Source organism: Bufo gargarizans, chromosome 2 (genome assembly GCF_014858855.1).
Source record: "Bufo gargarizans isolate SCDJY-AF-19 chromosome 2, ASM1485885v1, whole genome shotgun sequence".
Classification (NCBI taxonomy): Eukaryota; Metazoa; Chordata; class Amphibia; order Anura; family Bufonidae; genus Bufo; species Bufo gargarizans.
In genome coordinates this window covers 53558953-53631041 of record NC_058081.1, presented here as the reverse complement: position 1 = coordinate 53631041, position 72089 = coordinate 53558953, and the positions used below count along the sequence as shown (strand labels likewise).

Below are 72089 nucleotides of genomic sequence, written 5' to 3'. Positions count from 1 at the left end.
GGGGAGCCGGAGCATAACCTAAAGTGCGCACTTTCGGTTTCAGCGCGCTCAGATGCAGTGGTCAGGATTGACCACGGCATCTGAGGGGTTAAATGTCCGCGATCGGCATTACTGTAGGTTGCAGACATGAGCCACGGGCGTTTGCTAGAAGAAGCAGGCAGCCATCCGCAGCTATGGTGCCCGCAGCGGGCAGGAGTGGGCGCCATCTTTAAACACCCGCCCAGAGCCATACATGAACGGCGCTGGGTGTGAAGGGGTTAAAGAAAATCGTTTGCGGATCCGGGGTTTGCAGACCACGAAACTGATACCGTCAGGTCAAAGGCACAGCGCTTTATTCAGTAAAACGACAGACCCCATTATAAATTCATAGGGGTCCATCAGGGGTTTTTCAGATATCTGTTCCCATGATGCAAATGATTAGCCCAAATGTGAGCACTCATGACCCTCATCGATTAGGCTCCATGCACACAGCCATATTTTTTATGGATTGGATGCGGAACCATCCGTTTCAATGGGGCTGCAAAAAATGCGGATACACACCGTGTTTTTTATAGAATACTATGTAATACTTCATTCCCCCTGCAGGGACGTTGCAGGGAAATTGAACACCTGCCTGCAGGTTACACCACAGATTACAGCTGCGCACTGAGGTCCTAGGGGAGCCCTGAGATCAATGTATTGTTGAGGGCCCCTTGCGACAATTTTTTTTTAAAGGGTTGTCGAAAGCAAGCATTTTCCTGAATGCAATGGTATTAGTTATTAAAAAGTAATACCAAGTTCAAAACACTGGTGTAAATGGTCTCCTCCTGCTGGCCCCTTCATTTCTACAAGAGATGATCGCTGGGAAACGCAAGCTGCAAATACCGGTAGCTGTAAAACATGATTTATCTGCCCTCTAGTGGCCAAGTCCGGTAGTAATCCCACAAACATTTATGTGTAAAAATTATTTTTAACTCCTAAAATTATTTAAATAATTAAAATCATATTTTTTAAAGACATAAAACACTTAGGGGGTTATTTACTATGAGAAATTTGCCTATTTTTGGCATAAAATACTGGCGAGCACCAGATTTTTTACGCGTTTTAGACACCTTTCTAAACACATTTAGTCCTAAAAAGGGCCAAATTTATTCACCTTTGAAGCACAAGCCAATTTTGATTTTGCCCTTACCTTCCAAGAGCCATATCTTTTTTTATTTTTCTGTAGACATGAGGTTTTTTTGTTGAGTTTTTTTTTTTTTTTATGACCCCATTTAATGTTCTGCATATTGTATTAAGAAAATGTAAAAAAAAAAATATTTGTGGGGTAGGATGGAAAAAAAAAAACAAGCAATTGTGCCACTGGTTTTTGGGTGCGGTTTTGACAGTGTTCACTGTGCAGTAAAAGTGACATGGGTTGGTATGATAAAAAAAAATATATATTTTGCTTTGTATCTCCATATTCTAACCACCCTAGGGGCTCGTTCACACGAACGTTTTTTGCGTTCCATATACGGGCCGTTTTTTGCATTCTATATACGGAACCATTCATTTCAATAGTTCCGCAAAAAAAAAAAAATACGGAATGTACTCCGTATGCATTTCGTTTCCATATTTCTGTACCGTTCAAAGATGGAACATGTCCTATTACTGCCCCCAAATCACGTTTCGTGGCTCCATTCAAGTGAATGGGTCCGCAAAAAAAACTGAACACATACGGAATGGACCTCGTATGTCTTCCGTATCCGTTCCGTTTTTGTAGAACCATCTATTGAAAATTTTATGCAAAGTTTTTTTCTATGTAATTACTATATACTGTTTATGCCATACGTAAAAAACGGAACGGAACCGGAAACACTACTGAAACAAAGAACGGAACCGTTAAAAACGGCCCGCAAAACACTGAAAAAAAACATACAGCCCTAACTCTGATTAGATGCTGCAGTCACTACTGACAGTAGCTTCTAAGGTGTTAACAGCCACAGGGACAGATCTCCGATCTTGGTCATGTCAGCTGTAGAAACCAGCTGGCACCCGCCATGTGACATGCATATGTTGTAGTGGGCAAAAGTGTTAAAGGGCATCTGTCAGCAGTTTTGTACCTATGACACTGGCTGACCTGCTGCTTGTGCACTTGGCAGCTGAAGACATCTGTGTTGGTCCCATGTTCAAATGTGCCCACATTGCTGAGAAAAATTATGTTTTAATATATATGCAAATGAGCCTCTAGGAGCAACAGGGGCGTTACCATTACACTTAGAGTCTCTGCAACTATCGTGCCCTCTGTACTTTGACTGACAGGACCAGACGTGATCATGTGTTCACTACCTGGCCTGTCAATCAAAGTGCAGAGCGCGCGCCCACTGCAGGAGAAATATGGTATTGCACGCTGACTATTTCTATGAATCACCTCCCAGGTCATTGGTTGCATTGAGTCCTCCATGGCTTATATAGGGGGATCCTGAGCATGGGTCCCTCATCTACGGCATCCATATGCGCATAAAGACCCTGTCCTAGTGGGACATCAAGAAACGCCCTGGACTCAGGACAGAACTGGATATTTTAGGACTGCCGTCGCCATAAATCACGAGACACAGACAAGGGGTTATAGTGAGAGCTTTAATGGTACAAAATGAGTACAGCTACAATTTAGGCATTTCCCTGGAAACTCTGTAAGGTCCATTTCCGTACATGCCTCGTCATGTACACAGCGCCTGATGGTTAGACCGCACGGAGGCAGACATTTTGTTTGTGGGAGAAGCCAGTGACAGCGCCTTGTCGGAGTGGACAAAAAGCCTCCTCATTCATATGCGCGTGGTCTCCAACATGGCTGCCTCAGCAAGTCGTAAGCATCGGGGGCATGGATTTAACTTCTACATGTATCATTCTAATAGATGAAGATATAAAACCAGATACCAAACTGCCTATTTAACCCCCTGATTAATGGGTATTGGGGGGGGGGGGGAGGTAAACACGGCACTGAAAGGGCTCTGCTGAGTGCAAACCATCGCGGCAGCCATATTGATTTTGTCCTGTAAACATAAAATCTATGGAGATATAAATATAACACTGGATTGCGGACCTGGGCACCGAGTGGACCTCTGGTCATAGCTACAGTGAGAACGGTTACGCTTTAATGATTATTAGGGCCAGCTTTCCTTTATGTCTGGGTTTATCCATCATGTTATCTGCGGAGACTGGTGTACTGTCCTAGGGCTGGCATTGTGACGACACATCACCACTAGACAGGCCCATTAGATCTGTATGATGACCTGCAGTGCTGACTGGGGGCAGCAAAATAGCTTCCTGTACATGCCCCCCCCTTCCTACAAGACCTCTCGGCCAATCAGCAGATTAGAGAGGTGTCACATGGTGGTACTTCTCTGTAGCTTGGTTTTTGCGGAACACACTTTTCAATAGCGTTATTTAATTAATGAATTATTTTATTTTTAATTATTTGTGAGATCGAAAAGAAAAAAAAAGAAAAAAAAATCAACTTTTTTTAGGGTTACATTTTACGGTGTTCACCGTCAGCTGAAAACGACCTCTATTCTTCGGGTCGGTACCATTGCAGTGATACCAGATTTATATAGTTTTTCTTATGCTTTACTATTTTAAAAAAAATAAACTTTAGAAAAATAAAATAAAATTACTTTGCATCACCATATTCGGATACCCATAATTTTAATATTTCTGTCTGCAGAGCTGTAGGAGGGCTTGAGTGATAAATATTTTTAGATTTTAACAGTCCTGACTTTTTGGCCATGGCGATACCAATTATGTATCGTTTTTGTATATTTTTATTAGTAAAATTGGGAAGGAGGTGGGGTGATATATATATATATATATATTTTAAACATTTTTTTGTTTACTTTTATTTTTAGCACCCCCTAGGGAATGTGAACATGCGATACAGTGTTATAGTACGGCAGTCCCTTGTGCTTGTGACGGCTTTCTGTTAAAGGGAACCTGTCAGCATGGCAAATCAGTGCAGCGGGTTATAGGGCAGGAGGAGCTGCCCTGACCCCCCAACAAATCTATCTTCATTTATACCAGTTTCCTAGAGCAAATGAAGCCATAAATCTACGGCAGCTGCCGTAGATTTCTGTTTAGACACACGGACTACCGGAGGATGCGTCTAATTTAGGTGTGAGGGTCGTCATAAATTAGGCACATCCTTCGGTGGCGCAAGGGAGATCAAGACTGGTGCAGAAAGTGCCGGTCTTGAAAAATCTCCCTCTAAATGACCTGTTAAACTAAAGGGGTTCTGCACTTTAATTTAACTGATGATCTATCCTCTGGATAGATCATCAGCTTCTGATTGGTGGGGGTCCGACAGCTGGGACCCCCGCCGATCAGCTGTTTGAGAAGGCAGCAGAGCTCCAGCAGCGCCGCAGCCTTCTCACTGTTTACCGCCGGGCCGCCCGCACACTGACGTCACGACTAGTATGGGCGGGGCTAAGCTCCATTCAAGTGACCAGAGCTTAGCCGTGCCCACGCTAGTTGATACTAGTTGTGACGTCACTGGGCCAGCGGTAAACAGTGAGAAGGCCGCGTGCTGCTGGAGCGCCGCTGCCTTCTCAAACAGCTGATCGGCGTGGGTCCCGGGTGTCGGACCCCCACCGATCAGAAGCTGATGATCTATCCAGAGGATAAATCATCAGTTAAATGAAAGTGCAGAACCCCTTTAATTCTTCAGGTGTAAATATCTAGTACATGCTTTTGTTTTTTACACTGCTGTAGAATAAGGCTCCTCAAAGGGGTTCTCCGGGAATAATTTTAAATGGCCGCCAGAAAAATGTCCTAGAATTTTCGGACTGGTTGCCTCACTGCCTAGGGGGCGGAGCTTCACTGCACTGCTCTACAATAGACGTAATGATGTGATCCTGCCTATGTCATCATGGCTGAGCATCCTGACAGGAACGCTCACCAAGTGTGCAGTATATGCAAGTGCCAGAGCGTAGCGAGGCTCCTCCCCTTATTTCAAATCGTTCCTGGAGAACCCCTTTCATGATTGCTCTATAAAAGCATAAGGTTTACCAGCATAATTGTTCCCCGAGTTCTGCCTAGTTAGGACATCATACAGATAACCTCAGTTTAACGAGTTATCAAACTCCTAGGGGGCAGGACAAGTGAAGTGGGGTCTTTGGAAACATAAGGACAAAATGTACTCATCAAATCTGTCTAAACATTGGATTACTGGCACATCTGCCAACCCAGACATATGGGCATCAGGGCTGATACCCTCTACTGGAGATCAGCTAGTCTCCTATATTTGCTACATTGGCCACTAGTCTTCATTTGCATATATTACTGTATATTATAGGACCCTGATAACTGGCGGCATTACACAATCCTTGACATGAAAGTTTTAACGCTTGCACTGAAGAGTCCCTTGACTAACAGTAGCCAGCAGTATACTGTTAACATGCTTAATGTTAGTCCACCCTACGTTCCTTCACAAGGCCCCCCCCAGAGTACTCTCCACATCACAAGCCAGTCCTCCAGTTTTTCACATTTGGGGTCTTCATCTCGCATTCTCCTTCAAACAGTCTATTATTACTTTCCATACTGGCTTGTGATTGTGTATTATACAGCTACATGAAGATTGGGGGAAGGGGGGGTGGCCACACGGGATGGATGTCCTACAATTAAACGCTCCTCCGTATTTTCTACTCAATACTATTACAAATTCACATTTTGTATGTTAAAGACGAACAACAAAGACATAAACTTCAGGAGAAAGAGAGAAAATCACTATCTCGGCATCCAGGCCACAAAAGGTAAACACTGGTGACATTATGAGGGAGCATGAGTAGGACCTGACCATACTAATAGGGGGCAGAGTGTCATCCAGGTCCTAGGTCCTGGCTGATATCAGGGTTAGGAGGGGTGTTCAGTGTGATTAGTATATCTACATACAAATACAGCTATGTGTCAGTACACTGTGAGGTACAGAAGTATTTGAACACCCTGCGATTTTGCAAGTTCTCCCACTTAGAAATCATGGAGGGGTCTGAAATTCACATTGTAGGTGCATTCCCACTCTGAGAGACAGAATAAAAATAAAAAAAAAAAAAAAAAATCACATTGTATGATTTTGAAATAATTTATTTGTCTTGCACTGCTGAACATAAGTATTTGAACACCTGAGAAACAGCAAGAATTCTGGCTCTCAAAGACCTGTTACTGTGCCTTTAAAAAGTCCACCTCTACTCCACTCATAATCTAACTTAGTAGCACCTGTCTGAGCTTTTTAAAGACCCCTGTCCACCCCACAATCAGTCAGACTCCAACTACTACCATGGGCAAGACCAAAGAGCTGTCAAAAGACCAAAGAGCAGTCAAAAGCAATTGTTAGAAAATGGAAGAGGCTAAAGACGACTGTCAGTCTCCCTCGGACTGGGGCTCCATGCAAGATCTCACCTCGTGGGGTATCACTGATGATAAGAAAGGTGAGGAATCGGCCCAGAACTACAAGGGAGGAGCTGGTCAATAACATGAAGAGAGCTGGGACCATAGTTTCAAAGGTCACTGTCGGTAGAACACTGCACCGTCATGGTTTCAAATCATGCATTGCACGGAAGGCTCCCCTGCTCAAGTCATCACATGTCCAGGCCCGTCTGAAGTTTGCCAATGACCATCTGGATGATCCAGAGGAGGCATGGGAGAAATGCCTGTGGTCATGTGGTCAGATAAGACCAAAGTAGAACTTTTTTGCTCTAAACTTCACTCGTCGTATTTGGAGGAAAAAGAAGGATGAGTTGCATCCCAAGAACACCATCCCTACTGTGAAGCATGGGGGGGGGGGTGGTAACATCATGCTTTGGGGGTGCTTTTCTGCGAAGGGGACAGGACGACTGCACTGTATTAAGGAGAGGATGAATGGGGCCATTTATTGTGAGATTTTGAGCAACAACCTCCTTCCATCAGTCAGAGCATTGAAGATGGGTCATGGCTGGGTCTTCCAACATGACAACGACCCGAAGCACACAGCCAGGATAACCAAGGAGCGGCTCCGTAAGAAGCATATCCAGGTTCTGGAGTGGCCTAGCCAGTCTCCAGACCTAAATCCAATAGAACATCTTTGGAGGGAGCTGAAACTCTGTGTTGCTCAGCGACAGCCCCGAAACCTGACAGATCTAGAGGAGATCTGTGTGGAGGAGTCGGCCAAAATCCCTGCTGCAGTGTCTGCAAACCTGGTCAAGAACGGCAGGAAACGTCTGACCTCTGTAACTGCAAACAAAGGCTTCTGTACCAAATAGTAACACTGATTTTCTCAGTTGTTCAAATACTTATGTTCAGCAGTGCAAGACAAATACATTCTTTAAAAATCATACAATGTAAATTTTTTTATATTTTGTCTCTCAGAGTGGGAATGCACCTACAATGTGAATTTCAGATCCCTCCATGCCGGGGCGTAACTACCATAGCGGCAGACCATGCGACTGCTATGGGGCCCAGGGCAAGAGGGGGCCCAGTCTTAGTTGGGATTATCTCCTCTTCTACTGGAGGTGAAAACTTGGTCAGGACTTTACCCTCTAAAGGAACAACTTTGAGCAAATAAGGCAGTGGAAAAATGGCCCAAGGTGGTAGGGTTTAGGCAGAAACCCTTCTGTCCTGTGTGGGGGGCCTGGTTTAATCCTTGCTATGGGGCCCTTACTTCTCTATGTACGCCACTGCCTCCATGATTTCTAAGTGGGAGAACTTGCAAAATCGCAGGGTGTTCAAATACTCCTGTTCCTCACAGTATATATCCCAGAGGGCAGTGTGTCTAGTCTCCAGGGAGAGCCATGTATCTATGAGATGATCATCGGCACAATTCACACTTGGAATTGCTTCTACTTGATGCTTTCTCTATGAATTGGCAGGCTAATTATTTTCTTTTTTGAAATCACACAATCTAAAAAAAATAAAAAATAAATGAACGTTTCTTAGCCAAGCCTCAAGTCCCCACTTGTAATATTCTGTGGCAGTCCTGAGTAGGGATCAAGGCGATTCCAAAATTCCCCATTGGTAACATCATGCAATCCAAATAGAACGGTCGATAAGCCCCGAGGGCTTTGATGGGGCCAGATACGCGGTCATCTCTCTGATGGTGAAGGTGCTGTCACCGGAAGGCTACAGGGTGATCAAGTTAAACATCTGGGGCTCTTGTTATTTGCACTGGGGCCCATGGTAGACATGACCTGGTGGGTTTTTCATCGCTTGCAAGGGTTGTCCAGAAGGAGAACATTTCTGGTCTGAGCCAGACAGTGACCATATCAACATGGCTGGCTGCAGTCAGACACTTCCTCTCTGAGGGACTCTCAAATGGGAGGACCAGGAGATGAGCCGATTTCTTGTTGAGTTGGGTTCTTCACGTTAAGCTCGGTGCTCTGAACCTCCCCGAGGTTGCAAGAAAGGGCTCCCAGGTTTGTAAAGATGGGTGACGAGAAGGGGGTGCTTTAAGTCATGCTTAACATGGTGCAAAGTTCAAAATGCACAAATGTGACAGGAACACACCTTCAGGGGGTCGGGGGATCAATTCCAGATCATGCTCCATCAATAAGAACTGGTAGATGGGAGGGTCAATCTTTTCCCAATATAAATGCTGCAATGACAAAACAGATAACAGTGAGACGTGGACACTCAGCAAATTGTTTAAGTATTATATTTCCGTGCATATAGTATTCATATGGTCAACAAACTTTGCACAAGTCAATGGTACAAGTGAAAATAAAACTTTTTAATATATCTTAGAGGTAATGCCTCTTTCCCCACTTATCAGCTGCATCTAGTCAGAGGCAGAGACAATACAGATTTTCAGCTACACTGAGAGATCAGGTTACATGCAGGGCAGGACTGGCCCACCAAAATACCAGTGGACCCAAGCTCTGACAATAATGGACCCCTAATAAAACAGGTCCTGTATACACAGAGGATGGGCCCTCAATCATTTCCTCTGGTGGGCCTAAGAGACTTCAGTCCGATTCTGCTTCTATGGTGGGGGGAGATAGGGGAGCAAGAAGCTGCTGTACAAAAAGAGGCACAGACAGAGATGTTGCTTCTGGTTTTCTGTCTCGCCCCCATGCTTAATACACAGCTACACTGCTTATTATTTCTGTATAATGTCTTATATCACTGCTGCTGGTTCTGTGGGGGAGCAGGATCTCCTCTTCTGTGTGTGTGCTGTGTATAAGAGACATCATAACAGCTAGTCTCTACCTATTGGCTCAGGGAGAACAGACAACTACAGATGGAGCCCACAGAGGGGAAACTGCTAGTAAATGCTATATACAAGTCATATAATGGTCAGAAATAGTGCCAGTCCTCATGTACATACCTATGAAAGCCTATTCTTAAACCTTATCTGCAACAACAGGTGCACTTTAAAGGAAACTTTTAAGCAACTCTTTATAATTAAAGCATACACAAACTCACTGTCTAAATACTTTTCAAAAGTTAAACTTCTAATGCCCACACTAGGGGGGACATTATAGGGGTTAGATGACCCCTTTAACAATAAGAACAAAAAAAGCCTTGGTCAACGAGGGTGTGTGGATTCTCAGTGCAATAAAACAATGCAGGCCTTCCATTGGGAGCATATTAGCAGGTCTATATATAAACACATTGCACAGAAATGGAGATTTTCATGGATGCCATCTGCGTCAGGACACCTAATAGGGCGAGTACATAAAGTGCACAAACTTCATGTTATTTAAAAAAAAAAAACGTAAAAAAAAAACAAAAAACATGAAAATCATGTTGTACGTGCCTTCAGGCTACCACTAGGTGGCCTCAGAGAGCCTTCCAAAGTGATCAGTCAAGGCTTAAACACACACATTGCTGTCACATTTTTACCAAAATCGCTGAAACAAAAATGTTTTTTTTTAGGAAAAAGAAATAATGTGAAATGCGAACAACCACTTTAAAGAATTTTCCAGCTTCATATGAATGGAGCCGACTCATTGTGAGGCAGGATCCAGCTACTGGGGAGTCTTCAGGGAAATGCTTGTGGATGCGACAGGAGAGATACTCTGCAGGCAGTCCACACAACAAACCAGAATCATACTCTGTACCGAGGAGCAACAACTCTGAACCCTGCCGTCTACAGAGGTCTCTGAGCAGGCTACTGAATCCTGTTATTATGATCACAGATTCACTTTTAAAGGAACCTGTCAGCAAGCTGGTGCTAACCCCAGAGAGCAGCATGCTGTAGTGGCAGTGATGTGCAGTCTGTATGTAGGATAATGGAGTGGTTAATCCTGAGGAAGGAGTATCCATGTGGTCTCTCCTGCCCTCCAACTGGCAGGTTCCTCCTTATACACAGTGGTCTATGTGACCATCTGCTCGCCAGGGAGGACTTACATCACCAGGGATCATCTGATCACATACATCACTGATCATCAGGGATCACATTCATCACTAATCATCTGATCACATATATATCTGATTAGCGCTGCCGCTCAGATGATCAGTGATGTAAGAGAATCTAGTACTAGTCAGAAATATCACCACATGGGCACTAGTACTAGTCAGATACATCACTGAGACCATATGGGACTAGTACTAGTCAGATACATCACTGAGACCATATGGGACTAGTACTAGTCAGATACATCACTGAGACCATATGGGACTAGTACTAGTCAGATACATCACTGAGACCATATGGGACTAGTACTAGTCAGATACATCACGGAGACCATATGGGACTAGTACTAGTCAGATACATCACTGAGACCATATGGGACTAGTACTAGTCAGATACATCACGGACACCATATGGGACTAGTACTAGTCAGATACATCACTGAGACCATATGGGACTAGTACTAGTCAGATACATCACTGAGACCATATGGGACTAGTACTAGTCAGATACATCACTGAGACCATATGGGACTAGTACTAGTCAGATACATCACTGAGACCATATGGGACTAGTACTAGTCAGATACATCACGGACACCATATGGGACTAGTACTAGTCAGATACATCACGGACACCATATGGGACTAGTACTAGTCAGATACATCATGGGCACCATATGGGACTAGTACTAGTCAGATACATCACGGGCACCATATGGGACTAGTACTAGTCAGATACATCACTGAGACCATATGGGACTAGTACTAGTCAGATACATCACGGACACCATATGGGACTAGTACTAGTCAGATACATCACTGAGACCATATGGGACTAGTACTAGTCAGATACATCACTGAGACCATATGGGACTAGTACTAGTCAGATACATCACGGACACCATATGGGACTAGTACTAGTCAGATACATCACTGAGACCATATGGGACTAGTACTAGTCAGATACATCACGGACACCATATGGGACTAGTACTAGTCAGATACATCACGGACACCATATGGGACTAGTACTAGTCAGATACATCACTGGCACCATATGGGACTAGTACTAGTCAGATACATCACTGGCACCATATGGGACTAGTACTAGTCAGATACATCACTGGCACCATATGGGACTAGTACTAGTCAGATACATCACTGGCACCATATGGGACTAGTACTAGTCAGATACATCACTGGGGAGTTACGCCTGCAGATTTACTTTCCACGTGGCAGTGGTTATCTTCAGTGAACCACGTTACATCTTTGCACAGTTACCAGTAATCTCTATGGACTGGTGGTTGTCACAGTAGTAACATGCAGTAGTCAATTCACAATCAACAACCCTGGCGACTTACCCCAGCCCCAGGGCCAGGACATGGGAGATGAAAAGAGAGGGGATGAAAACTTTCAGGAATTCTGCCGAGAAAATGCCTCCTTTCTTCATGGCTCCCGTCTTCCTCATACTCAGAGACACAGACCTCTTGGGGTGTCGGAAATGAAATTCCCTGGCGAGACAACAAACAGCAGAGAATTATCACAGGGCATATACTAAAGGTGTCATTGGAGGACCTGAAAACTTGTTACAAGCGGATCTCACCCTGAAAGGGGTCAAACCGGAGTCGAAAATCTGCTGAAAGAATTGACTTGCTTTGAATTAAAAGTCTGGGTTTGGTTCACCGCTTCTCCATCGGTAAAGGGGGCGTCTCAGAATGACAACTTGTCACCTACCAATCACAAGAACAGGGGGTCCTGTGTCCTCCGTTTGAATGGAGCTAGCTGTACTCGGCCATCTTCAATAGTTGCATAGAGGTTGAATGGAACAGCATTGTGCCTGCTCCATTTAAATGGGGGGGCACAGAACCCCTACTACCCTCATCACTGGGGGAACCCATCGGTGTGACCCCCATTGATCGGACAGTTTTCATTCTGGGAATACCCCACTTTTCATGTCTTTAGACATGTCTACTTGTCTTCAGCCATGACAATTTTGGGGCATCCCATAATTCTGTGCTGCACCATTCCCCCGTCAATGGCGTGTGTCCCCACACAGTCTAAGGGCCCATTCAGACGGCCGTAGTGCTTTGTGGATACTGGCTGTGTACGTTCCGCAATTTGCGGACCGCACATGGCCGCAACCATAGTAGAAAATGCCTATTCTTATCAGTGGAACGGAACCACGGATGCGGACAGCATATGTTGCGGCCCTATTGAAACGAATGGGTTTCGCACCCATTCCGCAAACTTATTCGGTCGTCTGAATGATCCCTCACACTGTCAGCACTGACTGGACACCTACTTTTCAATGTATTCATATATTTCCAACAGGAATAATAAAGGAATAGCACAATTCAAAGTTCTATGTGAAAGATGCCCCAGAACTGCTATTTCAGGAGAGTTGACAGATCCCTTTAATCTTGCTCCAAAAACGGAAGCGTTTTTGTAGATCCATGATGGATCCGCAGAAAACGCTAGTGTAGCCTTACATTGTTTTCAATGTCAGATCCGTTTTATGACCTTGCAGCGGTTTTGTGTCCGTTCACAAAACGGAATGCTGCCGGAACGGAGGCCATCCTGATGCATTCAGAATGCATGAGGACCAAACGGAAACTATTCTTTCCGGTATTGAGATCCTCTGAAACGCAACAACGAGAGTGTGAAAGTAGCCTTAGATGTCTGCCATGGTACAGGCAAACAGCAGCATCCATCGCCCGCTATACACTGCACTTTTCTATCAATTTAGGCATCTCTGATGAGACTAAAGGGGCACTCTTACAACCTCAGTCAGGTAAATGGATATGTTCAGGAGCTTTCCCAATGTAGATTTAAAAAAAATGATATGTGAACATAGCCTTCAGGCCTCCCGCCGCGCAGTCCGGAGCCTCCAATGCTTCTAGGGGTGAATACTGAGGTACGGCCTGTATAGATTCCTATGGCTGCCATATTCTAACTCCATATTGCAGCCATGTGTCCAAGGCCAGAGGGTACATTCAGGTTCCTATGCATTTCCCACTTTTTTTTTTTTTTTTGCACAGAAGAAAAAGCGCCGCAATCCCTGCAGTTTCCAATAAAGAGTGCCTGGTTCTGCTCCTTTAGTGTCCTCCCGTGGAGCAGCTGTGGACACACTAGACATACTTCTTCCTACCACATGTGAAAGCTTTGCCGGTGTGCCGAGATCTGGCCAGGGAAAGGGGGGGAAATAATCACACAAATATGCTGACTATTTCCGCACGCTAGGGCGACACATGGCTGAGCAGCTTACTTTGGGGGGACATTTTCGGGTCTACTCGACCAGTCGGATACCCAGTCTGCGCTCTTCTTCAGAACTTCTTCTTCTTTCTCGGCCTCTCCGTCGTCTTCTTCAGACTGAAAGAAAGGCGCAGCTGCGGTAAGATAGCAGATCTACACAGAGTGATGGCAGTATTACTATTATTCTCTAGGGTGGGCCTATGAGAACTTACAGGAAGCTGAGACACAGGGAGCTGTTTGATGGGGTCTATAGGGACTTTCCCTATATCTGCCTGTGACGTGGAGGGAATACAGAGGTTACCAAATATTCCCTGCCCATCAGCTGCAGATTTGCAGAGAGATCAATGGCAGAAATTGGGGCCTTGGCTTATATTTTTTAACCCCTATAGAGCTCCATGATCACGGAGTTGCCTCCAAGTCACCGGCAGGAACTGCTAAAGCAGCTCTACAGTGTGAAGGCTCGGCAAACAGCTCCCCTATCTCAGCTTCCTGGGAGTTGCGAGTGGGATGGCGGTCTTAAAGGGCGTTTTCCACAAACGCCATAAGACAGAGGAGCCGACTGCTGGGACCCCCAGCGATCACTAGAACAGAGGCCCCCCGATTCCCAATTCTACACACACCTGACCACTGCTCTACTCTATGGGACAGCTGATAGAGCTCTGTACTCTGCAGTCCCATAGAAGTGAATGGAGCAGTGGTCACGCACATGCAGTACAGCTCCATTCTCATGATCGCTGGGGTCCCATCTGCTAAGCTTTGGATAAAGGATGTGTTATTTGCAGGAAAATCCCCTTTAAGAGGCCACCTACCTTCATTCCGGCCCCTCCATGCTGGAGGCACGCCAGCTACCCAGGACAGATGGCGAGATCTCAGGATAAAGGGATTATACTGGAATGTGTTCTTCATGGCAGGTGTACACAGCCCGACGTTACGGTCGATTATCGGGAACAAACTTTAATTCCAGATAATCTGCCCCTGTGAAGGCGCCGCGGATCACTGGATGAATGTGTGAAACGTTTCTTCATCAGGTTAAAAGCTCTTCGGTGCGGACGCCTCAACCATCATTTCTGGGCAGCAGACGGTGCGGTGTGAACAGGGATCTGCTGCCCAGAAACAATATACCTGTATGAGGATGACAGACAGCAGTCGCCATCGCTCGTCCTCATACAGTGGAAGCGATCGGTACACGTAAATGCAGCTCTTTCCTCCGCTGATGAGCAGGTCATTATCAGGAATGTGTCCTTCCTGATAATTGTCTGCTCGTCGGGCCGTGTAAACCCGCCATTAGAATTGCTAATGTGGTTCACCTACTTCATTCCCGTACATAACAGGCTGACAGCGGTTTCTGATGTAGGAGAAAGGCCGATATGGACACAGGGCATCTCCGTAGGGCACAGAGCGCCATTGCTAATTTTGAGGGGGGAAGGAATAACGTGTTGCCCCAATAGGGCCGATCCCATATACTAAAGGATACACGCCATAAGGAGCACGGAAGGTCGGGGGTTAGGGATTGTCACTGGACAGGTTCTTCTGCTCCATAAATACGCTCCGTCAGGGTTACTCAACGCTTGGATGCGCCCATTTAATCACCGGTCTTAATGACTGTGCAAGGTGTTTAATGTCATTCCTATGTAGAAATCCTTCATCGTATGAAGCACAGAGAGGACCCTCCCTCCTAGGAAAGTGACAAATCATCTTTACAGCCTCCTTAAAGAGGTTTTCCGGTAATTAAGATTCTTGTGCCCGCTGTCTGCCTCCTGAAATGGAAGATTTGTGCTTACCGGCTCCATGCCGCTCTGCCTCCATTCTCCGGTCACTGCGCGGGCATGGTGACCGAAAACGAGCTGCTTGTGGCCTCACATACACGTCACTGCTGAAGCGTTGCATGTGACCGTGCCCACGGACAACCAGATGTGAACAGCGCGGAGGACCGGAGCGGCATGGAGCATGAATCTTCTGTTTCAAGGGGCAGACTGCGGACACTTGCTGCTTAAAAATCATTATAACCAGAAAACCCCCGTTAAAAGCGGTTCCCTGTAATAAAAACGTATCCCCGATCTGCTGGGACCACCACCGTTCAGGAGCAGAGGTCAAGTATCTGCATCAGCCCCATAGACTTTAAATGGCGCAGCAGTGAATATGCTGAAGCACAAGGGGGGCATGGGGCTCATGCTTAGGGGAGGTCCTCCAGGACTGGCAAGTGACGTAACGGTAGAGACATCTGATGAGGCGCTTCTAACCGGTAAGAATATTTTATCAGATACAGAAATTCCGGTTAAACGACTAATTACATCCGTGAGCGGCAGGTCTGGAGTGAACTTTAAGAGGACCTATTTAGAGGACAATGTCCCATCTATTAAAGGGTTAATAAACACTAATAATATGGAACTGAAAGAACAATATCCTTTATACCAGGGACTGGCGACAAGTCCTGACGGGTGGCATCAGTTCTATCAGATCTGCGCAATACAGTTTATCCTGGGCCCATAGAGCCTGGTTTTGTGCCTGTGTGCGCCAACCTGCTACACAGAATCCACAGGTGGAATGATGATGTCATCGGTCCTGTCTGCACCATGCCGGAAGAGGCATGTGACCTGCCCCACACCACAGAAGGCGACATGGGACAAGAGTTAGGGTGTCAATACACCTTCAATGGCAGTCAGCTGACACCTAGTCCACCGCCCCAGATACACATACATGCTTGGTACCGAGCATGCACGTGTTCCCAGTGCCAAGAGAGGAAAAGCTGCTACCAGACAACACTGCTACTGGGGGGTACTTTTGGAGATCACTACTAATAGGGCACTCGGGGGAGAAAGATTACTATTAGTGGCACTATGAGGGGCTCATTTACTTATGGGGGCACTATTACTATGGGAGGAGACCCTGGCACAGTCCTTTTGGGGGCACTGTAGGGGGAAATTTATATTTGAGGGCACTCTGAGTGGCAAGGTTGTTTTTTGGAATCATTATTACTGTTCTGGCACTCATCTTGGCATTGCCACTTTCTGGAAGTACTGCTTGGGCACTGTTACTGTCAGGGACGCTGTATACTTGCCACATTGTTTTTCAGCAGACTTCATGGGCATTATTACGGTCACTGGCATTATCAGCTTGGCACAAATATTTCTCAGGACAGTGTGGAACTATTTTTGAGGGGACTATGTGTAGTTTTTTTCAGGGGGACTATCTGTATGGTGCTAATATTTCTGTAGTACATTATTCTGGGCACTGGTCAGCACAGTAATGGGGGGTAGCAGATGGATGGCACTGTTAAAGGGGTCCTCTCACTTCAGCAAATAACATATATCATGTAGAGAAAGTTAATACAAAGCACTTACTAATGTATTGTTATTACCCATATTGCCTCCTTTGCTGGCTGGAGTCATTTTTCCATCACATTATACACTGCTTGTTTCCATGGTTATGACCACCCTGCAATCCATTAGTGGTGGTCGTGCTTGCACTCCATCAAGAAAAGCACCAGCCTATGTGAGCTCTAATGGTCCTGGCCACCAGAGAGGCTGGTTTTTACCTATAGTGTGGATTGCAGGGTGGCCGTAACCATGGAAACAAGCAGTGAATAATGTATCCAGCCAGCAAAGGAGGCAATATGGACTATCACAATACATTAGCAACTGCCTTGTATTAACTTTCTCTACATAATAAATGCCATTTGCTGAAGTGGGACAACCCCTTTAAGCCACCAGGGTAGGTAGCTGATGTTGTACAGGCAATGAGGATAATGGAAAAGTGAGGAACCTTAGATGTCCGGACAGCGAGCTCTACAGAGACCACATGTGCCTGGAAGAAGTTGTCATGGTGGTATGGATAGACCGGAGAACATGAGGAAAGAGAACGTCTACAGTCCGAGAAAACGTCACCTGTGCTCTATTCTGCTGTATATTCAATAGCGATGAGTTTAGATTATGCAGTAATATCCAGGGACAGCGTCTTTTAAGACCCCTGTGACGCGACTGATTTTACACGACATTCCCCTAATGATCCTGGCACAACATGGTACCAAGTACATCTTAGAACCCTCAGTAGTAAAGCTCCACCTCTCTTTTAGACTGCTTAACCCCTGATATGAAGGCTAGCTTCCCAACTCAGAGGTACATGTCATGTCTCTATGGGGTGCTCGCCCTGTCCTCATGCAGTGGAGGGGAGAGCCCATATCAATGGCAGTAAAGAAGGGCAAGTACAGACGAGAACCTCAGATGCCCCCACAGGACTCTGTGTGTCCATATCCTGACAGTGACGAGGCGGCACATTGAGTCCTAGAAACAGACGCCGCTTCTCAGAGACCTAGGAGATGGAGGGATCAGTACCTGGAAGCTGTCTTTACTGGTGTGCATCTCCACATCAAAGGTTATCTGACCTTCTTCAGGCGAGGGGCTGCAGGAGGGGAAGAAAAACATAAGTCAGGAATGACATACTGCGAGAAGGGGGCATTAAGGGTACTAGAGGGAGATAAGGGAAGCTGGAGACGAAGCGGAGAAGAATACGGTGTAATATCAATGGTAGGAGGACATCAGAGGCTGAGGTTACACGTGAGAGGGAGCAGGTCTTCAGCAGAAAATTAATATGCGATTTTGTCAAGACTGGCCGACCATCTCCTATGTGTGGGGGCCTCCTGACTCTCCCCTAATGGCAGGTGATGGGGAAGAGAAGGATCGAGAGGTTGGATTTCAGCTCCATACATCGTCTAGTGGCCGTGCTTGGTATTGCACTGCGGCCTCTTCATACAGCTGATCGGTGGGGTTCTGTGAGTCAGACCTCACCAATCAGATATTGACGAGCTATCCTGAGGATAACCCCTTTAAAGCCGCTCAACAGGCCAACAAGCTTTACTTCCGCATCCAGTTTTCCTGTTTTTCAGCAGCACATCTCCATGTATGAGCAGGGATGTACTGCCGACAATACAGCAAGCTGTATGGAGATGAACGCTTTTACCACCTGTCGTCTGTCTGCATTACCATGACTGTTACATTTAAAGGGAACCTGTCATCACGACATACAGTGCAAGCCAAAGGCAGAATGTTAGAGCAGGAGGAGCTGAGCAGATCGATATGTAGTTTTATGGGAAAAGATTCAATAAATCTTGAAATGTATTCATCTAAATCTCTGCTCTTTCTGAGTTTAGGAGTCAAGGAGGCGGTCCTATCAGTGATTGACAGTCATCCCTCTGTGACATAGGCAGCCATCAGCCACCGATTAGAGACCTGCTCAGCTCCTTCTGCTCCAGAACATGCCGCCTGCATTGCATTTTGTGGTGATTGCTTGAATAATCCAACCTATCATAGGTTTACATAGGTTTAAGCCCCCCTAAGGGGGACATCACGTAAAAAACAAAACAAAAAACTCCAAATATTACCATTTTTTAAAATAACCTTTTCCAATATTAAAAAAAAAAATTATTCAGAAAAAAAATACATAAACATAATTCGTATCGCCACTTCTGAAAAATGTTAATAATTTTTTTATATATTATGTTATTTATCTGGCACGGTGAACAGTGCAAAAAAAATAAAAAATCCTCTTAAAAAAAATGGAATACAAAGTTGTATATAGTACAAAATCGTACCTATAAAAACTGGGGCTCAGACAGCAACAAAAAATAAAAACACAGTATCTTTGATGGGAGAATAAACAAAAGTAATGAGTGTCCAAACCAAAGCAATTTTTACAAAAAAATATAAATACTTGGTAACCCTGACATGGTACTGACCCACAGAATAAACTTTACTGCACAGTGTATGTAAAAAACATTTTTTTAAAATGGCAGAAAATATTTTTTGTTCCGTCACCGTACAAATTTTTTTTTTTACTATTTTGTAATATATTACGGTATGTTAAATAATAAAATACCATAAAAAGTTATCGAAAACAGCACAACGTGTGACAATGAAAAAGCAGCAAGAAATAAAAGTAAGAGCACAAATCGCTAAGAAGCATCCGGTCATAAAAAAAAAACTAAACACTCTGGTGGTTAAGTGGTTAACTGGCCACGAATCACTAGTGGACCCCAAGCAATCAAGGCGCCTGGAGGTGGGAGGCCAGGACGGAGGAGCACTCACCTCTCGCACTGCGAGCTACTCCGGGAACTGCTCTGTCCGGACTCGTGCTGGGCGTCCAGGAGGATCTTCTCCATGTCCCCGTTGTGGATGGAGGAGGATGAGGGCACATGCTCCAGACCTCCATTCCTGTTGCTGTCCAGGTTGTTCCCGTTGCTGTTCATTTGGATCTCCACCCAGGAACCTGTGAGGAGATATGGACTCGTCTGGTCAGCCAGGATGAGAGAGGCGAGCGTCTACCCTTATCACACGTAGCAGGCACCGGGCCGGAGCTCCAGATAAACCTCCTGAGCGGCTGCGCCCGAATTACGTGACACAGCAGCCCAGCAACACACAGTCCCTGCTGCTCTGACACGTCTAGAACATGCCCAGAGGCCGGCCTCACGTGTACCAGCTCCGCACAACGTCCTGACAGTAAATACCTCCTGCCGTCACCGTGCAGCATCCTTTAAACTTCCCAGCGCGTGACGTTACAGCTATGCCGGGTTTAACCCTTGCCGGGGCCACGTACCTGATGTAACAGCTGCATCATGGGATCACTATGCACAAAGCGCAGCGGCACAGAACGTTTCTGACTCAACACCTCAGAAATCCTAAAGTTGTCAGAGTCGGACAACGTGTACTACGACACAATCACGAGTCTAGGAAAGCTGGGTGGCTGCCCTAGTGAGAGGTCCTATAGCTTCCATGGGTGAACTATGGCGTGGCGGCACGTAACGCAGGAACCTGGGTCATGTCAACAGGCGTCGCGTTTCATCCGCGGATTGGATCGTTCATATGGCAGCCTCGAAAGCAAAATAATAATATTTAAGTCCCAAATTCACGCATCGGTTAATAAAGTTGTATATAGAGAGAAAAAAACATGGCTGCTTTCTTCCAAACAGCGCCACACCCGTCCGTAGGCTGTACCCGGTACTGCAGCTCAGCTCCACAGTCACTTCTGAGACATCTATAGCCGCCTCTGTGGATCTCACCACAAATCTGAGGTGATTTTGCTGCGGATTCATGGAGGATTACACCCCCATACAGTGAAAATCTGCTCCATTTCCGCAAAAAACGCGACAAAATGCTGCGCATGAATCAAGCCACACAGCAAAACCGCCACTGTTGCTCGCAGCAACCGGTCAGTACAATGAAAGCAGTGCTGTGATTGGTTGTCATGCGCACCAAGGCCCTTCACATGAGATTTAGGGCTCATTCAGACGGCCGTATGCTGTCCGGAAAAATGTGGATCCGATTTTTTGCGGACAGCTCAGCATGTCCAGAAAAAAACGGATTGCATTCAGTTTTTTTGCTGAACCATAGACATCAATGGGGCCATGTCCTTATTTTCACTGACAAGAATAGTACACGTTTCATTTGTTTTGCTGAGCCATGAAATGGAAGAAAAGGGCTCCATAGAAGTGAATAGGTCAGCATCTAATCGGCAAAAAAACGGATTCACAAAAATACTGCTGTCTGAATGAGCCCTTGTGAAGGGAAACTGTCTTGGTTGCCCGAAGCAGCCAATCACAGCTCAGCTCTCATTTCTTATACTGCTCTGGAAACATGAAAGCAGCCCGGTGATTGGCTGCCATGTCCAGCAAGGTACTTCAAAAGTAAAACTGTCTTTGTTGCCCATAGCAACCAATCACATCGCAGCTTTCATTTCTTATAGTGCTTTGGAAAAATGAAAGCAGCGCTGTGATTGGTTGCTATGGGTAAGACAGCTCTTTTAGACAGATTTCATTATTGGATGTCTCTGCCCCGCTCTAATTTTGCACACAGGATTTATGGGGTAACTGTGGGTGAAATATGGCATAGCAGCACGTAACGCTGGTGCCATGTTTCATCCATCAGTATGAACTCTCATATAGCCGCCACAAAAGCAAAATAATAATGTTTTAGTCCCAACTTCACGCATTGGTTAAATGGCTGCTTTCCTCCAAACAGCGCCACACTTGTGCATAGGCTGTACCCGGTACTGCAGCGCAGCCCCACAGTCAGGTTCAGGGGCTAATTCCATAGGCGTCTATTGAGCTGATGCATATGTTCAGCGGGTATATCTTTAAGTGATGTACTGAAAAGCGTCGCCAAAACTACCGTCCTATGTGACGGAGCGGTACAATAGTATATATGTATCCTGACCCACCAGACAGGCGCTGGGTGGACCTGACAACCATTCCTCCCCCCCAGTCTCCACATAATCCGTCCTGCTTTCCTCTGTAAATCTCTGTCCTGAAATACTCCCAGACAGCCAGAGATGGAGGAGGGGGCGAGGGCGGCCGGCGGAGACCTCGGGGTGTGGGCAGAGCGACACACGGCTCCTACAATGTGCAGTTCTGCACGCACGCTGGCATCTCTGCCACATTCGCCCCGGAGATCCCACTAATCCTCTCAGTACGGTCAGACGCTATTTATACGCCGCTCGGCACAAAGGATCTTCAGGAGAGACGCAGGTTAATGGCTGCCAGACACAATGGAGTGACCGGCCCCATTAACATCAAAGGCAGCGGCAGACCACGGCCCCCCCGCTGCACCTGGATGACTACACTGCATCCAGGCGTATGACAGGATTTCTAACTCCACCTATATATAATACCTGCTACAGGTGCCCTGTGCAGGAGAAGGACCGGGGACTCAAGCAAAGGCCTCATGCACACAACTGTTTTTCGGGTCCGCATCCGAGCCGCAGTTTTTGTGGCTCGGGTGCGGACCCATTCACTTCAATGGGGCCGCAAAAGATGCGGACACCGTTCCATGGCCCCGCAAAAAATATATAGCATGTCCTATTCTTGTCCGTTTTGCAGACAAGAATAGGCATTTCTAAAATGGGCCGTCCGTTTCGCAAACTGCGGAAGGCACACATGCGGCTTCAGTTTTTTTGCGTATACGCGGTTTGTGGACCGTTAAAAAACTGAATGGTCGTGTGCATGTAGCCAAAGTCTCAGCTGTGGGAAGTTTAAGGCTGGGTTCACACCTGAGCGTTTTACAGCGCGGTAAAACGCTCAACAAGGAGAAACCAATGCTTCCCTATCGGCATGGTTCTCACCTGGGTGTTTTACAGCGCGTACGATCGCGCTGTAAAACGCCCGACGCCCCAAGAAGTACATGAGCTTCTTTGGGGCGTCTTGTCGCGCGTTCCCGTACATAGACTTTCGGGAACGCGCGACAATGGGCGTTCGCTTGTCACTGTATGCGCGATTGTAAACGCCGGTACAATCACGCATACAGAGCAGGGCTAGGTCTACACGACGACAATAAGTCGTGCGACAGATAGGGCACAACTACACTGCAACATTTGTCGCACGACAATTTTTACAATGATAGTCTATGGTGTCGCAGAAAAATCCATCTCGAATGGATTTTTTGTGACTGTCGCGTCGCAGCATGTTGCAGTGCGACACCATAGACTAGTATTATAAAAATTGTTGCGCAACATTGGTGCGACAAATGTCGCCGTATAGACCTAGCCTAAGGTCTTATGGACAAAAATGATTTCTGACAACAAGCAGAGATCTTAAAATGGTGAGATATTAACACACAAAGGGGACGATTTTTCACAAGATTTCTTTTACTTTACCGAGGCGGAAATTAGGCCGGATGTCATAAATGCGCCATAGTTTAAGAAGGCCAGATGCGAGTGACCACTGTGGATATCATGTCTGTAAAGCCCTAGTCACATGACCGCATCCATTTTACGGACCGCAAACCGCTTCTGAAGGGCTTCCTAGTCCCTCAGCCGTGCGGCAAAAGATGGGGCATGTCCTATCTTTGGACGCACGGTGCCCGTGTTTTATGGATCCGACGGCCCTCACACAGTCATGTGAATGGGACCAACAGGTGGATTTACACTGACCAATAATCAGGCAGATAAATGGGGACGAACGGTCCTGCCAACACTCGTTCCCGACAGTCCGCCCGTCTGAATGTGCCGCCACACGATAAACGAGAGAAGCATTCATTCATCGGGTGATCCCGTCATTCGTGCAGGCACATCAATCATCGCTTCTGGGCAGTAGATCGTGTGGTCTAAACCATGATTCTGTATGCAACAGCGATCCCTCGTCCTCATACTGTGGAGGTGATCTTCTGATCTCCTCCACTGAATGAGCACTGGAGGAGGATCTACCGTCCAACCTCCTATTATCACAAAGCCTCGCTACACCAAGAAGCCCCAGGACAACAAGACACCCTAGAACAGGGATGGCTAACCTCTGGCACTTCAGCTGTGGTGAAACTACAACTCCCAGCATGCTCCATTCATTTCTATGAAGTTCTGAGAACAGCCAAGCAAGTATACAGCTTGGGAGTTGTAGTTTTAACACAGCTGGAGTGCCGGAGGTTAGCCATCACAGCCCTAGAACAACTCAACCAAACCTGACCGGCCCGCCAAACAGCCCAGCCTGACCGGCCCGCCAATCAGCCCAGCCCGCCAACCAGCCCAGCCCGCCAACCAGCCCAGCCTGACCAAGGGGGAAATTCAGAGGACGATACACAAGAGCAAATATCTCAGCGTCTGGAGGAACTACATAAGAACATCCCAGAAGCTGAAGGTGTACCAGAGCCTGCAGTGGGAGTACAAACTGGCCCCATGTCTGGAGAAACTCCCCAACAATAAAGACCAACAGCCGGTACAGACTGAGGGCCACAGCCTGCTCATCGAATCCGGGCAGCACCGACAGAACAGTGCCCGCAGTGTGACCAGGAGATGGTGGAGGATGAGGCCCACTTCCTGCTGCGGTGCCCCAAATACTCAGCAGTGAGGGACGCTTACTTCAGGAGACTGACTGATCTCTGCTCAGACTTCACCTCCATGGAGGAGGAGGAGGAGGAGGAGGAAGGAAGGAAGGAAGGAAGATGCTCCACACTGGGGCTTGGTTCATGAAACAGTAACACCTGATTACCAACCGATTCATACGTTTCCATAGACTGAGAGGAGCCCGATATGCCATGGACTCCTATACCCCCACCCTGGATCTGTCCCCATCCCTACCCAATTATTCCCCACTTGCTTTGGCAACGCTATTATGTGTTTAGTCCTGCCAATAAAGCTTATTTAAGATAGATAATAGACTCCTCCCCCACACATGACACAACCAGTGGTCACGTGATGTCATCACTTCTGATGTGATCACACATTCATCACATTGTGTCTTCATGATGATCTCTGAGCACTGACCAGTCACATTACCCACATTCACCACAGTGAGGCGCTGCAGGTGACAGGCAGGTATCACACATGGAGGGCCTGAGGCTGCTCGTGGCCACATAAACCTGTGGCCCGGCCAACTGTTGTGGTGCCTAATGGGAGTTGTAGTAGCACAATAACAGGAGGGCCACAGTGTAAAGAGCAGAGATAAACACTACGGGATCAGTGGGGAGGGGAGGTCATGTGACGGGAGGACTACAAGACCCAGGAACACCAGCCCAGACACGACAATAACAACACTGTGTACATCCTCCTCATGGCCCCGCCCAGTCAAGCCCGCCCCTGCTTCCCCATTGGCCAAACTCGATCATTCTGTCCCTTAAACCCCGCCCATACACCCCGTGCTCGGCCCTGATTGGCTACTCCTTGTGTTTGTCTGGCTGCCTTGTCCCCCGTCTCTATCTCGCAGACGCTGAGCGGGGACTGAACGTCTATTTCCGCCTCCTCCCTCCGGACTGGACACCGCGGCTGGCTACCGGGGAGACCGGGGCGCACTCACCGTGCAACGCGGGCTCCTCCCCGTTGTTGTTGTCCGACATGACGGCGGCAGCAGCTTCTGTCCGTTAGGGTAGAAGGCGCCGCACTGCGTAGCCACGCCCCGTCTGACGTCACCCCGCAGCATCACCTGAGGATTGGGGCGGGGTCGAGCGGTCAGATGATTCTCAGAACTAGTTTAACTCTTTGATGGCTATAAAGTTACGTGGCAGCAGCGCGGGGAGGGGAAGCGGTCTAGTGTGTTGCGTTTAGGGTGCGGTTTTGCAGCGATCTTCGAAGACATAGGAAAGGATTTTAGCATACATACATGTGCATTATGCCCTATGTGTTTGATTTATTACATGCGGCATTTGTTGCATCTGCTGCGAGCAATTCACATTCATCTGAATATATACTGGATTAGGGCTCATGCACACGACCGTATGTATTTTGCGGTCCACAAAAAACGGATCCGCCAAAAATACAGATGACATCCGCGTGCATTCCGTATTGTGCAGAACGCAACATCTGGCCCCTAATAGAACTGTATTATACTTGTCCGTTATGCGGACAATAATAGGACATGTTCTATTTTTTTTGCGGAACGGAAATACGGACACGGAATGCACACGAGTACCTTCCGTTTTTTTTGCGGACCCAGGGAAATTAATGGTTCTTTATGTGGTCCGCAAAAAAAACCATAATGGAAACGTAATGAAAATACGTTCGCATGCAAGAGGCCTTAGGGCTCGTTCACACGAACGTATTTTCTTTCCGTGTCCGTTCTGTCTTTTCTGCGGACCGAATGCAGAACCATTAATTTCCCTGGGTCCGCAAAAAAAAACGGAAGGTACTCCGTGTGCATTCTGTGTCCTATTATTTTCCGCATTACGTACAAGGATAGGACTGTTCTATTAGGGGCCGGCTGTTCCGTTCCGCCAAAATACAGAATGCACACAGACGTCATCCGTATTTTTTGCGGACCGCAAAATACATACGGTCGTGTGCATGAGCCCTTATCAGAATCTACGGTATTTTGCTGTGATTTTTGTAAAAAAATAAATAAAAATACTTTAAATCGGCGGTTGTAAGCCCCTGTTCACATGGATTCCGCACCAAAAAGACCGCCGCGACGGCGCAGTGTCCGGACGGATGCAGGTGGAATTCGTGTTGCTCCATTCAACGGGGCAGGAATTCAAACTGAAAAGCTGCAGCAAAAAAACGCAGTGTGAATGGAGCCGTACAAGAATCAATGAAAAAAAATAAAAAAAATACCTCACATTTTAAAAGTCTCTTTGTTGCCGTAGCAACCAGAGTAAACCTTTCAACCTAAAAGGAGTGTTCCTCTCTTAGGCCCTGTTCAGACAGAGGGGGAGAGTTATAAAAACTGGTGTGAAGGAAAACGGCCCTCGTTGCCCATAGCAACCATTCAGCTTAATCCTTCCATGCGCTCGCCATCACCTCCGTTCATCCTCAGGCAATCATGGAGTAACCCTTTAAGCTCACTTGCCATTGTTCTGGAAAGCAGCGCCCGGTGTAGGTTTAGGCCTCTTTCACACGAGCAAGTTTTCCATCTGAATGTGCCCTGCGCGTTCTGACCCCGGCCGTGATCGGAGAGGGACAGGCGCCAGCTGGACCGGACCCACTGACTGCTGGGAATAACAGAGGAACGGCCTGAGAAGAGAGGCTCCAGAATTGTTATTACACGGGGCCCGCAGCGTATTACGCCCCTCCTAGGAAAGTCTGACACCACTAAAAACCTAAAAATCGTGGCTGGACGGCAGTTAACCCCCCATTTTCCACTTTCGAGGAGCTGTTTGGGGCATTTGACACGTCATAGTGCAGCTCAGATGGGCGGGGGTCCGACAGACAACGACGCAGCCTCCTCACAGCGCCGTCCATTGCATAGTGGCAGTGCTTGGTATTGCAGCCTAGCCCCATTCACTTGAAGGTGACCTCACTGCAAACAGCTACTCGTCGGGGGTCCCAGGAGTACAGACCACCTACGGCAGGGTATCGCCCCTCCTGAAGGCGCCCAGCCCTGTATGGAGGCTTACCGGAAGTGCCCTATGGAAAAATAATCTCTCTCAAGTACAGAGGACCAGCTCGCCAGCGCCATCTTGTGGAAGCGGCTCCCTATGAGTCAAAATCCGAATTTTAAACAAGTCTTGGGATAAGATTTGTTAAAAGATGGGATTTTGAATCATAGGGAGCCACTTCCACAAGATGGCGCTGGCGAGCCGGTCCGCTTCCCGTGGGAGATACTTCTTTGCCTAAGAATAGACCATAAATATTTGATAGGTGGAGGTCCGACCCATCAGAAGGAATTCAAGTGTCCATCTACACCGGAGACCCTATGTACAAATCCTATACAGGGTAAACATCCCGATCCTATACTAGTGCGGGACGCGGGGAGTACATTACATGTGCTGAACTAAGGACCCCCATAACACATGACACAAGAAGAACGCCCCCTAAGGGCTAGTCGTGGCACTGCTGCACTGATGTCACCAAGAACCACAGAGACGCCGTGTCCTGGATCATCCACGGCTCAGCACATCTAATCTCTAAGACCGTAACGAGGACGCCCATTACCTAATTGGACTGTAAGCTGATTGGGGGGTGCGGGGGCCACCGTGGTAAGGAGCGGTCTGTAGAGAAGAGGAATAGATCAGACGGCTTTCGAAGGGGTTCTCCCTCCTAGACATCGATCAGCTGCCGCATCCATCTCCAACTAGAAGAAATGATGGAAATGTCTACAGTCGGAACACTCCCTTTGGTTAAAGGGGTCGGTTAAATGCACGATCACTGGGGGTCCTGTCCGAGGACACCCCACCGTCCTGTGGCATAGGTGCAGTAGTGCACCAGCATCACTTTGGTGGTCCCGCCAGGTAGCTGACAGTGAATGGAGCGGTGGTCACCCGGTGGGATCGCCGTTGTCATGATTGGAGAGCGTGTGGGCAGTCGATCCCCCACTCATCATACTGTCACAACCTGTGTCCTTAATTGGAATGCCCCTTTAAGGCCTCTTTTTTCAGTTCCGTTTTGCGGAACCATTCATTTCAATAGTTCCGCCTCCCCCCCCAAAAAAACGGAATGTACTCCATTTCCATATTTCCGTTCCGCTGAAAGATAGAACTTGTCCTATTGTCCGCAAATAACGATCCGTGGCTCCATTCAAGTCACTGGTTCTTAAAAAAAAAACGGAATGCATATGGAATGCATCCGTATGTCTTCCGTATCCGTTCCGTTTTTGTGGAACCATCTATTAAAAATGAGATGCCCAGCCCAATTTTTTCTATGTACTCGCTGTTTAAACTAGGGATCGACCGATATTGATTTTTTAGGGCCGATACCGATAATTTGTGAACTTTCAGGCCGATAGCCGATAATTTATACCGATATTCTGGGAATTTTTATTTTTGAAAAAAAATAAAAATTCCCACCAATCTGCTGAAAATTTATGTTTATTGTTAATGTGTATTTTTTTTGGAAATCTTTCTTTTTCATTTATACTTAATATTTTGGTGTTTTATTTTTATTTTTGTAACTTTTTGCCCCCTTAGGGACTAGAACCCTTGTCCTATTCACCCTGATAGAGATCTATCAGGGTGAATAGGATCTCACACTGTCCCTGCTGCTCTGTGCTTTGTGCACACAGCAGCATGGAGCTTACCATGGCATCCAGGGCTTCAATAGCGTCCTGGCTGCCATGGTAACCGATCGAAGCCCCAGCATTACACTGCTGGGGCTCCGATCGGAGGAGGGGGGGGGGGGGTGGGCGCACTGCGCCACCAATGTTCTTAATACTGGGGTGGGGGGGTGCACTGCGCCACCAATGCTTAATACTGGGGGGGCTTGGGGGGGAGGCGCACTGCGCCACCAATGCTTAATACTGGGGGGGAGGGGGGGCGCACTGCGCCACCAATGTCTAATACTGGGGTTGGGGGGGTGGACTGCACCACCAATGTCTAATACTGGGCTTGGTGGGGGCGCACTGCGCCACCAATGAAGCTTATTCTCTCATTTATTCATATACAGGAGGCGGGAGCTGGCTGCAGGATCACATAGCCGGCTCCCGACCTCTATGAGCGGTAGATGCGATCCGCGGCACCTGAGGGGTTAACTACCGCAGATCGCAGCTACAGCTCATAGAGGCCGGAGCCGGCTATGTGATCCTGCAGCTCCCGCCTCCTGTCTATGAATTAATGTGAGATTAAGCTTCATTGGTGGCGCAGTGGCCACAGCCCCTCCCCTTCTCTTGTCCTCTGTCCTCCCATTGGCTGCAGCAGCAGCACAGGGGGAGGGAGACACGGAGAGCGCTGACAGCAGCTATCGGAATATCGGCAAAATAAACTTTTAAAAACAGTTTAAAACCGACCGCAAAACCATACGGTCGTGTGCAAGAGGCCTGAAGAGGTTGTCTCATTGATGGCATATCGCTAAGATATGGGCCCCTGAAGTGGAGAGGACTCCGCGGAACAGACATACGGAGGCGGACGGCACACGGTGTACTGTCCCCATCTTTTGAGGCCCATTGAAATGAACAGGTCCACATGCGATCTGCAAAAAGTGCGGATTGGGACCGAAAGTACGTATTTTCTTGCCATGCCCGTTCCTTTTTTTGGGGGGATTCGTATGCGGAAGCATTAATTTCCACGGGTCCGCAAAAAAACCAAAAGTCACTTCGTGTGCAGCCCGTTTCCATATGTCCATTCTAGAGTTGTTGCGATACCAATTTTTTGATTCGGTTTCGATACCATGAAAAAGTATTGCGATACTCGATACCATTCGATACCACGCGAAAAAAATAAACAAAAAAAGCCACGTGCATTCCTCATTTTTAAAAATGGCGAATCGCGCAGTTTTTATTTTATTTTTTCTGTTCCGGCATTCACCACCTAGATTTTTTTTTATATATTTTAATAGTTTGGACTTTTCTGACGTGGCGATGTAATATGTTTATTATTTAAATATTTTATATGTGAAATTGGGAAAAGGGGGTGATTTATACTTCATATTTTAGTGTTTTTTGTTTGTTTTTTTTACACTTTTTATTTAATGACTATTTTCCCCTTAGGGGCTAGAACCTGGGATCTTTCATCCCTTTTCCTATTCAGCCTGATAGATCTCTATTAGGGTGAATAGGACTCCACACTGTCCCTGCTGCTCTGTGCACACAGCATCAGGGATGTTACCATGGCAACCAGGGCTTCTGTAGCGTCCTGGCTGCCATGGTAACCGATCGGAGCCCCAGGCTTACACAGCTGGGGCTCCGATCAGAAGCTGCCACTGCACCACCAATGAGGGGGGGGGGGGGGAAGAGGTCCCTGTGGCCACTGCCACCAATGATTTTAATACTGGGGGGTTGAGAGGGGCCGGCACACTGTGCCACCAATGATTTTAATGGGATGGGTGGGTTGAGGGGGGGGGGGGGCAATGATAACTACCTCTTTATACAGGAGGCGGGTACTGGCAGATCAGCGGCAGTTAACTGCCGCTGATCGCAGCTCCCTGTCAGGGGCAGGGTGCCGGCAATGCGATTCTGCTGCCGGCACCCGCCTCCTGTATGTGTTAAAGACTGACTACTGTATATGAGTCCAGACTTTCACTATCAGGCCACACAGAGCGGCGCCCAGCAATGTCCCAGCACTCACCATTAGTCCTGGGCGCCGCTCCGTTCGCCTGCAGTGCTCCATTACTGTCTCCTGTCCTGCTCCACATGCTGCTGATTACTATCGGAGCGATGGGAGGAGACATCAGATTCACTAGTGGGCGTTCCTTCTCCCTGGCTGTAGCGCTGTCCAATCGCAGCGCAGGGAGAAGGAACGCCTACTAGTGAAGCTGATGTCTCCTCCCATCGCTCCGATAGTAATCAGCAGCATGTGGAGCAGGAGAGGAGACAGTAATGGGGCACTGCAGGCGAACGGAGCGGCGCCCAGGACTAATGGTGAGTGCTGGGGCATCGCTGGGCGCAGCTCTGTGTTGAAATAATCCTATCATTGGTGGCGCAGTGCGCCCGCCCCTCCTCCGCCCCTCTCTTCTCATTGCCGGCGCCGCCCCTCCTCCGCCCCTCGCTTCTCATTGCCGGCGCTGCCCCTCCTCCGCCCCTCGCTTCTCATTGCCGGCGCTGCCCCTCCTCCGCCCCTCGCTTCTCATTGCCGGCGCTGCCCCTCCTCCGCCCCTCTCTTCTCATTGCCGGCGCCGCCCCTCCTCCGCCCCTCGCTTCTCATTGCCGGCGCTGCCCCTCCTCCGCCCCTCTCTTCTCATTGCCGGCGCCGCCCCTCCTCCGCCCCTCGCTTCTCATTGCCGCCCCTCCTCCGCCCCTCGCTTCTCATTGGTGGCAGCGGCAGCAGCAGCAGCACAGGGGGAGGGAGGACAGCTTCCTTCTCCCCGTGCTGCTGAGAGAGAACATGAGCGCGCCGATAGCAGCGCGCTCATGTTCAGAGATACTAGACTGCGCAGAAGCGCAGCCCAGTATCGAAAAAACGGAAATCCCGGTATCGTATCGATACCGGGACAAAAGTATCGATTGGGTATCGAAATTTCGATACCCGCAACAACCCTAGTCCATTCCGCCAAAAAATAGAACATGTCCTATTATTATCCGCATTACGGACAAGGATAGGACTGTTCTATCAGGGGCCGGCTGTTCCGTTCCGCAAAATACAGAATGCACACGGACGTCATCCTTTTTTTTGCGGACCGCAAAATACATACGGTTTTGTGCATGAGCCCTTAGGCCTCTTTCACACTACTGTATGGTTACTTCAGTGTTCCGTTTTTTTGTTTCCTTTGTGTTTACGTTCCATTTTTCCATATGGCATATACAGTATACAGTAATTACATAGAAAAAATTGGGCTGGGCATAACCAGATGGTTCCGCAAAAACTGAATGGATACGGAAGACATACAAAAGCATTTCCGTATGTGTTGCGTCAACAGAACGCAAAAAACGGCTCGTGAACGGAAAAAAACAAACGGTCGTGTGCATGAGGCCAAAGACATTTCGGGAACTGTTGGGGGCAGGGAGGAGATTTATAGGCTGTGTCCACTAGGGGGCTTCATTTTGTAATGGAAAAAAATAAAATGTTTAATTTTTGTAGACTTTGCTTACGCCCTGAGTCTCGGTGATGTACAAGATATATTTGCCAAATTTCAAGAAGATTGGATAATATTTAGAGGTTGCACACTTTGATCAGTTTTGTAAAAGTAGGCAAAAAAATATGATTTTTCAATGTTAATTACTTTTGTTGGGAAAACTAGAAATCACAAACTTAAAATAATATAAAAACTAGACACTAGTCAATAGGTGGTATGATAGGCAAAACATGTGTCATATTAATCAACTTTGAACGATGCAATCCCTTCTTTTATTAGCTTGGTGACGACTTTTCCGCGATGCTCGACTACTACCCTCAACAGGAATTGTTTTTGTTGTTCGTCCCTGACTGATTTGTTAAACTTTTTTTTATCAGAGCAATTCCTCTTTCTGCGGTATCCTTGACCACCTTAAGAGCGTTCACACGGCTTCTTAGGCCCCTATCACATGGGCAAGTTTTCAGTGCGGGTGCAATGCGGGAGGTGAGCGCGGGTGCAATGCGGGAGGTGAGCGCGGGTGCAATGCGGGAGGTGAACGCATTGCACCCGCACTGAATCCGGACCCATTCACTTTAATGGGGCTGTGCAGATGAGCAGTCATTTTCACAGATCACTTGTGCGTTGCGCAAAAATCGCAGCATGTTCTATATTCTGCGTTTTTCACGCAACGCAGGCCCCACAGAAATGAATGGGGCTGCGTGAAAATCGCAAGCAAGTGCGGATGAGGTGCGATTTTCACGCACGGTTGCTAGGAGATGATAGGGATGAAATCAACCCCCGGACCCCGTTAAAGTAAATTCACTGTATTATTTTCCCTTATAACCTGGTCATAAGGGAAACTAAAATGTCGATTGAGGGGTTAAAAAAATAAAATAAATTAACTCCCCTCATCCACTTGATCGCGCAGCCGGCATCGTCTTCTTTCAGGACCTGCACTGACGTCACCACGTGGGGAGGATCTTCTATCTTCATTCAGCAGGACCTGCACTGACGTCACCACGTGGTGAGCGCGATTATGTCACCGAAGGTCCTTCAAGAAGAACAAAGACGATGCCATCAGCGCGTTGAAGTGGATGAGGTGAGTTAATTTTTTTTTATTATTTTTTTTAACCCCTCCAGCGCTATTGTACTAAGCGTTCTGTATTCAGAATGCTATTATTTTCCCTTATAACCATGTTATAATGTAAAATAATAAAATCTACAGAACACCTAACCCAAACTTCAGTGAAGAAGTCCAGGTTCGGGTCTGGGTACCACAATCAGTTTTTTCTCACACGCGTGAAAAAACGCATTGCATTCGCGCGGAAAGAACGGAACGCAATCGCAGTCAAAACTGACTGAAATTGCGTGCCTACTCGCATGATTTTTGCTAAACGCACCCGGCCCTCACTCACGTGAAGGGGGCCTTAGAGAATCACTGCAGTATTCTGTCACGTCGCGGATCCCAAACAATTCAAAGAACGTCTTTGTTTTATTAGTAACAAAATGGCTCAGGTCTTTTCCTTCAAAAAAAAAAAATAGGTTTTTACCCTCTAATCGTTTCATTTCGTTGCAGGTTTGGTTTCTACATTTTTAGTCATTTTCCTTAGGCCTCATGCACACGACCGTTGTGTGCATCTGTGGCCGTTGTGCCGTTTTCCATTTTTTTTCGCAGACCCATTGACTTTCAATGGGTCCGTGGAAAAATCGGAAAATGCACCGTTTGGCAGCCGCATCCGTGATCTGTGTTTCCTGGCCGTGAAAAAAATAAGACCTGTCCTATTTTTTTCACGGCCAACGGTTCACGGACCCATTCAAGTCAATGGGTCCGTGAAAAAACATGGATGCACACAAGATTGTCATCCGTGTCCGTTTTTCCTATCATTTCAATAGCAAACTTGACTTTTATTTTTTTTTTATTTTTCATGTCCGTGGATCCTCCAAAAATCAAGAAAGACCCACGGACGAAAAAACGGTCACAGATCACGGACCTACGGACCCCGTTTTTGCGGACCTTAAAAAAAAACCGGTTGTGTGCATGAGGCCTTAGCCTGAGTAATACCTTCGTCCACAAAAGCCAATCCTACGTTTGTTTCTGACAGATACCAAAGGCGTCTCTTAGCGACTGTGAGAGCACTTTTTTTTACGTCTGCATCTGAGTAAGTGCTCAGAAGCTGTAGCCTATCTAATCATTCTATGGAGCCCATCGACTTACAATTGCCTCGTGCAAAAAGCGAACATATATGAGGCTGACAAAATGTGCGACCTGTTTCATTCCTTTCAATTCTCGTTGAGGCATATTCAACAGTTTAGTGAAGAGGACAATTTTAAGTGCATATATTGCCTTCGCCATCCACCTTGCTTGATGCTGAGCCCCTGGGACTCTGAAACTGAAGTCGTTTTTAGACCATCCTAGGTACAGGAGTGAGAGTAGTAATAAAAGTGATCAATGTGTGCAACCCCTAAATATTATCCAATCTTCTATCTTTTACATCACTGAGACTCTGGGAGTAAGCAAAGTCATATGAAAACATGAAACACCCTAATATACACCTTTGTATTATTATTATATTAATTTTGAGCTAAAAATAATTTTTTTATTGGTCTTTATTACAAATATGGAGCCCCTTTCTCTGTACAGGGCTGAGTTTCTCTAGTGGCAGGATCTCTGCTCTGTCAGCCAGCTAATCAGACAGGCTCCTTATCTCTGCTCTCTGACCTCCTAAACACACATTATAGCTCAGTTCTCATCTTACTGATAAGAATGTGGCTTAGGGCTCTTTTATAGGAGCGTGTTCCTTACGGGAATCACACTCCATGTGAGGGTGGGGGGGGGGGGTGGGTAATTGTGCGGTCTGGACTACAGATTGATACTTCTGTGTGCCTCCGCCTTTCTGTAACGGAATGGCTTCTGTAGTCCAGACCGCACAATCCCTCTCTCACATAAGGGACACGCTCGTGTGAAAGAGCCACCCTTTGTGACAGAACAACTCAATATTTTTAATAAAGACCAGTTGAATTTTTATTTTTTTTGCCCAAAATGAGTAAAATGCAATCATTAAAAAAAAAATCGCAGCATTGCGATCCGGAGGCGGTCGATTCATTCCTCCTTGACACGCCGGCGCGTCATCTCGCGAGATTTCCTGTGAACGCGCGCACACAGGAACGGCAGGTAAACGAGTGCATCTACAGCCTGCCAGCGGCGATCGTTCACTGGCAGGTTGTAGATGCGATTTTTTTAACCCCTAACAGGTATATTAGACGCTGTTTTGATAACAGCATCTAATATACCTGCTACCTGGTCCTCTGGTGTCCCTTTTGTTTGGATCGACCACCAGAGGACACAGGTAGGTCAGTAATAAGTAGCACCAAACACCACTATACTACACCGCCCCCTGTCACTTATTAACCCCTGATCACCCCCCTGTAAGGCTCCATACAGACGTCCGTATGTGTTTTGCGGATCCGCAAAACACTGACACCGGCAATGTGCTTTCCGCATTTTGCCAGAACTATATAGAAAATGCCTTTTCTTGTCCGCAATTGCGAACAAGAATAGGACATGTTCTATAGGCTCTACAAAAAACGCAGTGTTCGCCCGATCAGGCCTGATCTTGTGCGCACACTTGCATTCAGTCCGCCCCACTGCAGTGACAGAATTTTATTTTTCTGATCACTGCAAAAACACTGTAAAATCGCTGCGGCGCTATAAAAAGATCACCTTTGAGGGGCATGGCGAGTTCACAGAAGAAATTTTTTTGGGGCACAAGTTAGCAGAAATTGATTATTATTATTATTATTATTTTTTTACAAAGTCTCATAATCCACTTAGGCTACTTTCACACTAGCGTTCGGGGCTCCGCTTGTGAGTTCCGTTTGAAGGCTCTCACAAGCGGCCGTCCAGCCCTAATGCATTCTGAGTGGATGCGGATCCGCTCAGAATGCATCAGTCTGGCGGCGTTCAGCCTCCGCTCCGCTCAGCAGGCTGACACCTGAACGCTGCTTGCAGCGTTCGGGTGTCCGCCTGGCCGTGCGGAGGCAAACGGATCCGTCCAGACTTACAATGTAAGTCAATGGGGACGAATCTGTTTGAAGATGACACACTATGGCTCAATTTCAAACGGATCCGTCCCCCATTGACTTTCAATGTAAAGTCTGGACGGATCCGTCTGAGCAACTTTCACACTTAGAATTTTTTCAGAAATATAATGCAGACGGATCCGTTCTGAACGGATCCCATCGTCTGCATTATAGGAGCGGATCCGTCTGTGCAGACACCAGACGGATCCGCTCTGAACGCAAGTGTGAAAGTAGCCTAACTTGTGACAAAAAATAAAATCTCACATGAACTCACCATACCCCTCACGGAATCCAAATGCGTAAAATTTGCGTAACATGTGACCCCATTTTGGAAAGAAGACACCCCAAGGTATTCCGTGAGGGGTATGGTGAGTTTATGTAAAATTTTATTTTTTGTCACAAGTTAGTGGAACATGAGACTTTGTAAGGAAAAAAAATAAATAAATAATCATTTTCCGCTAACTTGTACCAAAAAAAAAAAAAAAAGTATTCTAGGAACTCGCCATGCCCCTCAAGGAATACCTTGGGGTGTCTCCTTTCCCAAACTTTGCGTGAGAAATATCTCTGTCAAATGACAACTTTGTATAAAAAAAAAAAAAAAAAAAAGGGAAAAGTTGTCTTTAAGGCCTCTTTCACACTTGCGTTGTCCGGATCCGGCGTGTACTCCACTTGCCGGAATTACACGCCGGATCCGGAAAAACGCAAGTGTACTGAAAGCATTTGAAGACGGATCAGTCTTCAAAATGCTTTCAGTGTTACTATGGCACCCAGGACGCTATTAAAGTCCTGGTTGCCATAGTAGGAGCGGGGAGCGGTATACTTACAGTCCACGCGGCTCCCGGGGCGCTCCAGAATGATGTCAGAGCGCGCCATGCGATCACGTGATCCATGCGCTTGGGGCGCCCTGACGTCACTCTGGAGCGCCCCGGGAGCCGCACGGACGGCAAGTATGCTGCTCCCCCGCTCCCCACTACCTTTTACCATGGCTGCCAGGACTTTAGCGTTCCGGCAGCCATGGTAACCATTCAGAAAAAGCTAAACGTCGGATCCGGCAATGCGCCGAAACGACGTTTAGCTTAAGGCCGGATCCGGATCAATGCCTTTTATTGGGCATTCATTCCGGATCCGGCCTTGCGGCAAGTCTTCAGGATTTTTGGCCGGAGCAAAAAGCGCAGCATGCTGCGGTATTTTCTCCGGCCAAAAAACGTCCCGTTCCGGAACTGAAGACATCCTGATGCATCCTGAACGGATTTCACTCCATTCAGAATACATGGGTTAATCCTGATCAGGATTCTTCCGGCATAGAGCCCCGATGACGGAACTCTATGCCGGAAGAAAAGAACGCAAGTGTGAAAGAGCCATTAGAGAGATATTTCTCTCACACAGTATGGGTATATGTAAAAAGACACCCCAAAACACATTGCCCTACTTCTCCTGAGTACAGTGATACCACACGTGTGACACTTTTTTGCAGCCTAGGTGGGCAAAGGGGCCCAATTTCCAATGAGTACTTTCAGGATTTCACAGGGCATTTTTACGAATTTGGATTCCAAACTACTTCTGACGCTTTAGGGCCCCTAAAATGCCAGGGCAGTATAAATACCCCACGTGACCCCATTTTGGAAAGAAGACACCCCAAGGTATTCCGTGAGGGGTATGGTTAGTTCATGTAAAATTTTATTTTTTGTCACAAGTTAGTGGAATATGAGACTTTGTGTAAAAAAATTAAATATACATTTTCCGCTAACTTGTGACAAAAAAATAAAAACTTCCATGAACTCACTATGCCCATCAGCGAATACCTTAGGGTGTCTACTTTCCGAAATGGGGTCATTTGTGGGGTGTTTCTACTGTCTGGGCATTGTAGAACCTCAGGAAACATGACAGTTGCTCAGAAAGTCAGAGCTGCTTCAAAAAGCGGAAATTCACATTGTTGCACCATAGTTTGTAAACGCTATAACTTTTACCCAAACCAATAAATATACACTTATTGAATTTTTTTATCAAAGACATGTAGAACAATAAATTTAGAGAAACTTTTATATAGAAATGTAGTTTTAATTGAAAAAGTTTACAACCGAAAGTGAAAAATTATGTTTTTTTTGCAAAAATTTCGATTAATATCAAAAAAAGTAAATGTCAGCAGCAATGAAATACCACCAAATGAAAGCTCTATTAGTGAGAAGAAAAGGAGGTAAAATCCATTTGGGTGGTAAGTTGCATGACCGAGCAATAAACGGTGAAAGGAGTGTAGTGCCGAAGTGTAAAAAGTGGCCTGGTCATTAAGGGGGTTTAAGCTAGCGGGGCTGAGGTGGTTAAAGAACAGGTGCTGTATTGGGGAGATCTCAACCCACACCAAACCTTTACCATGCAAAGCCACCTGGCAGATGGCATCAGTGGGCAGCTGTGACCCCACCATCCCTGAGATCTGCGCAGACTGGTGGAAGTGTGAAATAAATGGGGTGATGCTGGTATTTTTTGGACTCCAGGTAAAAATGCCAACTCCAGCTGTTAGCTGAAGGTCTATGGGAAATATGAGACTCAGGGCACACCATTTTATTCATTTTTTTGCCCTTGCCGTTTTTTTTCCCCTTAGGCGGTGATATTTTTGTCTTTATAGCATCTTTCCAAAAACGCAGAGTGCCGGAGATCTCGGTGTTCTTTGCTAGGTGACATCACCTTCTCTGTAGGGAAAACACATTTTGGGCTCATACACACGATCATTGGATGTTTTGCAGTTCGAAAATTGCAGATCCGCAAAACACTGATACCGGCCACGTACATTCTGTATTTTATTTTATGGAACGGAACAGCAGGGCCCTCATAGAACAGTCCTATCCTTGTCCGTAATGCGGAATGTTCTATTTTTTGCAGAACGGACATGTATGTGGACACAGATTATTTTCCGGGTGAACCGCCGTAATCCTCCATGTGAACCCAGCCTTAGGGCTCATGCACACAAACTCATTTTTTCGTTCATGTCCATTCATTTTTTTTTTTTTTATAGTCCTTATGCGGAACCACTTATTTCAACGGGGCCACAAAAAAAATAAAAAATGTGCACATTCCCAATTCATACATCCGCAAGTCCATTCCGCGAAAAATTGAACATGTCCTTGCGGACGAGGACAGGCATTGTTACAAAGGATCCACAGAAAAAAGGGATTTGCAGATCACAAAATACATACGGTTGTGTGCATGAGCCCTAACAGTGCGTGAGGAGACTGTCAATTTACATAGAGTTCCAGGAGGAATATCGGAGGAACAGATGCTCCAGAATAGGTTATTTCAGAGGGATGTGTGTACTAAAACATGTTGAGAGAAGTGACCGCAGGGTGAAATCTGCTCCATACACTGACCGCAAACCCCAAAGCCACATGGATGGGGCGGAAGTTTTCTCATGTTGCAGATTTTCCGTTCTGCGGTGGATTTCAAAGGAGTGCGCGCATATAGATGGCCCATGCTCAGGCTTATTCATCAATATCAGATCGGCAGGGGTCTGATGTCCAGCACCTCCGCCGCTCAGCTGTTCGAAGGGGCCAACACGCAAGTGCTGCACACCTCCTACACCAGGGGTAGGCAACCTTCGGCACCCCAGCTGTTGTGAAACTACAATTCCCAGCATGTTCTATTCATTTCTATGAGAGTTCTGAGAAAAGCAGAGCAAGTGTACATACTGGGAGTGGTAGTTTCACAACATCTGGAGTGCCGGAGATTCCCTACCCCCTGCTCTACACTGTAGTAGCGGTGTAATTAGTGCAGTTTGTCCCAATCATTCTGTAGGGAAGTGACGTGGCGATCACAGAGGCACCACCGCAGGGATGCCAGGAGTCAGACCCCTACCGATCTGATATTGATTACCTTTCCTGAGGATAGCTGTAGTCTGGAGACCCCCTTTAATGTAGAGGAGAGACCTTAAAATATTTAACTTAGCAGAGACTGCCCCTTATAGTGAATTTTTCTTGTCATGATAATGATCAAGCGATGACTTTTTTTTTTGAATGACTCCAATAACACATTTTTTTTTTAATTGTCTTTTATTCAGTAGTTTTTTATCCTTCGTTTTTTGGCTTTTTTTTTCATTATTTTTTTTATATATTTTTTTTTTAAGTCCTTTTGTTTTTCCCCCCCTCCTTTTGCGCCACCAGACAAGGCAAGAAGTGATTACAGTCAGGTCGTCATTAAAAATGAGTGACCGAGACAACTCTCATAGTCATAGCCTTGCCCCCCCACCCCTCCAACCCTGCCACGGGTCAACCCAAATTCCCTGTGTGCTTTCCTAGCAGTTGGATTTACACCAGCGCAGGGCAAGGTGAGGAAGAAGAGCAGGGAACGGGACGTTTAGGTACAGAAGAATGAACTTCAAAGACTGCCAGAAGGACATAAAGGAAGGGGGAAGGGAGGGTGTAAAAAAACACAAGAGCTGAAGAAAAAAAAAAAAAAAAGAATGTGAAGATGGGAAAAACAAATGCACAGATTAACCCCACCCCGATCATTAAAGGTCCTACAGAAGGAACTGGACAGGAGTGCAGGCTGGTACTGCAATTGACATCTGAACATAATACAAAAAAAAATAAAAAAAATAAAAAAAAAGACAAAATGAAACCTACAAAATCAGGCAAGACGGTTAAAAAGAGAAACAAAAATAATAATACAGTAATTCCTGCTGTGACCCCCACAGGGCGAGAAGACAGCAGAAGCAGGGTGCACCCTGCGCAGCTATGAAAAGGATAATCGATGGCACCTTAAACACTGGAAAAGTCAGACGGGGAGGGACTGCCAAGAGTTCCCGCACGGTCAGAAGTTTTCTTCAGTTTTGGATGGGGGTACGAATTCTAGGCTCGACTATTGGAACTAGCTGGACTAAAGGACTGTCCTGTATGGAAGAGGCCAGTACTAATTGACCCGGTCCTGGAATATATACAGGTTATTAGTGGTGGCCACGGCAATGATGTTCTCTTTAGGGTGCCAGGCTGTGTGCAGGATCTTCTTGTTGAAGTCCAGACTGTCCACCGTGATCTCGTCCTTCTTCCGCTTGCCGCTGGCGCACACCTTGCGCGGTTTCAGCACCATACGTGGCTTGCTGTTCTCCCGTGAGGCCTCAAGGGTAATGTCGCGTTTGGTGTTGCGGTCAAACATTCGGAAAAAGTTGTTGTAGGAGCCGGTCATGACAACACTGCGAGGGGGAAGAGCGGGACGAGTTATACAACAGCGGGTGCGAAGTGCCACAGGGTACACAAGGGGCGCGCTGGGCTCTACTTACTTGTCAGGCCCGTTCCAGCAGCACTCAAACTTGTCGAAGATGCAGTCGTTCTCGTATAAGGAGCAGAGCTTACTCCTGAGGTATTCATGTACCTGTGGAAGCAGAGCGCTATTAGTACAGACTCACAGCGATAGGCACTAGGGCACATTCCGCAAACACGGACAGAACATACAATGACCACGCAGATGCTGCCTGTGGTTCGATGCGAACCCCAGTGCTGCAGGATGGAGACTCCTCTCATGAGTCAAAATGGAGAGCTGCTGCAAAAAGCGTCCCTCTCTCTCCGGTGGATGCAATGTATTGCATGGTTCTCCAAGGGAACCTTGCAACATTACATTTCTCATCTGCAATGGGATGCCCCTGGCGATATCAGCCGATCACCAGAGGGTCGGGCAGTGTACGGAGAAATTATTGACACCCGACAAGGGGTCGTCTCACTTCAGCACAAGGCATTTATCATGTAGAGACAGTTACAAGGCTCTTACTAACAGATTGTGATTGTCCATATTGCTTCCTTTACTCCTTTTTCCATTTCATTATACACTTCTTGTTTCCATGGGTACGACCACCCTGCAATCCAGCAGCGGTGGACACGTTTGCACACTATAGGAAAAAGAGCCAGCGTGACCGTGGTAGTGCGCATAGACACGCATGCGCAGCAGCTCCCTTCCCTGTAGTGGTGGGCATTACCATGGAAAGGAGCAGTGTATAATGCGATGGACAAATGAATCCAGCCAGCAAAGGAGGCAATATGGACAGTCACCATACATTAGTAGGTGCCTTGTATTAACTTGCTCTACATGATAAATGCCATTGACAACAACTTTTTAGATTGAGCTCCATGCGAGAAGTTGCAATCCACTACCAAAAACCATTTCTTTTACGATAGTCATGGTCACAGAGTTTCATACAGTCACACAACCACATTCGCCAATTGGTCTAGGGGCAATAAAACGCCTTGGACTCATCCAAATTATACCCGAAAACAGACACAGGACCTCAATGCAACAGCGAGTTGCGGTCTTATTGTGCGCATTTTTTGAACTGCCCTGGCCTAAGGTTGTAACCAAGAAATTGCTGAACGGAAGAGGGAAACTGAAAGGCTCCCACTTTGCGCCCCTCTCCATCTAGGTGAAGCATTTCCAGCTCTCCCGGCTCCCTGCAGCTTCCCAGTCACCTGATAGGTTTCCACGGGACGGCTCTCCATGTTCAAGTCCCAGATTTTGACCGACAAGTAGTCCCTGGTCATCATGTATCGCCCATTGTGGCTGAACTTCACATCAGAAATGGAAGAGATGATCTCGGAGAAGAAGGACCGATTGCTGGGATCTTCCGGCTCCTCGAACACTGGAAGGAAAAATAAGTGTTAACCCCTGCAATACCGGGAATATTGGAGACCAGAGCTGTTCTTGGATATGGCCATCTTGCTCTTAATTTAATGTTTAGGACTGAAGGGGAATGGGAAGAATATTTTTTCTCCTTAAAAGGGGTTATCCGAGGCTGGAGATGCCCCCCCATACACCTAGGCCCCTCACACTGATTCTACTTACCTGGCTCCCCGCGCCGCCGCTCCTCCCCATGTAGACGACGACGAGCCTCCCTAGCATTGCAGGTGTGGTCCTTTCTAGTTCCCCACTGCAGGGGGCTTACCCAGGCTCCATTCGGATCACTGGGACCCAATCAGAAATAGAAATCCTCTTTGATCATGCTGTGGTCACAGACTGTGGCAATCAACAGGTTAATAGTTGGGATCGGAGATACCTCCGATCCTGTCTGTAGAGCACACAGCTGCTCTAAGAATCAAAGATGTTCCTTTGTGGAGCAAGAGTGCTCAGCTCCCTCTAAACAGCGACTACAAAAGACAGTGGGTGGTCTCTAAGGGGTTAAAGGCTATGGACACCTTTGGGGCAGTTTTTTTTTTTAATAACTGCATTTTACTCATTTTAAGCTAATGATTATTTTTAATAAAGACCAATTGACAACATAAACACTGATTATAGATAAACTCTTAGCAAAATGATAAGACTATGGCTTACATGAGCGTGTATGAGGTCAAGAGATCAGAGCTACACAGGAGCCAACTGAGGAGTGACACTGCAAACAGATTTTTAACCCCTGTATCTCAAAAACAGCTGAACAATTTTAATGAGTAAAAAAAAAATTAATAAAAAATATTGCCCAGAACGTGTCCAAAGTCTTTAATGTGGTTTTCCGAGATTTTAATACTGATGACTAGTGAGGAGCGAACTTCAGTTTGGGAGAAGACTCTTGCATAATGGAATAGACTTCTATTATGACGGAATTCAATACATACCCGAACTTACAAAACTGAAAACTATCCTCAGGACGGGTCATCAGTATCTGAACGGTGGGGGTCCCGGCAGCCATGGCATCGTCGCCTTCTCTCAGCACTTCCTAGGTCCAGTGACGACACGTTTATCTGTCACGTGGCCTAGGAGCAGTTCAGCCCCATTCGAATGAATGAGGCTGAGAGCGATACCAAGCACAGGCGCTATACAATGTCCGGTGCTGCGCTTGGCGAGCTGCGAGAAGGCCGTGGGACTCACAGGGAGTGCAGGTGCCTTCTCAAAACAGCTGATGTGTGGGGATTGGTGTCGGACCCCCACCGACCCACCGATCAGATAATGACCTATCCAGAAGATTGGCCATCAGTATTAAAATGTGAGAAAACCTTTTTAAGTGTTTACCGTCTTACAGCTTTATTTGATACGTCTAATGGAGTCTAAGAACCCTTCGAGCCAATACATTTGTGAGGACGCCACTTGGTGTACAGACAGTCCTGGGGTCCCTTCTCGGTCCCCAGGTCTTGCACAGGGGTTCTCCCGGTGGCCTGATTGAGGAGGGGGCTGCCTTTGATCATGCCACTAAGCTAAGCTCCAGTTTAAAGCGGCACAGGACCCCCATGCAGGGCTTATTCTACAAATGCTGTAAAAAAAAAAAAAAAACATATTTCTCATAACCGTGGCGCATCACGTTTTAGAACTTACGCTTGGAGTGGCGATCGCACAGCGCCGACTCGCGCATATCACACAGGCGGATGGTGCCTTTGCTGCTGCTGTATACAAAAGTGTTGCAGTGATGCGGGTGGAACTCGGCGGCCGTGATCACTTCTGTTAACTCTTCCATATTGGCAGGTTTAATATCTACGATATCTGGAGCAGGGAGTGAAGGAAACACGTGCAGAGGTGGGGTACAAACGGATTAGTTTTCTGGCATTTTCCATGTCCTATAATAGAGACTGTGTCACAGCGGAGAGCTGATAACATGCACAATCTTCATCTGGCAGACCAGGCCCTCCTGGGACTGCACCGAGGGCCACTCATTTCAATGACTGCTTAAAAGGGGTTACTCAAGACTTAACGGGGTATTCCAGTGGTTTGAAGTTATCCCAAAACCACAGGATAGGTCAGTGATGGCTAACCTCTGGCACTCCAGCTGTGGTGAAACTACGACTCCCAGCATGCTCCATTCATTTCTATGGAGTTCTGAGAACAGTCAAGCAAGTTTACATCTTGGGAGTTGTAGTTTTACCACAGCCGGATAGGGGATAACTCTTATATTGGTGGGTGAAGGCTACCACTGGTTACCCCCAACTAATCACGAAAACTGGGGCCCCGTAACCCGACTGAAATAAACGAAGAGTCGGTCGCACATGCGTGTGGCTGCTCGATTCATTTCTATGGGAGTTCCGGAGATGACAGTACATCGCTCGGCTATCTCCGGAACTCCCACAGAAATGAATGGGAGCGGCTGCACGCATGACCACCTCACTCATTTCAAGGTGGCTGCAGGAGGGACAGGGCCCCAGTACTTGCAACTTCTGGGACCCCAACCAGTCTAATAACCAGAATCCCCCTTAAAAACTGATGGGCTATCCTTAAGCTAGGTCATCAATTTTAGATTGGTGGGGTGCAGCCCTCAGCCATGCCGTTGTTTAAAGGGAATTACAATTCAATACAGCCCAAATGGTTGGGTGCGGGCACAGTCTGGTACTTTTAAAAAATATGCCTGGTATATATGTGTCTGGTACATAAAGGAGAATGGGGTATTCACAGTAGCCCCCCTGTCCCTTCAAACAGATGATCGACATGGGTGCAGAGTCCGACACCCCACTGACCTGACATACTACGGATAGACTATCAATGTCACAAATAACCCTTTTAGTTAACCCTGTAGCAGCCACTGGCTGAAAATGACCAGGAAAAGCATCGTCACTCAGCAAAACGAGCTGTTTGAGCAGAAACGTCTTTTGATATTTGGAAAAGGATACTAAAGCTCCTGTCTGTGATCTCCAGGTGCCAAAGATTGACCCGAAGGTCGTCTGCCGACAGATAAGTCTCATAGTCGCTGTTGACAGAGATGGAATTGATGTGATACGTATGAGCGTTGGCGAAGATTCTACGAGGACTAGCTTCAACCATCAGGTCCATCGGGCGGAAAACTGGCACCTAAAACAAAAAACACACAGGCTCATTCCAGGCACCACGGAACCAGTTACACAGCGCACAATATTAAAAAGGGAGGAGAGAAGAACGCACCCTGAGAGTGGTCACAGTGGTCGGATCCCTATACCTCCCATTCTCCTCTTTAAGGTTGTAACCTTCTGGTCTTTTGTCACGTTCACTGATTTTCCACAGCTTGATAGTTTTATCTGTGGGGGGAGGAAAAAAACTGGCGAGGTTAACCACTTTATAGACGAAAAGTTCTACAAATTACTAACATACTTTATGTCAGTGAATGAAAACCCTCTCGTTTACACTCAGCCGAGAAGTAAATACAATAGTGAACCATCTAGAGTCAGACAATGCTCTGCGAGCTGAACGGCCTGAACTGATACACTGTAGCAAACCAGCAGAGAGACAGCTGCTGCGTTCCGCTGACAGAACATTGTCCGAGACTGGTTACAATAGTATCCACTCCTATATCCGGGGCTAGCTATACCCAGGCTTCCTGTCTCTGACTGTAGACAAGGGCGTTCTCATGGTTTAGGCACTGTCAGGGTCCATTCACACGACCGTAAGTGTTTTGCAGTTCGCAAAACACGGGTACAGGTATGTGTGTGTTCCGCAATTTGAAATTGCAGACAAGAATAGGGCAATCTCTCTCTTTTGCAGGGCCACAGAATGGCATGCCGTCCGCATCTTTTGCAGCCCCACTGAAAAGAATGGGTCCGCACCCGTTCTGCAGTGTTGTCGTGTGAATGGACCCTTAAAGTCATTGTATCATTACAGCCCAGAAGTATGGCACCACCACTTCACATTCATGGACAAGCCGATATGGTGTCTGGGATGTCAGCTCGATGACTGTCCATCAACTGAACTCTACGGCTGGCTTTATCACGAATACCAGAACTTGTCTTCCAGTCATCACCTCCTCTTACCAATCGTACAGGATATATGCTCTGTATTTGTCACATTTGGGTGAGGGATCTCTCTAGTGAAGGAAGGAAAGCGGTGACATCTACTGACTCCCCTTTCCTAAGCTGGACACTTCTCGACTCCGAGGCGCGGGCGTTTTTTTTGGGCTATTCAGTTCTGGAGAATACGTGAAGCTATGTGCGTGCAGACGAAAGCAACACGTATGAGATTTGCACATCCTGACATTTTCAGTAGGTCTGGTGTGTCTAAGGGCTCTTTCACACTTGCGTTCTTTTCTGCCGGCATAGAGTTCCGTCGTCAGGGCTCTATGCCGGAAGAATCCTAATCAGGATTATCCCCATGCATTCTGAATGGAGAGAAATCCGTTCACGATGTCTTCAGTTCAGGACCGGAACGTTTTTCGGCCGGAGAAAATACCGCAGCATGCTGCGCTTTTTGCTCCGGCCAAAAATCCTGAACACTTGCCGCAAGGCCGGATCCGGAATTAATGCCCATTAAGCCTTAAGCTAAACGTCGTTTCGGCGCATTGCCGGATTCGATGTTTAGCTTTTTCTGAATGGTTACCATGGCTGCCGGGACGCTAAAGTCCTGGCAGCCATGGTAAAGTGTAGCGGGGAAGCAGCATACTTACAGTCTGTGCGGCTCCCGGGGCGCTCCAGAGTGACGTCAGGGTGCCCCACGCGCATGGATGACGTGATCGCATGGCACGTCATCCATGCGCATGGGGCGCTCTGACGTCATTCTGGAGCGCCCCGGGAGCCGCACGGACGGTAAGTATACCGCTCCCCGCTCCTACTATGGCAACCAGGACTTTAATAGCGTACTGGCTGCCATAGTAACACTGAAAGCATTTTGAAGACGGATCCGTCTTCAAATGCGTTCAGTACACTTGCGTTTTTTCCGGATCCGGCGTGTAATTCCGGCAAATGGAGTACACGCCGGATCCGGACAACGCAAGTGTGAAAGAGCCCTAAGCCTCTTGAGTTAGGCTACAAATTTGAACTGATAAAAGTTGCATGAAGGTACCTGCAAGTGTAAGGCTCTGGACGACTTTTCACAAGTCGTACGGGTATGACTTTTAGGGGGAGATTTATCAACTCTCTTGCGACAGTTTTCTGGTGCAAATGAAGCAAGAAATGTATGGCAGCTCAGAGTAGCCGCAGAGTTCTGTTTAGGCGCACGGACAGCCGCAGGATGTGCCTCATTTATACTAAAGCCTGTGCCTCATCATAAATTTGGCGCATCCTCCAGCAGTGCAGCGGCTATAAAGACTGTCGCAGTCTTACTAAATCTCCACCTTAAGGCCCCTTGCAGACGAGCGTTCCTCCTGCAGCAAGTCCGCATCGCAGCACCCGGCCTGACCTCCCAGAGGTGCCGGGGGTCACATAGCATTATATTGATTTATAATGCTATGTAACCCTTACAGTTCTGGAATGTATTGGATAACACTGGAATGTTGCCATACATTCCAGAACTGTAAGGGTTACATAGCATCATAAATCATTATGAAGCTATGTGAATCCAGTCAGTGCTGGGAGGTCAGGACGGGTGCTGCGGGAGGAACGCTTGTCTGCAAGGGGCCTAAGAGTTCAGCTTGTATTTGGGTTTAAATGTGAAACAGCAAAGCGGAGACTCACCATTTGTAGACAACAGGAACTGTGCCGCATTCTTCTGCGGTAACCATCGGATCTTGTTGATCTTTTCTTCAATTTCTAAACTCTTCAAGTAGTCAAATTCTGGCTCGTGGCTCTGGAAAGTGCTATAGACACTATACTCCCCTCTATGATAAGGGCTTTTGCTCTGTAGGGAACAACACATGGGAACAGTCAGCTCGGCATAGGTTTTCACAACTCACATGCACGTCTGCTCAGCACCACTAGATGGCAGCAGCCTGCTTGTCTCATAAGACAGAATAGGAATGTTAGGAAAGCGAACAGCTCCAGGGCCGGGAACGCCCCTCAGACGCCCGCAGCTCAGCAGTGCAGCAGAGGACGGGGCTGATCAGGTTACTATATTCACCGCAGTATGGGCAGGAGAAGTACTCACAGTAAAAACAAGCATCTGACCATACTTGCCTCCTGCTGGAAGATTACCACACGTCCTCCTTTATCTCCAGTGGCTAATAATTCTCCAGAATGATTAAATTCTACTGTAGATATGATATCGGCTGCAACGACAGAAGCATCACACACGTATGTCAAATACTGGAAGGTGGAGGCGAACATGGCTGATTATTAGGATGCAGAGCAGTGATGCCTCTAGGGACCGTGACATGTTCACTGGGGTATATTCACATATGGCAGATTTGAACATGTGGATGGGGTTGATCCTGCAGCAAAAGCCCGTGGATTTCTACAAACCCATCCCCTACAGCGGAGCTACGAGAATGTGTCAGTTCTAAAGGGGCTGACCCACCTCACACATTGCTGGCATATCGCATTCGCTAGGGCTGTGATGGCAAACCTCCGGCACTCCAGTGGTGGTAAAACTACAACCCCCAAGATGTACACTTGCTTGGCTGTTCTCAGAACTTCAAAGAAATGAATGGAGCATGCTGGGAGTGGTAGTTTCACCACAGCTGGAGTTTCGGAGGTTAGCCATCACTGCGCTAGGGTATTCCACTAATGTCGCCGCACTTAACTATAGAACGGAGCCCACAAAGTGAAGGAGAGCAGACTGCGCATGTGCGACCGCCCTCCATTCATTTCTATGGGAGGGTCGGAAACAACTGAGCGTTGGCTAGGCACTTCTGTCAGCCCTATAGAAGTGAATGGAGCGGCGGCCGCACATGCGCAGTGCTCTTCCCATTCATTTCTACTGGACTCCCGAAAATAGCTGAGCATGCCGTTAGGCCATTTTTTGGACTCCCACAGAAATGAATGGAGGGCGGCCGCACATGCCCCTTCACTGGCGGGCTTTGTTCTACAGATGTGACCTATCAGACATTGGTGGCAGACCCTAGCGATATGCCACCAATGTGTGAGATGGGCCAGGCCCTTTAAGTCTGCAGTAGACTGGAATTAAGAAGAAGCTGACGACCCCCCCCACACACACACACACACTTTTACTCCTATAAAATGAACATAGTGGGGGCTAATACTAGACGGTCACGTTTAATTTATAACCTGCATATTGTGCCATCCAGAGTCCCGGGCAGCGGACTCTACCGGTCATGTGCACCTTGGTTGCCAACATTAGCTACCAATCATGTGACCAGTAGAGTCCTCGCGGCCGACTCTGCACGGCACCCGGGGTCCTATAGATAAATCAGAGAGCGCACCCTCTGTCAATAAGACTGGTGCACCCCAATTTATCCACAGGGATTAAAGCAGCACCCAACTTTACAAGGAGCAGATCGGTGCAGTCACATTTACGCTGCAGGAGAAAAAAAAAATTTAAATTGTCAGAGAGTTTAGTCTAAAATCAATAAAGTGTGATTGTGCCGCACCACCAACACCCCCCCCCCATAAAACTACCGGTGGTGACCACTCTGTCTGATCCACATCAATGGCAGGAAAGAGTGCCGGGTGGGGGAGAGCTGCCATAAGGACAAATAGATGTACAGTACAGACCAAAAGTTTGGACACACCTTCTCAATCAAAGAGTTTTCTTTATTTTCATGACTATGGAAATTGTAGATTCACACTGAAGGCATCAAAACTATGAATTAACACATGTGGAATTATATACATAACAAAAAAGTGTGAAACAACTGAAAATATGTCATATTCTAGGTTCTTCAAAGGAGCCACCTTTTGCTTTGATTACTGCTTTGCACACTCTTGGCATTCTCTTGATGAGCTTCAAGAGGTAGTCACCTGAAATGGTTTTCACTTCACAGGTGTGCCCTGTCAGGTTTAATAAGTGGGATTTATTGCCTTATAAATGGGGTTGGGACCATCAGTTGCGTTGTGGAGAAGTCAGGTGGATACACAGCTGATAGTCCTACTGAATAGACTGTTAGAATTTGTATTATGGCAAGAAAAAAGCAGCTAAGTAAAGAATAACGAGTGGCCATCATTACTTTAAGAAATTAAGGTCAGTCAGTCCGAAAAATTGGTAAAACTTTGAAAGTGTCCCCAAGTGCAGTTACAAAAACCATCAAGCGCTACAAAGAAACTGGCTCACATGCGGACCGCCCCAGGAAAGGAAGACCAAGAGTCACCTCTGCTGCGGAGGATAAGTTCATCCGAGTCACCAGCCTCAGAAATCGCAGGTTAACAGCAGCTCAGATTAGAGACCAGGTCAATGCCACACAGAGTTCTAGCAGCAGACACATCTCTAGAACAACTGTTAGGAGGAGACTGTGTGAATCAGGCCTTCATGGTAGAATATCTGCTAGGAAACCACTGCTAAGGACAGGCAACAAGCAGAAGAGACTTGTTTGGGCTAAAGAACACAAGGAATGGACATTAGACCAGTGGAAATCTGTGCTTTGGTCTGATGAGTCCAAATTTGAGATCTTTGGTTCCAACCACCGTGTCTTTGTGCGACGCAGAAAAGGTGAACGGATGGACTCTACATGCCTGGTTCCCACCGTGAAGCATGGAGGAGGAGGTGTGATGGTGTGGGGGTGCTTTGCTGGTGACACTGTTGGGGATTTATTCAAAATTGAAGGCATACTGAACCAGCATGGCTACCACAGCATCTTGCAGCGGCATGCTATTCCATCCGGTTTGCGTTTAGTTGGACCATCATTTACTTTTCAACAGGACAATGACCTCAAACACACCTCCAGGCTGTGTAAGGGCTATTTGACCATGAAGGAGAGTGATGGGGTGCTGCGCCAGATGACCTGGCCTCCATAGTCACCGGACCTGAACCCAATCGAGATGGTTTGGGGTGAGCTGGACCGCAGAGTGAAGGCAAAAGGGCCGACAAGTGCTAAGCATCTCTGGGAACTCCTTCAAGACTGTTGGAAGACCATTTCAGGTGACTACCTCTTGAAGCTCATCAAGAGAATGCCAAGAGTGTGCAAAGCAGTAATCAAAGCAAAAGGTGGCTACTTTGAAGAACCTAGAATATGACATTTTCAGTTGTTTTACACTTTTTTGTTATGTATATAATTCCACATGTGTTAATTCATAGTTTTGATGCCTTCAGTGTGAATCTACAATTGTCATAGTCATGAAAATAAAGAAAACACTTTGAATGAGAAGGTGTGTCCAAACTTTTGGTCTGTACTGTATATACGTTATACAAGGGCAAAGCAACTTCCGGTGAAACTACGACTCCCAGCACGATGGTTCAGGAAAGTCCCATACACCCTGGGAGTTCTAGTTCCACGACAGCTGGAGTGCCTGAGGTTGCAGAGCCCTGTCAGGGTTGTGTGGTGTCCCGGCTCTCTGAAGGTAAAGTTCATTACCCAGCATTACCTCCACCAGTATGAAGGAGAACTACATAGCCCAGCAGCAACCGTACAATTCTGACAGCAGGGAAAATCCTTTCATCCGGCAGCAGTGGCAGATTACCACGGGGCATGCAGGCGTTCATTTATACAGCTATGGGTGATGGAATGCTCTAGACCAGGGATGCCCAACCAGCGGCCCTCCAGCTCTTGGAAAACTACAACTCCCAGCATGCCTGGACAGCCTACAGATATCAGAGCATGTTTTGCAACAGCTGGAGGGCCGCAGATTGGGCATCCCTGCTCTGGAGCCAGAATTATCACCCCCGTCAGACCTGCATGGGGGGTCCATCAGTGACATCTTGGACCTGGAGCAGTTGTGAGAAGAAACCCGCCAGTGTGATGCACAGCGGCATTACATACCGCTGCCAAGTCCAAACCTGTTCCAGGCAAGTCTGGGAGAACAGGTCTGGGAGTTTACTTCTGGGTGGAGAATGCAAAGTTATCCTGCAAAACGCCAAAGTAATCACGGAAAAACCTGCAAGTCAAGCTCGCGCCCCTTACTGCAAGGGAGAAGGCGAAAAGTGAACTGCCACTTCCTAGGAGCAGCACAGGGAAACGCCGCTGGAGTAGGGCACGGACGTCACCGCCACTCTACCCCCATTTAGCGCCAGACTGGTTTCCACTGATAGCAGGATCCGGCAGTAGATGCCTGCTTGCTGATGGTCTCCGATGTGGAGGACCGCACAAGACCAAAGGCATTCTGTAAGTCAGGACGAAGGATATTGGCACCTCAATGTGTACAGGACCCCCGCTGTGCCCACGGGAAACACACGGAAATGCTGAGGGGAGTAGTCTAATTCTGCAGGAGCAATGCAACAACTAGTATCTACCACTGACAAATTCAGAGTGGCCCAGTCCCTCCACCCAACACCGTGGGAAGCGGGCACAGAAGAGGCACAGTAATGTGACCCAACAGGTTCCCTCCTATAATTACATGGGGTGACGGGAGAACTCTGGGGACAGTGGCCGCCCGCACCGTTTCCTTGTCACCTCACCTCCAATGACAATTTCTAGTGACACACCTTCTGGTGGTCCGGCACTTCAAAGTAGGGATCGACCGATATTGATTTTTTAGGGCAGATACCGATAATTTGTGAACTTTCAGGCCGATAGCCGATAATTTATACCGATATTCTGGGAATTTTCATTTTTGAAAAAAAAATAAAAAATTCCCACAAATCTGCTGAAAATTTATGTTTATTGTTAATGTGTATATTTTTTTTTTGTAAATCTTTCTTTTTCATTTATATTTAATATTTTGGTGTTTTTATTATTTTTTTTAACTAACTTTTAGCCCCCTTAGGGACTAGAACCCTTGTCCTATTCACCCTGATAGAGATCTATCAGGGTGAATAGGAGCTCACACTGTCCCTGCTACTGTGTGCTCTGTGCACACAGCAGCATGGAGCTCATCATGGCAGCCAGGGCTTCAATAGCGTCCTGGCTGCCATGGTAACCGATCGGAGCCCCAGCATTACACTGCTGGGGCTCCGATCGGAGGAGCAAGGGAGAGGGGATCCTGTGGAGGGGCGCACTGCGACTGGGGTGGGGGGGCCCTATGCGCCACCACTGCTTAATACTGGGGGGGAGGGGGGGCGCACTGCGCCACCAATGCTTAATACTGGGGGGGCTTGGGGGGGGGCGCACTGCGCCACCAATGTCTGATACTGGGGGGCTTGGGGGGGCGCACTGCGCCACCAATGAAGCTTAATCTCACATTTATTCATATACAGGAGGCGGGAGCTGGCTGCAGAATCACATAGCCGGCTCCCGACCTCTATGAGCAGTAGCTGCGATCCGCGGCACCTGAGGAGTTAACTACCGCAGATCGCAGCTACAGCTCATAGAGGCCGGGAGCCGGCTATGTGATCCTGCAGCTCCCGCCTCCTGTATATGAATGAATGATAGATTAATCTTCATTGGTGGAGCAGTGGCCATAGCTCCTCCCCTCCTCCTGTCTCCTGTCCTTACATTGGCGGCAGCACAGGGGGAGGAGACACTGCTCCTTCTCCCCTGTGCTGCTAAGGGGAACACGGAGAGCGCTGTCAGCAGCGCGATCTGTGTTCCCCAAACACTATCGGTATATCGGCAAAATAGATGCCGATACCGATAGTGTTCAAAATCCTGAATATCGGCCGATAATATCGGTAAATCCGATAATCGGTCGATCCCTACTTCAAAGACCACAAAGATAAAGTGAGGCAGAGGTCAGACCACGGTCTGTGTACCGTCCATGCGTGTTATAGATGGGACCGCAGGGACGCCAGCAGTTTAGTCAGTCTTACCTTCGGAGACATCGTCTTCCACAGCTCCCTTCACCTGAGAAAAACACCACTGAATATCATTGCCTCCACCAGCTCCTGGGGAAAGAAGAAGAAAAGCGTCCATTAGAAGAGACCAAAATACCGTACTACAGTCTGGACGCTGCAGACAGACCGGAGAGCACAGGCTGCACCACCCTTTAAAAGGAATGGGTCACCAATTAAGGCTACTTTCACACTTGCGTTCGGGGCTCCGCTTGTGAGTTCCGTTTGAAGGCTCTCACAAGCGGCCCCGAACGGATCCGTCCAGCCCTAATGCATTCTGAGTGGATGCGGATCCGCTCAGAATGCATCAGTCTGGCAGCGTTTGGGCTCCGCTCAGCAGGCGGACACCCGAACGCTGCTTGCAGTGTTCGGTTGTCCGTCTGGCCGTGCGGATCCGTCCAGAGTTACAATGTAAGTCAATGGGAACGGATCCGTTTGAAGTTGACACACTATGGCTCAATTTTGAAACGGATCCGTCCCCCATTGACTTTCAATGTAAAGTCTGGACGGATCCGTCTGCAGCTACTTTCACACTTAGAATTGTTTTTACAATATAATGCAGACGGATCCGCTCTGAACGCAAATGTGAAAGTAGCCTAAAACCGGATAGTAACACTTTTTTTTTTATCTTTTTATTTTCTGATTACAGATTCATTCCGTCTCCTGAACATTACGCGGGCGGCCATCTTGCCTGAGCTGTTCTTAACAGAATTTAGAGATGTGCTTCACAGCAGCCACCAGGGACTACAATGGACAGGAGCGGACCCCATTGACTTCTATGGTAGAGTTTTCTAGGCATGGTCGATGACCTGTGCAGAGGTCAGGAAGGAGCAAATAAGATGCAATATCACCTATTGTGAATGGTGGATCCTGTATTATCTCATATATAGGTGATATCTGTAACTGTAATCCTGCCTGTGATAAGCAGATAACTGCAGAAGACAGATCTGTACAGCCCAAAAAGTGGCACTTATATTGACATAAAAAAAATCAAATATAACTCCAACATAAAAAATAGATATGTTTAACATAAAAAGATCATTTAAACAACAGGTCATTTTCTGATGACACTTCCCTTTAAGGCTACTTGCTCACTGGCGTTTTGGCTTTCCGTTTCCGTTCAGGGCTCTGACAAGAGGTCCAAAACGGATCAGTTTGCCCTAATGCATTCTGAATGGATAAGGATCCGCTCAGAATGCATCAGTTCAGTCTCCATTCCGCTCTGGAGGCGGACACCAAAACACACTGCCTGCAGCGTTTTGGTGTCCGCCTGGCGATGCGGAGGCAAACGGATCCGTTCTGACACACAATGTAAGTCAATGGGGACGGATCCGTTTTCTAGGGTCCGGCGCCAGCACTTGTGTATGCAGTGCCCCCTAGTGGTCCACATTCTCACACATTAACAAGGGACGGACAGGCATTCAGATGACGGCCTCTCTGTTCTGTCACGTTAAAGGGGTAATCCCCTATCCTCAAAAGCGCTGGGGCCCCACAGATTATGCGAATGGGGGCCCGATGTTGCCGGCAAGGCGGACACGCATACTCTATGAAGTTGCTGGAGAATCTTTCCCCAGGCTACCCGTAGGCCTCCTGACAGCTTACTGAGTACAGCGCCATCCACTGTATAGTGGCCACGCATGGTAGTGCAGCCTAGGCCCATGTGACTGATAAATGTGTCGTCGCTGGCCTAGGAAAAGGCCGCAGCGCTCTGGTGATCGGCTGGGGGTGCCAGGCAGGACAACCCCTCAAATAACCCAAAAGTCATGTAGTATAACACACAGCACATTACGTAAAATCTAAAAACAACCCTACATAACCCGGAGCCTCCCTTCTCACAGTGATGGCCGAACACCACGATTTTACGATGGGCGGGGGTCCGACCTCTGCGACCCTCGCACTGAACCTAATGATGATCTATAGCCATAAACAGTGACAAAAAGCAGCCATAAAGCCCCATTACAGAGACTGAAAGGAAGAGGAGGCCAGCCAGCGAGTGAAACTCGTGCACCACATGGAGAGACTACAACCCCCAGCCGTGCTGCCAGGAATCGCTCTGTGCCAAGGCGATACAGAAAGCGAGAAGCCTGTGGCGGCACACCTCAGTTTTTATGGAGCCATTGCAGCAAGCATTTCCTAGTCCTCACACTACTACTCCTACCGGATACACTGCCCAGGAAGACGGCTCTCGGAGAAAACTTCAGAAACATGGATTGCTCCTGGGACCGCGGCTGCCATTCACAGAAACCCAGGACCGCCCCTGGCCACAGACAGTTCCTGGTTCCGCTGGCACAGGAAGGAGCTGTGTCTCAACCTCCTGGCCCCTGGGGAGGATCAGGCCCTGTAGTAACATGCCCGGCACAGAAGGAAAGTCCACCAGCTAACAGGGGGTTAAACCAGCTCCGTGACTGATGTGCTTTGTCAGATTTACTTCTGGAGGGAAAGAAGGGGGGGGGGGGGTGACCAACACAATGTACAAGCACATAAAGGCTGGATTCCCCCCCCCCCCCAGGATGACGAGTCAGGGCCGGGTGTGGGGAGCAGGCATCCGGTCTCAAAAAAGGGGAGTGAAGTCCTGGGAAAAGGGGTCAGAGGAGACGGGAAGTCCTGCTGCTTCTTAGGGGGCAGTCATGGATGGGCTATACTGATGGAAGCGCCAGCCAGAATGGGCAACCATGGCATAAGGAACCACCACCCTCACCAGGACAATCACTCCCATCACACCCTCCGGGTCTCACTTGTACCATCTGTATAAGAGGCTCTAAAAGAGGACACCACACCACTGGCCGTATCAACTCCCCCAACCAAACTTCTGCAGACCCCGGAACACAGCGCAGATGTCCCACAACAGAAGAGATCTGGTTGCAAATGTGACTACAGAGCCCAACATCATAGAACATCATAGATCTATAACAATGGCTGTGCGCAGCCACCACTAGAGGGAGCTCAATGTGTGGTCATTAATGTCAACATATGGCAGAATGCAGAAATCTCCATCTAGTGGTGGCTGCAGGTAAGCGCTGCCGTCGCCGGTCAGCCCACAACCTAAAGTACACAACGCTATTTTTGGTCAGCACACAGCCTGGAGTAACCCCTGCAGTCGCCAGTCAGACCACAGCCTAGAGTATACACTGCCACCACTAGTCAGCCCGCAGCAGTGATGGCCAACCTTCGGCACTCCAGCTGTGATGAAACTACGACTCCCAGCATGCTCCATTCATATCTATGCAGGTCTGAGAACAGCCAAGCAAGTGTGTATCCTGGCGTGTTGTAGTTTTACCACAAGCCTGGAGTAACCGCCGGTCAGCCCGCAGCCTGGAGTAACCGCTGCCACCGCCGGTCAGCCCGCAGCCTGGAGTAACCGCTGCCACCGCCGGTCAGCCCGCAGCCTGGAGTAACCGCTGCCACCGCCGGTCAGCCCGCAGCCTGGAGTAACCGCTGCCACCGCCGGTCAGCCCGCAGCCTGGAGTAACCGCTGCCACCGCCGGTCAGCCCGCAGCCTGGAGTAACCGCTGCCACCGCCGGTCAGCCCGCAGCCTGGAGTAACCGCTGCCACCGCCGGTCAGCCCGCAGCCTGGAGTAACCGCTGCCACCGCCGGTCAGCCCGCAGCCTGGAGTAACCGCTGCCACCGCCGGTCAGCCCGCAGCCTGGAGTAACCGCTGCCACCGCCGGTCAGCCCGCAGCCTGGAGTAACCGCTGCCACCGCCGGTCAGCCCGCAGCCTGGAGTAACCGCTGCCACCGCCGGTCAGCCCGCAGCCTGGAGTAACCGCTGCCACCGCCGGTCAGCCCGCAGCCTGGAGTAACCGCTGCCACCGCCGGTCAGCCCGCAGCCTGGAGTAACCGCTGCCACCGCCGGTCAGCCCGCAGCCTGGAGTAACCGCTGCCACCGCCGGTCAGCCCGCAGCCTGGAGTAACCGCTGCCACCGCCGGTCAGCCCGCAGTAACCGCTGGTCAGCCCGCAGTAACCGCCGCCACCGCCGGTCAGCCCGCAGCCTGGAGTAACCGCCGCCACCGCCGGTCAGCCCGCAGCCTGGAGTAACCGCTGCCACCGCCGGTCAGCCTGCAGTAACCGCTGCCACCGCCGGTCAGCCCGCAGTAACCGCTGGTCAGCCCGCAGTAACCGCTGCCACCGCCGGTCAGCCCGCAGCCTGGAGTAACCGCTGACACCGCCGGTCATTTTGGCACACACAATAGATCACTCAGCTCCTATATTTTTAGACTCCAGGCACCTAAGTGACATTTCCAGCCTGGAGCCCTGTATACGTCAGAGGGTCCTCCTGGGGGCGGCCCGCCCTGCACACTGCAATACTAATCTATGGGACGGTCCTGATCTCTAGGACTGGCCGCTCTTATTAACCACTGACTCCCCACAGGATCAGGGGCTCCACAGCTCTTCTAGACTCCATCAGAATCCCACCTCTTGCTTTTCTGGGAAAATAGCCTAGACTGCTGGGACTTGTGGTCCCTGAGCAGCTGAAGACCATCCAGTGGTTTACTGAGGACGTTTCTCCACCTGTCTAGAGAACGCGGGGGTCACATGGACGTGTGCGGTGGTCTCCCACCTAATCCCTGGCAGTAAGGACCTGTTCACATGACGTGGATGGTTGCAGCGACTGCGCAGCAGAAATCCAAGGCAGGTCTGTGCCAAAGTTGATGCTGCTGCCGAACCGCCATCCAATGCGGCTATTCAACCGCGCTGTAGATGCGTCATTACACAGCGGATCCGAGGATAAGATTTGTGGTTCATACGTGAATTTGAGAACGCACCGCGTCGCCAGCACCGGACCAGACAACTGTACGCTGCGTGACAAGAACACCGCAACGCGTCATGTGACCATAACCACGCCCATTTCGAGGGACGCAAAATTTTTTATAAAAAGGCAGAGCAGCCAGGAAGAGTTGTACAAGTGCAAGCCCTACTGGAGTATACAGACTATATATATATATATATATATATGTACACACAGGGTATACGGCAGCCATGAGGAGATGTAGGGCCGTACCTGTATATACAATACACACTATATATACCCTGTACACACACACATTGTATACATACACCATATACATGCATTACATATACACCCTACATACAGACACCGTATATACCCCCTATACACACACTGTATACATACATCCTATATACACCCTACATACACCATATATACCCCCTATACACACTGTATATACACACACATACATTATACACACACCATCTGTATGTAGGGTATATATATATATATACACACACACACCCTATAGACAATGTATATAGACACTATACACAACCTGTATGCACATACTCTATTATATATATATAGATATAGCAAATGCCCTGTATATACAATATATACACACACTAATATATACACACACTAATATATATACACACCCTGTATATATAGACACCCTGTGTATAGGGTATATATACAGTGAGCGGCCACTGTATACAGGGTGTGTGTCTATATACTGTGTGTCTATATATACAGGGTGTGTGTGTGTGTGTGTGTACACACACACACACACACACACCCTGTATATAGCGGCCGCTCACTGTATATATACCCTATGCACACCCTGTGTGTGTGTATATATATATATATATATATACACATACATATACATACACACACACATCCTGTATATATAGACACCCTGTATATACACACACACCATATATATACATACACACACCCTGTATATATAGACACACACCCTGTATACAGCGGCCACTCACTGTATATATACCCTATGCACACCCTGATAGATAGATATATACACACACACACACACACATCCTGTATATATAGACACCCTGTATATACACACACACCATATATACACATACACACACCCTGTATATATAGACACCGTATATATACGCACACCCTGTATACAGCCGCCGCTCCCCCTACACCCCGCAGGTAGGTAGCCGGTACCCAGCGTGCCCGCACTCATCACTGCCCCTCCGTCCTCCCGCACAATGCCCCCGCCATTCCCCCCAGCCCGAGCTCCTCTCTCACCCGCCATGCTGCCCCCTGGCCACTGCTGGTCCCGGGCTCCAGATGGAGGCGGATACCGGGGAGGCCGCTGCCCGGGGCGGGGGGACCGGACTCTGAGGCCGCGGCTTCAAGATGGAGGCCGCAAGATCGGTGACGTCACTGGGCAAGGACCAGAGGCGGGGCTTGGTGGGAGTGGGCGGGTCTAGTGTGACGGAAGGTCAGTACGTCATGGTGACTCCCGACTACTGACCGCCGTCGCTGCTGGTCACCTACCGCACGGACGAGTCCAGGCCTATGGAGACGGTTACAGGAGCCCTGCTCAAAACCGCGTTAGAAACAGGATTTCACACATGGCTGCGGTTTCCTTATTTCTGGAGGCGTTTTCAGTCCGACCTTTGCTAAAATGCATTTAGAAACCGCAGCAGCCGATAAGAGGCATCCAAATGTAAAAAAAAAAAAAGTTTGGAAGTCTAGTTTGTGGTGCGTTTTTAATGCGTTTTCCGAGATTTGTTTAAAAGAAAAAAAGTGGTCACAACATAGAGGCAGTGTAAGGCAAATAGGAAACCCTCACTCATCTATTACATATCCCACCAATCCAACCCCAGAGCCATGATGTCACCGGTCTGGAGGGAGCCGTGATGTCACAGGTCTGGAGGGAGCCATGATGTCATTGGTCTGGAGGGAGCCATGATGTCATTGGTCTGGAGGGAGCCATGATGTCACTGGTCTGGAGGTAGCCATGATGTCATTAGTCTGGAGGGAGCCATGATGTCACTGGTCTGGAGGGAGCCATGATGTCACTGGTCTGGAGGGAGCCATGATGTCACTGGTCTGGAGGGAGCCATGATGTCATTAGTCTGGAGGGAGCCATGATGTCATTGGTCTGGAGGGAGCCATGATGTCACTGGTCTGGAGGGAGCCATGATGTCATTGGTCTGGAGGGAGCCATGATGTCACTGGTCTGGAGGGAGCCATGATGTCACTGGTCTGGAGGGAGCCATGATGTCATTGGTCTGGAGGGAGCCGTGATGTCACTGGTCTGGAGGGAGCCATGATGTCACTGGTCTGGAGGGAGCCATGATGTCATTAGTCTGGAGGGAGCCATGATGTCACTGGTCTGGAGCGAGCCATAATGTCACTGGTCTGGAGCGAGCCGTGATGTCACTGGTCTGGAGGGAGCCATGATGTCACTGGTCTGGAGGGAGCCATGATGTCACTGGTCTGGAGTGAGCCGTGATGTCACTGGTCTGGAGGGAGCCATGATGTCATTGGTCTGGAGGGAGCCATGATGTCACTGGTCTGGAGCGAGCCATGATGTAATTGGTCTGGAGGGAGCCATGATGTCACTGGTCTGGAGGGAGCCATGATGTAATTGGTCTGGAGGGAGCCATGATGTCACTGGTCTGGAGGGAGCCATGATGTCACTAGTCGGGAGGGGGCCATGATGTCACTGGTCTGGAGGGAGCCATGATGTCACTGGTCTGGAGGGAGCCATGATGTCACTGGTCTGGAGGGAGCCATAATGTCATTAGTCTGGAGGGAGCCATGATGTCACTGGTCTGGAGGGAGCCATGATGTCACTGGTCTGGAGGGAGCCATGATGTCACTGGTCTGGAGGGAGCCATGATGTCACTGGTCTGGAGGGAGCCATGATATCACTGGTCTTGAGGGAGCCATGATGTCACTGGTCTGGAGTGAGCCGTGATGTCACTGGTCTGGAGTGAGCCATGATGTCACTGGTCTTGAGGGAGCCATGATGTCACTGATATGTTGGTCTGGAGTGAGCCACGATGTCACTGGTCTGGAGGGAGCCACGATGTCACTGGTCTGGAGTGAGCCACGATGTCACTGGTCTGGAGGGAGACACGATGTCACTGGTCTGGAGGGAGCCACGATGTCACTGGTCTGGAGGGAGCCACGATGTCACTGGTCTGGAGGGAGCCACGATGTCACTGGTCTGGAGGGAGACATGATGTCACTGGTCTGGAGGGAGCTATGATGTCACTGGTCTGGAGGGAGCCATGATGTCACTGGTCTGGAGGGAGCCATGATGTCACTGGTCTGGAGGGAGCCATGATGTCACTGGTCTGGAGGGAGCCATGATGTCACTGGTCTGGAGGGAGCCATGATGTCACTGGTCTGGAGGGAGCCATGATGTCACTGGTCTGGAGGGAGCCACGATGTCACTGGTCTGGAGGGACCTCACAGCCTCTTCAAACAGCTGATCGGAGAAGGTGTCGGGAGTCAGGCCCCCACTGATCAGATATGGAGGATAGGTCATCACTATGAAAGACCTGGAAGACCCCTTTAATGCCATCTGAGTTGCTCTGCATTTTTTGTTTCATCTAAAGTCTTTTATAGTGTTTAGCACATGCCATGTTTTTACAGTTTCTTTTTGTGTGCCTTGCCTTTTTTTTTTTTTTTTTTGTGTCGGAAAGTATGTACCCCCACACCCCGTAATTAAAAATTGCCAAACGCATTACACATTTTAAAGCTACAAAACCCCTCCCCCCCAAAAAAAAAAAATAACACAGTAGAGGTAGGTCTATAGTATAAAAGTGCCAGAGCAACAGCTTTCTGCGATTTAATAAAACACCCCTGGCCCAAAAAATTCACCTCAAGGGTGAAATACACCACTGTGTCCTGTGTTTGACACTCCCCACAGACTTCTATGCTGTGCGGAGCTGGCATTGTTTGCTTAAACGCCAAGAAAGTGCACCAAAAACGTCAAAACCCTTCAAAACAGAAAAAAGTGTGACGCCTTAAAGGGGTTGTGCCAGCCATTTTTATTGATGACCTATCATCAGGACGACGCGCAGTGTAATGAAGTGGGCCCCCACCGATCTGATACCAGTACCCTATCCTCAGTATAGGTCATCATCAATATTAGAAAGTGGACAACCCCTATTGGTGCTTAGGAGCTGTCAGAAGTTCAGAGGCAAGGACTACAGAGCGAGCCGGCGAAGATTCACTGGGAAGCAGAAATGCGGATTCAGAGGCACTGAAAGGAAAAGCTGTAGAATAAAAAAAAATTGAAACATTTTTAAGAAAGAGCACATGAAAAAATAAAGATTTTTTAGCCCAAAATAAGTAAAATGCAATAACTATTTTTAAAAAAATGCCCCCGAAGCTGTCCATAGCCCGAAATACTAACTGAATATGGTTGGGCTGGACCGTCTCTTCCTTACAGGGGTGACTGCTGAGATAATGATAATCCTCAGAATAAAAAGCTGCAGCGCCTAACCCCTCAAATTCATTCAGGGAACTGAGGCCCCCCTCTTCTGTGATCAGTGGGGGTCCCAGCACTCTATCCCCAGCAGATTCTGATGCCCTATCCTACCGATTGGGATTTAGTTTATATTTTGAGGCTACCCCTTTAAGAACCAAAGTTTTTTGGGTGTTTTAGCCTATGAGCTAGCCTACATTTTTATAGTTTATATGATTTTCTGCCGGACTAGCTTCTCCTTCTTTTGGTCCCATTTTTGGGTAAAGACACACATTCACTTCAATGGGGCCAAAAAATAGAACATGTCCTATTCTTGTCCGTATTCCCGACAAGGATAGGACAGTTCTATAGCGGGCCGGACGTTTCGCTCTGCAAAATGCGGAACACACTCGGCCAATATCTGTGTTTTGGATCCTCAATTTCAGACCGCAGAAACGGCAACGGCCGCGTGCAAGAGCCCTTACTGAGAACAAGGGGAATTCCAGAGGTCCGGACCACCACGAGCCATAGAGGTGGATGGGAGTGTGTTCTTCTGATGTTCCCATTGTCACAGCAGTGTCACCTGGTAATCAACTTTAACTATGCAATGATTTTGGCCGCAACAAATGTCACGATATATCGGAGCTGCCATCGGAATGAATGGGGTGGCAGCTTGACTCACGTGTCTGCTGCGGCACACGAAACGCATAAAGTCCAGCAGTGTTGGATTTTCTGTGTGTCGTGGTCACAGCAAATGTGCAAGTCGCACTGCAACCCAATTCATTCCTATGGCAGCCCTGCTACTCGGCGATACTTGGGCGCTAAACAGGAGGGCAATACGTGTTGCGCCCAAAATTGCTGTGTAGATGTACTCTTAACCTCTATACAGGGATCTGGACATATATGCAGGGTAGCCACCAGGCCGCCACCTCCTGGACTAGGCCATGTGTGGTTAACGGTTGTCCTACGGGGGGGGGGGGGGGGGGTCAGAGACGCCTGTGCAGGGCACTAAGGGGTTAAGTAGAATCTTACTCAGAGCAGGCAGCGAAGGATCATTATGGGTAAACAGGCAGAGGTCAGGCAGTATATGGTCAATATGGGTAAACAGGCAGAGGTCAGGCAGTATATGGTCAATATGGGTAAACAGGCAGAGGTCAGGCAGTATATGGTCAATATGGGTAAACAGGCAGAGGTCAGGCAGTATATGGTCAATATGGGTAAACAGGCAGAGGTCAGGCAGTATATGGTCAATATGGGTAAACAGGCAGAGGTCAGGCAGTATATGGTCAATATGGGTAAACAGGCAGAGGTCAGGCAGTATATGGTCAATATGGGTAAACAGGCAGAGGTCAGGCAGTATATGGTCAATATGGGTAAACAGGCAGAGGTCAGGCAGTATATGGTCAATATGGGTAAACAGGCAGAGGTCAGGCAGTATATGGTCAATATGGGTAAACAGGCAGAGGTCAGGCAGTATAGGGTCAGTATGGGTAAACAGGCACAGGTCAGGCAGTATATGGTCAATATGGGTAAACAGGCAGAGATCTATATTTGTAAATGTTGACCCCACTAACACATGTATTGACGTATTCATCAAATATCTTTATTTACATTTAGTCAGAAGACTACAAGAGGCAGCATTTTTACACGCGCTTATTTCTTTGTTTGAAACGTAACTTTTATTCTTGCTGTTCCTGCGCCTGTCTCTAGCACTGGCCTCCAAAGTCATCTCCATTCACTTCTGTGAAGGTGCCGAAAACAGCTGAGGGAGCGCGTTTGACTATTTGCACAACTCCCATAGAAGTGAATGGAGAGCGCACTGCGCAAGCACTGCCACCTCTCTACTCACCTCTGTGGGTGTACCAGAAACAGCCAAGCCACTGCTCTGCTATTTTCAGCACTACCATAGAAGTCAATGGAGGTTGGCTGCGCTTGCACTGTGTTTTCTTCACTTTGGGGGTCCTGTTCTAGAGATACCACACCTATCTGACATTGGTGTCATATCCTAGTGATATTCCACCAATGTGTGAGATGGGTCAACCCCTTTAAAGGGATGCGGAGTGGCACCCAGCTCGACAGCAGGGATGGGCAAGTTTCAATGGACCACCATGTAGCCATATCTAGATCCTCATATATCCAGAGTATGGGGTCCCTTGACCTGTTTGGCAATAGTAGTAAATGAGTTGGGCGTCCTTGTATGTAGCCCTTTCCATCGTAGTTCAGTGGTGCATGCATGGTCTCCCGTACCTCTCTGGAGTGCTGATTGGTGAGACCCTTGTTCTCCTGATAGGTGGGATCTAATGAGGTGCTTGGAGCACCAAGAGGCCGGCTTAACCCCCCGGAGCACCTCTTCACTGTCCTCTTTGTGCCATAGACCCGCTATCTCTCTCCCAGTGATTGACCGGGGCAGGCATCATCACTGTTCCGATGCCTGGAGGCCTGAGAGGGTTCAATCAACGCATGCGCAGTAGATCTCATTAGGCTGTCCCTGCTCTTGAGATCCTAACTGCACCGATCAAACTCTCGCAGATGCTCTTTAAAAAACTAAGGTTTCTGGAGAACAGCGGCTGCAGGAGAATGAGTGTGCATCCTTGGCTTCTGCGTGTCCTTCAGTAACATCAGGGTTTTCTTTAGGACTGCCAGTTTTTAGTTTTTTGTTTAATTGGCCTCGAGTTTTTCAGACTTTAACGTACGCCACATGGGTGTTCATGACGCTGATACTGGTTAACCCCTTGTTACATGTAACATAGTCATAAACCAAGGGCCTTAGGCAGTGACGGGCCTGCACTTTGATGTGCTGTTACCTTAAAAGGGTCTGTCACCTGCAAAATTGGCTTGAAGGCAAGCATACCGCCATGTAGGGTAGGTGCTTCCTAGCATAGCAATACCTTTCTTGTGAAAATTTAGCCCTCTAATCATAGGAAATGCTTTATTTTTTTTATTTTTGTAAGATTTTAAGTGCATCATGGGCGGAGTTGCTCCATATTCAGTGCACAAGGCTTCCCCCCAGTCATTGGTACTGACTGAAATCTCAGGGACTGCCAATCAAGCTAAAGAAAGAGGGCCTTGGTGACGTTACTGGTCTGTCGATGGTGCCCCTGCCCATGGGGCACCAAAAACCTTACTTGCATAAAAACAATAAGCATTTCTCGGGATTAGAACACCAATGCCAAATGTTTTTGGGCACCTACCGTACATGGCGGTATGCTTACTTTGAAACCAATTTTGGAGGTGACAGGCTCCCTTTAGGGTGTTTGTACATACACAGCCACACTCCTGCCACAGCACCGTATTAGGAAAATGCCCATAAACGCCGTCCCTGGTATCACTATAGAGACAGCCCCAGGGCATACAGTTGCAAGAAAAAGTAAGTGAACCCTTTGTAATAACCTGGAGTTCTGCATTGATTCTTAATAAAGTGTATTCTAATTGCTATAGACTACCACAGTGTAACTAAAGGAATAATGGACAGCAGTAGTGCCCTCCATGTCCACCACGCGGAGAGAAAAGTAAGTGAACCTCGGTGTCCAAGAGCATTACATTGGCAATAGGTGTTTCAATTAAGGAGGAGAGATTAGCAGTGTGGGTCTCACAGGTACTGTGTCCATTAAACAAAGGCACACAAAGCCTGGTTACTGACAATTCTGTTCTGTTCGGGAGAGAAGGGTTACTATCAGCCATACCTAGATGCAAACACTAGTGATGAGCGGAAGGTGCATATTCGATTTCGACGAAATTCGCGAATATTCGATAGAATATTAGTTTAATATTCGTTGAAATCGAATATTCGTCATTATTCTAGTTATCGCGATTAATATGCGATTTAAATAATCGCGTATTGCGATTTTAACTTAAGGCTACTCTCCTATTGTTTGTTTGATATCTAGAATTAGCGAAGATGACGAATATGACAAATGTATTCGTCATATTCCTCAAAACGAAGATAACGAAGTATTCTCCATCTTCGTTTTAGCTACCTATTCATCAACTTCGCTGATTCTAGCAAGCATATAGGAAAGTTGACTATAGAGACAGCTAGGTTTAATTCGCTATGCGATTATATGACTTTGCTTTTAAAAAAAAAAATGTAATAGTTAAATACTTAATTATTATAATTCTATTTATAAAAAATAAAAAAAAGCTAAGTAATATAATCGCATAGCGAATTAAACTTGGCTGTCTCTATAGTCAACTTTCCTATTTGATTGCTAGAATTAGCGAAGTTGACGAATAGGTAGCTAAAACGAAGATGGAGAATAATTCGTTATCTTCTTTTGTGGAATATGACGAATACATTCGTCATATTCGCTAATTCTACCAAGCCAACCATAGTAAACAAGGTCCAAGTTGAAATCGCAATTCGATTATTATAACTTGAATTAATCGAATTGCGATTTCAACGTAATTCTCAAATCCGACAGTACATTCTAGTATATGGAGACGTTCCCATGGTGATGGGGACGCTCCATGAGCACGGAAGTCGGCAGAAGCGGCAACGGGCACTGACTCGAGCAGCTAGGAAGCCAGGAATCCTAAGGACAGGTAAGAACAACTTTAGGGAAGTGGGAAAGAAATAAATATAACCAAAAAAAAATGAATATTCAAAATATCGAATTTATAGCACTATATTCAAAATATTAGCGAATTAGCGAAGTGCCGATATTCGCTAAAAAAATTCGATATTCGAATATTCGCGCTCAACACTAGCAAACACCTAGACGTATTATAGAGATGTCTGAAAGCATTGCTTAGGACCTGGGTTTACATCAGTCCACAGTTAGACCAAGGGAGAAAATTCATGACTGTCACTTCTCTCCCTGGGAGTGGGGGTCCTGTTAAAGGGTTGATGACCTATCCTTGTTGTATCCAATTATTGAGGGTCCGACACCCCACACCCCCATGAAGATCTGTTCCCTGCAGCCTCTGGAGTTGGAACTAAGCACTTTAAATGGAGCAGAAATTACAGCTCCATTCAAAGTGTTGTGGCCGTGGTGGATTAATGCCGCTCGGCTCACTTTCACTTCGGTGGTAGCTCGGCTGAGGTAACCTGGCACGGCCAGTACACTTTGAATGGAGCTATAATTTCTGCTCCATTCAAGGGCTAGTTCAGTACCAAAGGCTGCAGGAAACAGCTGATCGGTGGGAATGTGGGATGTCGGGACCCTCACTGATTGTATATTAATAATTACCTATCCTGATTATAAGTCATCAATATCAGGAACTTGGAAAACCCTATTAACATCTCCAAGAGCACAAAGGGCACTCCTGGAAGAGGTGGAAAAAAAAGAACCCAAGTGTAACTTCAAAAGACCTAAAGAAGACTCTACAAACTGCAGAAATCTCTGTGCATGTGTCCTCTGAACAAGAATATGATCTTTAAGTAGGACACCATGAAGGAAGCCACTGATGTCCTGTCTCAAGTTTTCTGGAGACCAACAGAATGTTCCACAATGCTTCTGAGAAAATAGATGAGACAAAAGTGGAACCTTTTAGCACAAATGCACAATGCTATGCTTGAAGGATAAAGGACAGTTCATGCCAACACTAAAACTTCATTCCATCTGTAAAACTTGGTGAAGGGAGAATCATGGTTTGGGGCTGGAGGAGGCAACACTGAAGTTTGGGGCTGGAAGAGGGAGAATCCTGGTTTGGAACTGGCTATGGGGACATCATAGCGTAGAGCTGGTGAAGGGGACGTCATGGTTCGAGGCTGGTAAAGGGGACATCATGGTTTGGGGCTGGTGGCAGTTTTTTTTTTGCTGCCTCAGGGCCTGGACACCTTGTGATCACTAAGGGAACAATTAATTTTCAAAGGGTTCAACCCCCAGCACCTCCACTGACCAGCTGTTCCCTCCAGTCTCTGCTTACATTCCAAGTGTAGGGCTTTGCAGGGTTACATCAGCTCAGTTCCTATTCTAGTCAATGGGACCTCTTCTTCTGGGTCGGTTCAAAGTACTAGCAGGGAACAACTGATCGGTGGAGGTCCCAGATGTCAAACAACCATCAACATCTGGAGCAAGAAAACCCCTTCAAGGTGTAAGAAAGCATTTTACAGGAGAAGCTAAGGGCAGTATCCATGACCAGAAGCTGAAGAGACTTTGGGTGGTGAAATAAGAGTGACCCAAAGCGCACAAGTAAATGAACTAAAGAATGGCTGAAACAAAAGATTTGTGTTTTGGAAATGTCAGTCCTGATCGTAACCCTGTGGAGATGCTGTGACAAGACCTGAAGAGGGCTGTGCACACAAGGGCATCCCATAAGTACTGAGGAGCTAAAAACACGTTTTCAGGGAGGAACGGTCCAAAACTCCTCCTCAACGTTGTATAAATTGTATTTGGTGGAGGTGATTGCTGCTAAAGTGAAAACTACAGGCTATTAAATTCAAGGGTTCAATCACTTCCCCCTGCACTGCAGATATTTATGCAATGTGCTCAGCAGAAGACATGAACAGTACAATTGCTTGTTATTCGTTTGGTGACACCCATCTGGACCTTAGTTGCAAACTGCTAGTAATAATAATAATAGAGGAATGGCACATCATAGAGTCATAAGAATCGATACTTCAGAATTGCTATGACATGGGAGATGTCAGGAGAGGTGACTGCATCTCTTTACCCTTGATTTCTACTGGCTGTAGGTTTGTATAATGTATAAGATGTTTCGCCCCCTGTCTGATGGACGCCTCTTTTGGTGCAGTGTCCTCGGCAGCTGCATTTTGTGTCACTTACCCCTGGATTAGAGAAGTGAGGTGTAAGGATGGACACCCTGAAGTTATTGCATGGCTACAAATATTCCCTTCCTACTTTGTAAAATAGAAGATCCAGGCTGCCCCCTGCTGGCCGGCACACGCTCCAACATGCTGGAGCATACAGAGTCTCAGAAATGCAGAGAAACAGCAAGGGAGCAGACATCTTCATCCTGCTGCTGGGTGGGACGCCCCGCGGGACAGCCCGTAAGGGGCAGCAAGGCCGATTATGGTAGCATTGAGAAATCGGTATAGACTGCGGAGGGCTGACTACCGACACTCCCGCCGATCAAGTCCGATGAGCACTGCAGCCTTCTCCAAGCACAGCGCCATCCTTTGTATAGTGGCTGTGCCTGGTACCGCAGCTCAGCCCCATTCTCTGGAATGTGATTGATGAACGTTATGTCACTGGCCTAGAGAGAGGCCGCACTACTGACCGCAGCTCCGTGGCCACTTAAATTGGTTGTGAGGAGTCGTAATGTAGGGTCCCTCCCTGCGCAAGTAATTTCATGGGCACTGCTGTTGTGTCCTACAGTGTTAGTACTCACTGCCATCCTCAGCGAGGACAGCGCCCCCCTGTGGACACGTCCTCACTGGATCATGCTTAGTACAATAGGGCTTATAGGTTTATTTAATAAGGAAATGGAAAAGCATATATTTACCCTGTGCAGACAGCGCAGCTCATCCTGCGGACTATGGACGATGGAAATCTGACGGATCTGGCCTGGTGGGGTCACACTGGCATTTGTAGGACCTGCCGCTATCCAATAGCTCTTATTGTAACCTGTATGTGAACAGATAGCGCCCCCTTATGGTGGCTTTGTATAGGACTTAGGCTTAGGCACAAATAGGGATGAGCGTTCCCATTGCTCATGAGAAGCTTCTCTTTGTCTCAGGGTTGAGCCTTCTCATCTTCACCCATTGATCACCTGGGTTTTTTGGGGGCTTGTTCGGATGGCAGCTGATCACTCAAGAAATCTGCACGACCAGCTGCCATCTCCAGTGCAACCACACTGCCCCATGCCTGCTCCTTGTTCTTTTTGGTGGACCCTCATGGTCCAGATGGGAGAACTGTGATGTATTTAACGTCATTGAAATAATTTCCCAAATTGGGGACGTCCTGTACCAGCTTCAAAGCTCCAGATTTATATCCGCCTTAAAGGTTAACTTTCATTTTTTTGGGGGGAAAAACTTTTAACATGTCAAAGGTTTGGATTGGTGGGGGTCCGGATACCCCTCTGCCACCACTGCTGAAGGATTTATTATAGTGG

At 47.7% G+C, this 72089-nt stretch overlaps 2 protein-coding genes across 3 annotated transcripts; both read right to left on the bottom strand.

Annotated features, from left to right (window-relative positions):
• Nucleotides 1–7604: 7604 nt before the first annotated feature.
• On the bottom strand, nt 7605–25490 carry BNIP3L (BCL2 interacting protein 3 like). The gene is made up of 6 exons (XM_044278925.1): nt 25355–25490; nt 19668–19848; nt 17919–17985; nt 13601–13704; nt 11697–11846; nt 7605–8572 (listed from the first exon to the last, which is right to left on the bottom strand). The coding sequence occupies exons 1-6, from the start codon at nt 25392–25394 to the stop codon at nt 8524–8526; spliced, it is 591 nt and encodes a 196-aa protein (XP_044134860.1). The 5' UTR covers nt 25395–25490; the 3' UTR covers nt 7605–8523.
• A 15129-nt stretch (nt 25491–40619) lies between these two features.
• On the bottom strand, nt 40620–61040 carry PPP2R2A (protein phosphatase 2 regulatory subunit Balpha). 2 transcript variants are annotated; one of them, XM_044278924.1, is made up of 10 exons: nt 60890–61040; nt 54847–54921; nt 49227–49318; nt 48789–48951; nt 46312–46424; nt 46044–46221; nt 44761–44925; nt 42930–43099; nt 41753–41844; nt 40620–41665 (listed from the first exon to the last, which is right to left on the bottom strand). In XM_044278924.1, the coding sequence occupies exons 1-10, from the start codon at nt 60894–60896 to the stop codon at nt 41386–41388; spliced, it is 1335 nt and encodes a 444-aa protein (XP_044134859.1). In that variant the 5' UTR covers nt 60897–61040; the 3' UTR covers nt 40620–41385. The 2 variants fall into 2 exon arrangements, with proteins under 2 accessions (XP_044134859.1, XP_044134858.1); XM_044278923.1 differs by lacking the exon at nt 60890–61040 and adding an exon at nt 57026–57150.
• Between the last annotated feature and the right edge of the window lie 11049 nt (nt 61041–72089).

Coding starts and splice junctions, on each gene's coding strand:
- PPP2R2A (XM_044278923.1), bottom strand. CDS start 57,074: ATGTTTCTGAAGTTTTCTCCGAGAGCCGTCTTCCTGGGCAGTGTATCC. Junction 49,319..54,846: donor GGAAGACGATGTCTCCGAAG/GTAAGACTGACT, acceptor CTGTCGTTGCAG/CCGATATCATATCTACAGTA. Junction 46,222..46,311: donor CCACTGTGACCACTCTCAGG/GTGCGTTCTTCT, acceptor TTTTTGTTTTAG/GTGCCAGTTTTCCGCCCGAT.
- BNIP3L (XM_044278925.1), bottom strand. CDS start 25,394: ATGTCGGACAACAACAACGGGGAGGAGCCCGCGTTGCACG. Junction 19,849..25,354: donor GGAGGAGCCCGCGTTGCACG/GTGAGTGCGCCC, acceptor ATCTCCTCACAG/GTTCCTGGGTGGAGATCCAA. Junction 17,986..19,667: donor AGTAGCTCGCAGTGCGAGAG/GTGAGTGCTCCT, acceptor CCCCTCCTGCAG/CCCCTCGCCTGAAGAAGGTC.